The sequence below is a fragment of the Protopterus annectens genome, chromosome 1.part1 (genome assembly GCF_019279795.1).
Source record: "Protopterus annectens isolate FY-2018-M chromosome 1.part1, PAN1.0, whole genome shotgun sequence".
Taxonomy (NCBI): domain Eukaryota; kingdom Metazoa; phylum Chordata; order Ceratodontiformes; family Protopteridae; genus Protopterus; species Protopterus annectens.
Window position 1 is genome coordinate 58,869,354 of NC_056726.1, and position 72,089 is coordinate 58,941,442.

The following is a 72,089-nucleotide window of genomic DNA, read 5'->3' on the forward strand; positions in this document are numbered from 1 at the left end:
GCTCAGTAGGAACTCTGGAAATGATACCTCTCTCTGACTCGCACATATAGTAAAAGGGATGCCTAAGTTGGCACTACCTGCTTTCAAACATGTATAGGGAGTGTAGTATGTGCATCCGACATAGCCAGCCCTGCAGCACCACCTGAGGCATGATTGCCATGTGTTAAGCAATATAAAGCAGTGCTAAACAGCATTTACCACTATGTAGTATACGTAAAGAAAATTGCACACACCAACTAGCACAACTGTGGTCAATGTTGAGTAATATTGGCCAACTTCCAGCAATGTTGGTTAATATTGAGCAATGTTGGACAAGCTGGGTCTATGTATATGAAGGTCTCTCCAAACACCATTATATTGGGTGACTTCAACTACCCAAACATTGACTGGGAGAACTACTCAAGCCCCAACACCCTAGTCCAAAGGTTCCTAAAATTTATAAACTCAAATGCTATGGAACAACTAGTCACCACCCCCACAAGAGGGGATAACATACTTGACCTGGTCATCACCAACATGGGGACTCTATGCTCCATACCAGAGCTATTCCCCTCAGTGATAAGATCTGACCATAAATTAATCTCACTGGATATCCACATCCCGATCCCACCCACAGCCCAGAAAACCACAGTGAAAAACTTCTCAAAAGCTAACTTCACACTTTTCAAAACCAAGGTGGAATCCTTCAAGGCCCCCGGGCCAGTGGAAACTACGGCTCAAACTGCAGAATCCTTTATAAATGCATTTTATGGACACCGTCAGGAATGAATGGATCATGCTATCCCAAACAAAACCAAGACCCAATCCTCCAAAGGCAGGTGTCCTGCCTGGTGGACTCCAGCCATAAATAAGTTGTACAACAGAAGGAGGAAGCTACTACATGATAGAGCAAAATCTGTAAAAGGGAAGGCATCTCTGATCAGTACTAGCAAAAAACTACAATCCCTCATAAAATCATCCAAGGCCAGCTTCGAGAGAAAAATTGCACAGGACACTAAAGATAATCACAAGGCCTTCTTTAGTTATGTTAGGAACCTGGGTGGCAACTCCCAGATATGCTCAGAGTTGGTCCAAAATGACAAAAAAATACACTGAACCCACAGACATTGCCAACATCCTGGCAGACAGGTTCAGTGCAAACTTCTCCCCCTAAAGAGCAAATATCTGTCCCAGCAGAGTGCTGCCTCCCTGACATCTGAGATGCTCAGGTGAGAGCCACCCTCTCCAAAGCAAAAAACACAGCATCAATGGGACCAGACGGTGTCCCAGGCTGCATCCTACATGAACTCCAAGAAGAGCTAAACCCCCACATAAAGCTGCTGTTCAATCTCAGCCTTACTACAGGATATGTACCCAAAGAATGGTGTACAGCAACAGTGGTCCCACTCCACAAAGGTGGTGCCTCTACGGACCCTGGAAACTATCGCCCCATAAGCCTGACTAGCCTGGTCTGCAAAGCTATGGAGAGGATCATCATGGAACTCATAAACAAAGACATTGGGGACCTACAGACACTGGATCCTACCCAATTCGGCTTTGTTAAGGGCAGATCCTGCCTCTTAAACCTGGTCAATTTCTTTGAAACAGTCACCAAGGCCATTGATGAGGGGAAGGTAGTCCACAGAGCCTACCTGGACCTCGCAAAATCCTTTGACACAATACCCCACTCGGGCATCATAGATAAGCTCTCCAGCTTAAATATAAACCCCTATGTCATAAGATGGGTTGGAAACTGGCTCAAGGACAGAACCCACATAGTCAGAATTGCTGGAGCCATGTCAGACTCTAAACCAGTTACAAGTGGCGTCCCACAAGGCCCAGTCCTGGGACCTCTCTTGTTCGGTATATATTTTTTGGAGGTTCAGGCTAACACGGGAGGACTGTGGCTGACCAAGTTCACAGATGACTGCAAACTTGGCGCCATAATTGACTCTCCAGCTGACACAAGCATCCTCCAAAAGGGTCTCATAGAGACGGATAACTGGTGCCAGAGCTATGGCCTAAAGCTAAACGCTAAAAAGTGTATAGTCATACCCTTTGGCAAAAACAAAGTCCCCACAAACTACTACATAGGCAGGAATCCATTAAGTACAGAAGAAGTAATTAGGGACCTGGGGACCCAAGTTGACAGTAATCTCTTATTTGACAACCATATTGCCAAAGTGGTTAGAAAGACCTTCTATATAGCCCACCTTATCATGAAAGGATTCACATCTAGATCGAGGGAGGTCATTGTGCCCCTTTATTCATCTCTCATCAGGCCCATAATTGAATACAATGCCCCATTTGGGATGTACCTTACCCGACACCTGCAACAACTAGAAAGACCCCAAAAGTACCTCACAAAGAGGATCATGGGACTCAAACAGATGCTATATACTGCTCAGTTAAAGAAACTCCAGCTCTACTCAGTTGCATACCGCCTACTTAGAGGCAATCTATGCCTGATGTATAAAGCCATGTCTAACCCAGAATTAATGAGCATGTTCCACCTCAGAAAATCCAAATCTCTTAGAGCTATGCCCTCGAGGGACTTGAACCTCAGCACAGAAATAAATAGGACATGCTGGAGGGACAGATTCATAACCCAGAGGCTCCCTTCACTCTGGAATAGAATCCCAGTCCATGTTAGGCAGAGCCCCTCACTGACTCTCTTCAAGAGGAATCTTGACGAGTGGATGGGAGATCGTAGGTTTACCCCCGGGATTACTTTGGTGTCACTACTCGACAGAGGCAGAGTAAACTAACCTTAAAATGGGCACAGTAAAATCAGTTCAGAGGGTGGCAAAAGCCAAACACACTCTGGTTAGGCTTGTAAATGCCTTAGGACAGATAGCCTAGTATGAACCTATGAACCTATGAACCTAAGTAGGGCATAGCTGAACAAAAGCCAACATGCTCATATTTGCTCTATTGGCCCTTAAGCAGTCTGGTCTGCTCAGTATGAAAATATAAAGCAGTGATGTGCCTCGAACCCAGGATACTGTGCACTATAGTCATAGTACTGAACCACTAAACCATGACAGTATTGCAGTGGTCAGCCTGTATGAAGAAATGTTGATAAGTCTATGCAAAGTATTCCATGGAAACCCTGCAGGCACATACATCAACAAATGTAGTGGACCTCAGACAGCAACATACTGAAAGGTCACACTGGGCATGCTCACACACTTGAATAAATGAGACAAATGTCAGGCAACAGAACACTGACAGTCTGAACTGGGCATGCTCACACACTTAGGCCATGTCGGAGTACAGCAGTGGGCCACACATATCAGGCAGTTGCATGTGTTAACCCAGGAACCTCTCACTATCCAGCAATCTGCCCTGTGCACACAGTTATATGACAACAGACACATATATAATATAGTGGAACCCTGTCATAATCAAATATGTTCTGCAGATACATAAGTTGTTCATAGAAAGTGGGACAGCAAAGACAATAAAACCTGCAAACAGTATCAGCAATAAACATTGTACATCCTGAACATTATCATAGGTTCAGAGGTTGATACTAGGCTATCTGCCCTAGGGCATGTACAAGCCTGGCCAGAGTGTGTTTGGCTTTTGCAACCCTGTCAAAGTAGAACACTGTGCCTGTGAATAGTAGGTCATACAAGATAGCCCATTTACGTTTAGTGTATTGTGCCTCTGTCTAGCAGGGACCCAGAAGATATCCCATGGGTAAACATACGATCACCCATCCACTTGTCAAGATGTCTCCTGTAGGTGGTCAGTGGGTGGCTCTGCCCATGCGAAACTGGGATTACAATCCGGAGTGAGTGGAGCCTCTGGGATAAGAATCTGTCCCTACAGCATGTCCTATTAACATCTGTGCTGAGGTATATGTCCCTGGAGTGTGTAGCTCCAAGGGAGTCTGATATCCTGAGGTGGAGCATGTCCATTAATTCTGGGTCGGATATTTCCTTAAACTACAGGCACACAACACATCCGAATAGGTGGTAAGCGACTGAGTAGAGCTGGAGTTACTGTATCTGAACTGTGCAGGGCATCCGTGTGAGTCCCTACATCTGCTTGTTGAGGAACATGTGTGGCCATTACAGTTGATGCAGGTGTCGGGTAAGGTACATTCCAAATGTGGCATTGTAGCCAAGCATGGTCGTGATGAGTATAGGGGCACAATGACCTCACTTGATCAACATGTGAAACCATATGAGATAAGGTTGGCTATATAGAAGTTCTGTCTAACCACTTTGGCAACGTGATTTTCAAAGGTGAGAGTAGTCATGTCCCCAAACCCCTAACAACTACTACCATATGTAATGGATTACTACCTATGTGGTAATGTGTGGGCATGTTGTTATTCCCAAAGAGGATGACTATGCAACTAATGGCATTTAGCTGTAGGCCATGGCTCAGGCACCAGTCATCTTATCTCTGTGAGACCCTGTTTGAGTATGCATGTGCCAGCTTTTTGCTTTTACTATGGTATGACATATCATGATTAAAACAGTATGTGCATTGCACACATCAGGTATCTGCGTGGCAAATAAATATGTGTACATGTGACATCAATCAGTACATAGGTGTGAAGCCCGCATACTACATGAATACATTTGTTTCCTTTGACAGATTGTGCCGCTGCTTCTCAGATCATAGGTCACATATGTATGTATGTGACAAGCCCAGTCACTGAAGTGATCTGTGTCCAAGGTCATCTGTGCCACACACACACCCATGGCAGTTACTATAGAGTACTGTGAGTGAGGGTACATGCCTGGGGTATATGTCAGACATGTTCATACACAACAACGATTGGCAATAATGGACAGTCATTATGGGTGTACAACAGCCCTGTGGATATGCATTCAGGCCCCTAATGTCTTATGTGACACACCGAGGGACTCCACAATACCTATGGATATGTGGATACCAAGGGACAGATGACATAACACATGGCTGTATGTACACATTGGTACCCAACATGCATGTTGAGGGCTACCACCTATGTGGTACTGTCGGGATAGTATGTATAGTAAATGTAGATGACTATGCCATAGTCGGCTTACTGCTATACAGCATGTATTGGACAACAGGTATCTGTCTGTATGATACCCTTGTGTAGGATATGCGTCCCATCCAGGGAATGCATTGTAGGCCAATGCATGCATTTCCAGATGTGGATGGACATATCCCTAGTGTGTTTGCATGTACCTAAGAGGGCTATATGCCAAACAGGTGTGGTCCCAGGAATGGGTGGTGGTCAGTACCACTGGTTACTGTTATAGTATAGTACCGGAAGGATCCAACTGTTACTGAGTTCCCTACAACTGTGTGTCATTTGTCAGGACATCATCTAATGATTGGTTATAGTCATGCTGTTGAGGTTGTATATACTACCAGACTGCAAATCATTGACAGATATTAACAGTATCACCCACAGCATAGTGTCAACTCATGTCATACGCACATGTGTACCCATGTTAGTACATATCTGTAGTAGAATGCATACTGGCCATCAAAAGATACCATGAGATGTTAACAATGTGTACAACAGGGTATGCCACACATCCCATGTGTCCACTATGCACGTACATGCAGACAGTGCGCACCCACCATGTTCACAGATGTACACCTGCTAATCTGTAATGCACACACCACAGACGTACTGTCCACTCACTAACACATGCTGGCAACACTGTACACTTCAGCCAAGTGGCACATGGGTGGACAATACATACTCAGACCTAACACTGGTATAAACAATGCTACATTGACAATCAGAGCTGTAATGCATAATGCCTGCTCAGATATACCTACAAGGATATCATTACACTTTCCTGTTGACAACTTGCTAATATTGCTACACTGCTATAATGTCACCCTGTGCATCAGAACCATGTTAGCCTGTTCCTCCATCAATGTTACAGATGGCAGGAGGTGGCACAGGTGTCATCATATGCACAGGGTGTGTTGTTGGTTTGCCAAAGCCCGACATTGACCCATCAAATCGACACGTCTGTGTGTGTGTGTGTGTGTGTGTGTGTGTGTGTGTGTGTGTGTGTGTGTGTGTGTGTGTGTGTGTGTGTGAGGGACAACAGTACAGCATAGGCCAATGTTGATGTAACGTGTATGTGTATGTGTGAGCCCTAGTTGTTTGGTTAATGTGTGTGTGTCTGCATGCACACAGCTCCACCATGTGGCTGCCATATATGGGAGATTGTGGGACAGCCACAGACTGTACCTGCTAGGCTGTACAGATCACTGTGTCTGGGCATGGACACGGTACCTGTGCCTGGCAGGGGTGCTACTTGCAGTATCGGGTACCAACCCTGACTGGATACTATCATCAGAGGCAGAGGTATGATGACTGGACCCATGTTCCTGCTGGGACTGGCCAGAGCCACATGCACGTGGCCTACTAGGACAGTCAATGGACAGGCCAGCCCCAGCATTGTTGGGGCTGGTACTGCCACTACGGGAGTGGCTGTGATCTGTGTGCCATCCGCGACGACTGCCAGCTGTTGCTGTTGCTGGCATGCATCCGCGTTGATGTCTCAACCATCCTGCATGGTCCTGGCTCATGGAAAACACATTATGGAGGGCATCTAATGTCTCCCCCCAACATCTATCAATGACCTCGGTGTAATTCCGGATGGCACTGGCAAGGTCACAGATGCTGTCATTGATAGCGGTGTAATGGGTCCTCTGTGCCCTTAGTCCCTGTCTGGTGTACCGTTCCATATGTGCCTGTGCCTGCATTACAGCCCAGAACATACTGGAGTTTGTAATGCCTCTGGAGGCACATCTGCCAGGGGCAATACGACCAGTGGTGGTCCGCCGAGAGCCCCTGGACATCCGCTATGTGGTACCATTCCAGGAATCTGGCTATGGCTGCTGTGAGGGGATGCAAGTGTCATGGGTACCACACTCTCCTGGTCAATGCCAATTGCATGCTGTCCCTCAGCTAAGGCCATTGGTGATGAGGATGTATTGGCAGTATGAGTGTGCACATAGATGGGGTTGAACGCTGTGTACTGTCGATTGGTCGACCAACGACAGACCCTGTCAAACCTACCTGTGCCAGAATACATGTCTCATCATCTCCACTATTAGTGGCAGTGACATCAGGTTCCCTGCTGCTTTCGGCCACCCCAAACTCAGCACCTGTGAGAGGAAGACAGGAAACACACTTTACAATCTGTACATGATGCTAGCAGACATGCACACATGCACACATGAACACATGCACACATGTACACATGCACACATTAACACATGCACACATGCACACAAATACACTCCTCACTACAGCACATACACACACACCAGCAATCCAACACATACTCAATAGTGGGTGAAGGTGGGTGACAGTATCACAAGGCAAAAAGTCACCTCACATGTGTCAGCATGCAGAATATGTGTTACTCAAGACCATGCAGTGCAAGTGTAGACGGCCCTATTTAATGACATTATACATGGCTTTGATGCATGTGTGTAGTTGTTCAGTGATTGGCTACACCCTGGAACACAATGTGTACATGGACACAACATTGCTGTGCATGTGTTATCAGCTCTGCAATGTCCTGTGCACCATCACTCACAGGTATACATACTATGATTGCATGTGTTATCTGTGTGACACATAGATTGCCATGTGTGATTACAGTGTCCATAGCAGATAATAGCGGGCACAGGTGTAGCACATGCATGCTATGTACACACATGGGATGAGTAGTGCATGTAGACATGAAGGAATCCCAATGCTCAACATGGCCATTGTACAGTGGTTATGGTGAGTGTGGGACATATTGCAGATATGTCAGTGCCAGCCATGACATGGCATGCTACATGACTACAACATTAAACACCACACATAACCAATGTGTGCCATGTGACCTATACACCCAATAGCATTCCAGGACATATATGTGACACTTTGTACAGATGGCGACTGCTGTGCATATTGTGTTTACTGGCATATGTAAGCACACACACAACATGCTATGCATATTGTGTATAGGTGCATATGTTTGCACACACACAACATTGAGGTGCAAAGCAATGACTGCTATGTGTAGTACTGTGGTCACTGTAACTGGATGGGGTGTAGTACCATGTGTCATCATCATCATCATGTATCTTGTGGTCACTCACGGCTACTAATGTGTGACAGACCACCGCCTAGCATGCTGTACCTGAACTGCAGTGCCGTGGCTACATTCACAATTACACAGCCACTTTGTACATGGGTGTGTGAGGTGCCCAATAGGGAGCATTGCTAACATGACTTTGTTATGTGTTGAAGAGTGTTGCACAGCCCCATGATAGGCCTCTACCCCTGAGGTACATCATGTGTGTGTGGATGACATGTGGGATACTGAAGTGTGACCTTACAGCGGGTGTGTGCTAACGCCATATGTAGCATGTTTTTGTGTACTGCATATGATAAACGTGTTATGTTGTGTACAGCTGTAGCAACTATGCCTATCCAATGTGCAGTACGGTGTTGCCACAACTGTGTCTGATGTTCTGTGTATTGCATGTCATTGAGGCAGCTACTGACATTACTGAGCTGTGCAACGTCTTACAGCAAACATGCACGGCATGCATTATGCATAGGTGTGTTACGTGTACATTGCCTACACCTCACCTATGACATGCACATTTCATTACCAACATTGCAGTTATACCACACTCACCAACATGGATCGTCTGCCCTGCTGTCACACCAGAGGGACCTACGAGAATATGAGAGAGTTCATCAGTGGCCACAACTGTGGCATTGCTACAGTGGGTATGCTAAACTAAATTAGAACAACAGTCAACAGTCACAGGTGTAGAGATAATATTCCAAATAACAGTATTGCACAACACTAGGCAGCACAACTGCTAAACACACAGTACACATCTCACGTAGACATAATCTAACAACACAGTTAGCTGCAGTCTACAGATAGGGCATGTTACCTGCTCACTCCATGTGAACATGCTGGGTGGCTCCGGCCTCCATGACAACACATGTCACAGGTTGTTGCTGCTGTTGTCCAGGAGCCACCACCGTTAGGAGCAGCTCTTCCACTCTGGTGAGGGGGGAACAATGGCCACCCCACCACCTGTGGCAAGCTGTTGTCTTTGGATATCAGATGCACGCCACCGGACATGTCTAATTAAATCACTGCAGTGATGGCGTACCTGTTCATATGTCTCGTTATGCATGCCTATGTCATTTACCTGACGAACAAGATCCTGCCACAGTGCAGTCTGCTCCTGCTAGTGATGGCTGCTTTGGGAAAACAGCATTATGTACTGCTGCACCAGGCTTTGCAAAATCTCATCTTCATCTGCTGCTTTGTATGACAGGTTGCGTTGGTGGGCCATCTGGCTGAAAAAGATATGAACAATATGTGTGAGCGAGTCCTGTGGAACACTTTAAACCTTTAACCAAAGATATCACTTTACTGACATATATACCATCCATTTGTCTGTCAGAGGTTACACACATTCATTACCACTTATTGGTTCTCAGGCCACAACTGACTAACAGTGCCTGGCACACTCTATATATAACACCACTATACAACAGTACCTGGCACACTGTTTGTGACACAATGCACAACCTCGACACAGGGGTATATATATCACGCCAATGCACAGAGATGTCATCCATTGCAATGAATGTAAAGTACAGTTACAGTAGTACCAGTCAACCACCCTAGTCATTGATGCCATAGCCCTGCCTAACATATGTGTACAGTTGTTACTATAGGTGGCATACTGCTGTAACAGAGTATATATGTTGCTGGATACACACGTATACCATATAACACACATATGATTGCAGCCATGGTACAGGCATAATTACACACACATCAGACAAACATACAATGCACCATTGTATGCCAACACAGATGAGCATTACCTTTGTACCATACAGTACTGTGTGCCACTACTTACAAACCCTTATGCCTGAGTTTTGTCCTCTGTGCAGACTACAGGAAACACAAGACAGTGTTTCCAAGCAATGTGAACACACACCATACTGTGCTGTTTAGGCCTACAGCTTCAGGTAGTACTACAGTTCATATGGGAATTGGATTCACCAGCAGTACCACTCACTAAGCATACATGTATTGCTTTAGCCTACAATGAGACACCACGGTCATCAACAAGGAACTACGTCACATCGTATGCCATACTACTATGTCTGCCTAACAGTACAATACACATCTTTTGCTGGTGACACAGCTAGGATAGACACTACCATGTCAGATACAACTTCGCACTAACCTATCACACCTTTACAGACCTTGCACACATTCAGCGTTACACTTATTCAACCTCACATAGCAGGTATTGCATTGAGTATATGTGTGAGTGCATAGTGTTATAGGTAGGTAATATGCTATTGGCCCTAGGGCCTACAGCAGCCTAGCCATATGCTACCCTGGCCTTTGACACACATGTACTTTGATTTCACTCGCCCCTGCCAACCAGAACCACAGAGGGGGTTCCTGGGGTGTATTACCAATCTTCCAAACAATCATCAGGGGTATTTATGACAACTGCTAATGAGGAGCCTTGTTTGCTATTGCTAGGTAGTCTATTCCAGTCTATGGCATATCTCAGAGATAGGAACCTATCCCTCCAGCATGTGCTGTTTAGTGAGCTGACGAGATGTAGGGCCCTAGAGCGTGTATCTCGGAGGGATTGTGATATGTTGCCATGGTGTTTGTCACCCAGCTAAGGGTGTGACATACCTCTGTATGTCCGGCAGAGGTCACCTCTGTGTGGCCAGTATGCAATACAGTCTAGATGTGGTTTTGTGAGTCAGTCTGCATAGGGCATCTATTTGTGGCCAGTATTACCCTTTGTGAGGTATGTCTGTGGCCTTTCCACCTGCTGTAGTTGTCATGCGAGGTACATACCACACAGGGCATTGTGATGAGTAGAGGGGAACACTGACCTATATTTCCCTAGATGACACGCCTGTTGTCATGACACATACCACACAGACAGATTACAGGTCTAGTGTGGCACTGTCTTTATCAAAGAGGTGGCTACTGTCCACCTGTGTCCCATGTTCCCTTATCACACCTTTGGTGTTGGGTAGATATTTACCTATGTGGTAGTTAATGGGTACAGTGTTTTAGAAAGGAGGAATGGCACTGCAGTATCTACACTTGTCTACAGTCCATGCCTTGGTCACCACACACCTGTTGCCATACATATGGCCCCATCTCTCTCTCTCTCTCTCTCTATATATATATATATATATATATATATATATATATATATATATACATATCTATACACATACATGTACACATCCATTGCTGTACACATAGATGTACATATAGGCACATGTACAGTCCACCTTTCATGGTGGGGATATCACTTATGCGACAGTTGTGGGATCTACAGTTATCTGATTATATTGCACAGTGTTGTGCAGAATGCATGTGGCTTTCCTCGGCCCATGTAGCTTTAGCAGGCCTCACTGGCTGTAACACAGCAAATCTAACAAATCAGTCCCACAGAGTTTAACCAGCACATGACATATATGAGCACTGCATGCTGTTTTCTATGCCACACACTACGACCTACATAGATATATGCACATAACAACCTTCAACGACAGATATCTGTCCACCCTTCACTAACAGTTGCAGTATGTCCCTTGCCCTATGCACATGTGCAGATACAGATAGATACGTACTGCTGCCACACATGGATGATTTGCAATGTGTAGAGTACTCTTCAGGAACATCTACTACATGCCAACACATGCATATGAGGTACATACTTTACCACTGTATTTCCCTGCTCCGTCTGTTACAGTTTTGCAGGTTTTTTTTTTTTTTTTTGGTTGTTTGTTTTGGGTTTTCTCCCTCTGTTTCTGTTTCTGTCTCTGTTGTCTGTGTCTCTGTCTGTGTCTCTCTCTTGCTCTCTATCTCCCTGTACCTGCAATGATGTTATTGCATGTGTGGACAGCAGGTACAGCCTGCTTTTCTAGGTATCTGCACTTGTGCATGTGACAGCCTCTGCACCAATTGCTGCCCACCATTCAGTAATTGCATGCAGCCTGCTGTGTGGTGATTGCATTACTTACTGTGATTGCAGCCCACTGCTATAAAATGCTAGGTTAGGTAGGCGTAGCCCTTTCAGCTTTCCAAGGTGGGGCCCATGCTTGTTTGCTCTGGACACCGTTGTGTCAGTCAGAAGGTTGGTATATGTCTCTTATCTGAAGCTAGGGTTGTAGCCAGTGATATGCATGTTGTACTCAAACCTGAATGTTGCTGCTTCCAGTACACACTTCTCAGTGTAGACATGTAGTCACCCCTCCAAATGCTAACACAGGATACATGGGAGTATGTACTTTTTTTCTGAATTAGACATTTAACTGCCATACAAATGTGGTTATTGCACTGTATTCCTGTGGCACATGCAGTGTTTGTGAGCTGCTATACTGTACTTATTACATTACATTACTCACTTCTGAACAGTTTGTGGTTTGTTTGTGTTGACATTAGCACAGGATGATCAAAACCAAGAAATAAATAGCAACAGTATCACCAAACCAAAGAAAAACAAGTTTCAAAGCAGGATCTGACCAATGTAATCCACAGAGTAAACGAGTGGCAAGTGGGTAGTTGCAAGAAAATTTATTGATATAAAACAAGCGCTTTCGCTCGGCTATATACTGAGCTTTTTCAAGTTAAAAATGAATTAAAACATTGGAAACTGTGCCATTTTATATATCTTTCCCTATCACATGGTTAGCTAGTTAGCTGTTAGTCTTAAGTCAATTAACAATTAACAATTAGTAAGGAGTGCTACTTTAGTGAAGCAACACTCATAATTTAAAAAGGAGAAATGCTCATATGTTTAAAAAGAAATACACATATTACAAAGCGTTGCACATTTGAAACATAAAATACACTGTTTAAAAATGTACGTGCTAATGCTCATGTACTAACTCTAGTAGCAAGTGTGTATACATATAAAACCTGTTAAATAAACTGCATTATCAGTTATGTTAAAAAGCTGTATTCATGTTGTTCATAATTTTTGTGTGAAATATATTTGGTGAATGTTAAAACAATTATAAAAATAGTAGAAATAGAAAACATACATTTGTAGAGAAAAAAATGTTGAAAAAAGTATACAAGCATAAAGTTTACTGCAGTTAAAAAGTCATGTTGCAGCAGACACCTACAACAGTGAATGATCTTACTGTGAAGGGTGTGTCTACTTACAAACCTACAAGCGAGCTCTTCTAATTTTGAGAACACTGCTGATGTTAACACTCTCATTTAAACCTGGGGCTCTACTTGCTTCTAACCTGAGTTGCCAGAAAAGTTCTCTATATTCTAGACTTGTTTCCCAGTCGCCACCCTTAGCATTGGGAAGTACTTGTTCCAATACCAAGAACTTGAATTTGAAATTCTTGCAAACCAAGGAATGCTTATATAAAGCATTTGATTCCTTTTGTTTAGAAATGTCATGTAAATGCTCATAAATTCTTCTTCTAAAAGGTCTTTCTGTTTTGCCAATATAGAAACTAGCGCAGGTGGTACAGAACCCTAAGTATACCACTCCTTTGCTGCCACAGTTTGGAAAAACTATAGGTCTAAATAGAAAGTTCCTAGAAACAATGTAAATACTAGGGGTGTCAAAAATAGTGTTGCATTGTTTGCAGGCACCACATTTAAAGGTGCCTGCTTTGGGCAATTGAGTGTTCGTTCTGGTATGGTTGTTCCCTTCAAAAAATTCTTTGTACAGCACAGGATGTTCAACACAACTGGACATATTTCAGTACTGAGTATGCCTACCTACACCCTGGTTTTTGCCTGAATACACAGGTGTGTTGTGCCTTTGGGTAGGGGTGCAGAACTGCAAAGAGCATTTTTTATTATCATGTGAGGTTTATCTTGCTGAACATACAGGGTTGCTGTGTACCTGTTAGTCTATCAAGGCAAGTAGTCTGTCTGCGTAGCTCCCACCTGTGGACATATCCAGATGGTAGCTAGAGGTTAGCCTATTATACTTTGTCTGTGCACCACACCAGTCTTTTCAGCACTGGCACATTGGCATTGTCACAGTTGGTTGCTAGCAGTACATGGCTATATCCTGTGATATTTCTGTGTTGTACTCCTACATAAGGGCATGCTTGTGGAACTCCTTCCAAAGCTATTTGAAGAGTGTGTAACAGCAGTAATGCTGATATGCCTGTGTGTTTCTGCCTCTGCCAGGCCTCAGATACTCTCAGGTATATATTTGAACGGCCTCAGTGAAAGGTACATATAAGTGAGATACACCTGCAATATATTACAGACATATTGCAGTTGAGACTTTCTTGGGAATAAGAGCATATGTATACCTACACCTTTTCTGACGTGCAAGCAGTGTCTACTCTCACCTATTGACATTATTCATTACGTGTGATTTCACACTTGTCTGCCTAAAGTTAGTACTTTTCAGAGTGATTCAGTGGTGCACAGCTAACATTTGTTTACAAATCAGGGACATCCATGTAAAGCAGTCACAGTTGGGGTGTCTGGCCTCTGCCCTATTCAACTTTGCCAGTATTTATCCTGGTCTGATACTGTGTGGTGTTTGTAAGGTGCTACAGTAACATTATTCCCTGCTTGGATGGCTGGTTCTCTTTTCACAGTCATGTCATGCAATTCCACAACAACTGCTGGTAAAGACCCACAGAACAGGGTTTGTGTTATACCATTCCTAATTTCCATTTACATTCCCTCTTTGTAATGCATGATATATTTATTTCAGCACCAAGTTATTTGTATATCTACTGTGGCTTAGTGATAATTCATGCAGTCTATTGTGTCAATGGTCTGGGGTTCGAGACTGGCAGAGGTCTTTTCTTTTGCTGCTGATCAGAACAAGGGCCCTTCCATAGAGTAACTAAGGCACTTTTAAGCAGTTGTAAGTGGGTTTGCACGTGTTTGCATGACATTTAGCAATGCTTAGCTAAGCGCAAACATGCGCACACTCGCTCAAACCCGCTTACTACCGCTTAAAAGTGCTTACTCCCGCTAACCCCCACACTAATTTCTTTTAAAGAAAAGAAAATGGGGAGATAGGAAAGTGGTGAAAAAGGGGGCACAAAGAGGGACAGACAGTAGGTAAACAAGCTCAGGATGTGCAGGATGGGTGTAGGGAAGGTCCATAGCTGCCCATTTCTTTACCAGCAACAGCTGTGCATATGCAATAAATTTGGAGTAAACTTTGAAACCATCCACCCCTGGGAGAGGGGTGAGGACAACAAAGTATGTTGTACTGCCAATTATAATTATCAGTTTACATGTCCAATGGACATGTGTGCGAAATGGGCAGCTATGTATGAGGCATAATTTTTTTGTGGGTACAGATTGCCCTTTTTTTTTTTTTTTTCAGGTGAGAATGGAATGTGAGGTAGAGGAAGTAGGTATGTTCGGGGAGGTAGGTTGGGGAGGTAAACAGACAAGACAGACAAGACACATACAGGGGCGGTGTATGACACACGGGGTGGGTGAACACAATTCACGGGGTCGGATGTTTGGAAATCGCAAGCCCATGAGCCCACAGATGGTAACAGTGGAACTGAGATCCCCACCCATGGGCAGTCACCACTGCACCTTCACAGCCCCAAGGGTGGCTGTGCTGGGGGCTGCGTAGGATGGGCAGGCTCACCCATGAGATGCGCCACTCTCACCTCAAGCTGACGTAGGGGATCACCGACTGAATGCTGGATCTCCCTGCGCACCACAGCCCAGACTCTTCGAAGGGTGACAGGTGGCACTTCAGCACCCACGCTTGCATGGGGGGGTGAGCCTCATCCCCTGCAGCGCTTCCACCCAAAGGTGGCACAGGACCAATGGAGGATGGGAGCCCAGGCTGGGCACCGGACCTGCTGGTGCCAGGTGCACTCGCCAGCTGAGGAGGGACAGGTGGGTCCGCTGGGACCGGCCTTCCCATACGTTCTGTGATTAGGTGTGTTTAATTACAACATAAACAACAGCATTCCAGATTAGTTGTAATAGCATGCAGTAATATTCCCATTAACCCAACACACCAAGGTTCCAACAGTTGAACAGCAAGCATAACACATGCATATATTGAACAACAGTGGATATTCCAACAGCATGCAGGGATGTTTGGTAGCAACAGGCCACCATGATTGTGGTGTTTGAACAGGGCACATGCATCAACGTGAATGCAAATATTTATAGAACAATAGGACATATGTCCCAACAAATATTTAAAATTACACATACCCATTGAGGTGTGGAATTGCATGGTTTATGCACATACAGTAGGGTGTAGAAAAAAAACCTCGATTAACATCTTATAATTACTTTTAGTCTACACTACATTCCCAGTGACTGCAAGTGTATATCCCCTACATGTATTATTACACTTGCCACCATGCATTAGGTTGTGTAATGAGTTTGGCTAGTTCAATATATGCCTGACCTATATCTGACATACTAACTGTCCAATATGCAGATGTTACTGCTACATATTCCTTGACTGCATTTATATTTCTTTATTTACATAGCTGGATTTTTTCACATGACATTTTCACTTCAATTTGTACAGAACCCTGCATTTCTTGACACACACTCACATTTCTGGGGAACAAATTAACATGCTACTCATGTGCCAGATTTACTTATGCATGCCAGCCAGTAACTGACTGTTGAGGACTGTATATATGCTTCACAGCTACTAGCACTTCCATCACCCACTTTATATGGGACTGCACAACTCTGGGTTGCCAGCACTTTTTAAAACAGTACTATTTGTATAATGCAAGGGTACAACAACATTTCAAACTAAGTGACACAGACACACTCCGGGTTTTAGACATTTATTAATGACATTACACACTTTTCCACAGGCTCACTTCTTTATTTGTTATAACGGTGCATAGGGAAGACATATTCAAGACATATTATACCTTTATTAATAGGTTAAAACACTCTTTTTCAGGCTCACTCACTTATTTTATATGACAGCACCTGCAGAGATATTATTCCGGACATATGTTACCTTTCTTAATGGGTTACTACACTCTTTTTCTGGCTCTCTGACTTTTTTATCTGACAGTACATGCAGAGGACTTATTCAGGCCATTTTATGGCTGTATTATTGGACTACAACACATTACGTCATGCTCTCTACCCTATTTTATATAGCAATACATGCAGAATAATCACTAACCTGCCTGGTGGTGCAGCCTTAGCAGCCTATCTGCATTGGCTTGCTGATTCGCAGCACGGTCACCTGCAGCTGTAAAGTAAATAAAGGGATACTGAGACATACCTATCCATTATACAGAATCAATTATCAATTCTTACATACTGCATTCCATGGCTACCTACTCAGTTGTGGGGCATCCTGCATCCCACGGGCCTCCTGTATCCATTGGTTCAAGGGGTTCTGCTTCCATCTCTTCAGGTCTGCATGGTGGTGATGGACCTGCTCACCAGTCCGAGGAATGCCTGTGACACTGGTGAGGTCATGAGCTAACCGGTTCCAAGCCTCTGCCTTGTACTCCATCCCTTGGAACTGGCCCTGCAGGAGTCTTGACTCATGACAGTGGACAAGGAGCCAAACCATGTATTTCGACTCCTCGATGCCCCAACGTTGCGCTCAGAAGCATGTACCCTCTCCAGCACCAGCCATTCTAACTGCAAATGTGAGCTACAATCAGTTATGGCGAGTATTCCCACCTATGGGGCTTAAATATGCTGCATTTCCCACACTTTTTTGTGATTGGCCATTTTTGAAAATTCTCTGCTGACTGCAGACCTGCTTAGTAATGGTTAATCTACCATTACTAAGTATATGTATGTTAACAACTGCTGTTTCTCCTAAGTTGTCATGGCTTAGTGATTCTGTACTTTGATTATGATGCACAGAGTCCTGGGTTCAAACCTTGTCATTCATTTTATTTTCATACTGTCCAGACAGGCTAGGGGGTGTGGCTGCGTTTAAGTAACTTTGCTCTACCTTGCTCCACGGTGCCCTGGTTGGCGCTGCACGCACATCCACGCAAACACATTGTGCTGGTTAAAGCACTATTTCGCTATGGGCACCTCTATTGCACTGGGTAAAGTGCTCTTACACTTTGGGCAACTCTATTGCGCTGGGTAAAGCACTATTAAACTATGGGCAACTCTATTGTGCTGGGTAAAGTGCTATTAAACTATGGGCAACTCTATTGCGGTGGGTAAAGTGCTGCTTAACTGCAAGCAATTATATATCAGGATCCTTTAAAAATATATATTTTGTTCACTGATGCATTGGTCATTTCACTGCTTTTTCTAATATTTTAATCATATTTGTCAGGTATTATTCCATATACTGATTTAAAACATAAATAAGAAGGGGAGTGGTGGGACTCGAACCATGAATGCCTCTTCTTTGTGCGAATGCTCTACCATTACGCTATTGCTATTTGGTGTGATTTGCATAAACATTCTTTCTTATGCTCTTCCATGTCGGAATTGCTAACTACAGCTAAGCAATGGGCACACCCGCGCACACACGCGCAAATACGGGCAGCTATTTCGGGAATTTAAAAAAAATAAAATTAGTGCTTTACTTTTTATAACTGTGATGGGGGTTTACAATGTCAGGGAGTGTGGTGTTGGGTGCAAGGACATTTGAGCGGAATCACTCTTGTGTAATTTCATTTTACTTTCCCAAACCTTGCAGGGGCGTGGACATTTAGACTGCTCAGCAGTCAGACACACCCCCTGCTTTCCTTCACGGTCTGTGTAAGACTTACGGTTGAGTCAGCATGCCCTCATGAATATTCATGGCACGCTGACATCATACTGTTCAACTGCAGCCTCAGAGTAAGACTTATTAAGTCTTACACGGAGGATTCATGAATCCGGGGGAGAGAGTATTGTGTATGTGGTGAGGGTGTGTTTTGACAGTATCTGAGGCAGTGTATATGCATATTAATATTACAATCATTTATAAGTCTCTCTATTATTTTATTTAAATCCTCTCAAACATTATTTTCTAACATAGAGACTAGTGTGTATGTGGGAGATGTATATTAACATGTTTAACTAATCTGCTTAATTTATCTATAATAATTTCAAGTAATCTGTTTTTGTTTTTTTTTTAATTTTTAGTTATTCTATCTGGTGAATGTGGATGTATGTGATACGCTTTATCTGTGTGTAGTGGGTTTTGTGTTAAGTGGTTTTGGCTGCATGAAAATCAATTATATACATTACTTCACTTTCTTTTAATAGATTGAACTTGTATGGTGTTTATTCATTACTTGGGCTCTTATTCAAATTAGATATGCTATTGACTGTTTTCTTTTTTTTAACAGTAACTGCTTCTTTTTAGTGCCCTTTCCCAGCTAGTGTTAAATTGATTTAGAATGTTTTTTTTCACATACTTCAAGCTGTTTTTTCAACTTATAACAGTCTAGATTCCATGTTCAAGTTGCCTGTGCAGCAGGAAATGCATTTTGAACTTTAACCCTCATTTACAGGAAGTGAACTTTTAGAATGTTAAAATGAGCAGCAGAAACACGAAAACAGAACATTTAAAATTAATCTAGCTAATTTTAAAACATATTTATGTATTTTTTATGTTCATTATCTTTTAAAAAGTGGAATAATGAAAAGAAGGAAAGGAAAGAAGAATGCAGTGGGAAGAATAAAAAGAAGACATCTGCAGACTTAAAGACACCTGGTACAGTCTGTTTAGTAACATATTGTGATCATCCTAATTATAGCTCAGTGAAAGTTGTATCCTTTATATAAGTACAGTGTAAATATAATATACTCTTATAGAAAATCATCACAGTATGGAGGAATATGCCATTTATAGTGATAAAAATGCTACCTTAAAACAATATTACTGGTTTTAATGCACCATGAAAGAAGCTGAAAAAACTAATATAACTTTAATAATAAAGAACTAGACAGTTACTGATATGCAGAATACTCCTGATAAACAAAGAAGTTCTTATTACAGTAATAGAATTTCCTCCACAGTTTCTCTGGTTCTGTAACATGATACATGTTATATTGTACACAAAAATAGTTACACACTGTCAGACTGGATTTTTGATTATTCGGTTTAAACATTTCAGGACTTGGCATTGTGATTCCTGATATTTTAAAAGGTCACTTTTCTTAACTGATCCATTATTGTCACTGACCCAATATATTGTTTCATATCCACATTTCATTTTTTTGCTAGTAAAAAACATTTAACTTATTTGCTAGCTATATCTTATATTTCTGACATTTTCTAACTTTAATGTGTTCAATGGCTATCTGGTATTTTCTGTCTGGGCTCCCTCAGAATACAGACTCTTCACAATAATAGAAAGTTTCATTAAATAAGATCTAATAAGTAAAATAACTGAGCTGTTTCTTGCAACAGGCAGTGGCACATCTAAAGGTTTAATCTCATAAAAAATTACAAACACGTAGACCATGGGTGATCCACAGATAATGGAAGATCTGAGATACAATACAAAGAGGTAGTTAAGCATCAAGATTGTTGGTGGAAAACAGATTACCTGCAATGCATAGCATGAATGAAGCTGATAGCATAGTAAACAGAGAATGATATGTGCCATACATAGCATCTGGCAGTGTATTACAATATTGTTATAGAGAGTTATTAATCATCTGAAAGTTGGCAAGATACAGATTAAGCATCCATACTTTTAAGTAAATTATGTTACATTGCAATTCTACATATAGAAGGACATCCACATGCAAAAACACTCTCAGATTGAAATACAATTTACTCATACCATACTTGTCTATTCATAAGTAAGGGGTCTACAGACGTATTTGCACAAGGTATAACCAACTGCCTACAAAAAATAAATACCACCATAACCATTTAGTATTACTTTAATATACAGTTGTCCCAATGCTTTCCTTGAAATGCAATTGTGAAATGTAACACCTGATGTGATGCCCAAAAGAGCTGTACAATGCAACAAAACTGTAAGGTTAAACATGATGAAAACTTCATTACTAAAAAGTAAATGAAAATAAGCATGCAGGAAGGTATGGGACAACATGTTTCATACCTCTGCACACATATTGCTATAAAATTGTTTTTTATACAAACATTTAACAGTGATTATAAACTTGCTAAATATATTTATTTGACTTGTATATGGATATTAATTTGCATATAATGGCATTTATATACATTATTGTACTTATACTATAATATAAGCTGTTGTCTTCTGTGCTACATAAACAGTTTAGAGGAGAAGAAGCTTAAACCATCTCAATCTGCTCAACATCTTTTGGCTTAATTACACAGAGTTATTCATTAATTATTATAGTTTCATAGGTTCATAGGTTGGTACTAGGCTATCGGCCCAAGGACCTATACAAGCCTAGCCATAACAATTTCCTGGATATTTCTTCCCACAATATTTACTTCCCTGGACCCCTGTCTAGCAAGATGACTGATGTGATCCCTTGGGTGAATTTTCTGTCACCCATCCAATCATCAAGGTTCCTTTTGAAGAGGGCCAAGGAGGCACTCTGCTTGACATGTATGGGCAGAGTATGGGGTGTCTCTGGGTCAGGAACCTATCCCTCCAGCATGTTTTGTTCATTGTGATGACAAGGTTTAGATCCCTGGAGTGTGTGGCTCTGAGGGATTGGGATTTCTTTAAGTGGAGCATGTCCAGCAGCTCAGGGTTTGACATGGCCTTGTATGTTAAGCAGAGATCACCTCTGAGTCGATGATATGCCACAGAGTATAGCTGGAGTTTTTTTAGATGGTCAGCATAGGGTATCTGCTTTAGGCCTGTGATTCTTTTAGTGAGGTATTTCTGTGGCCTTTCCAGCTGTTGCATATATCTTGTGAGGTACATACCAAATGGGGCATTGTACTCTATAATGGGTCTAATGAGGCATGAGTACAGTGGGACAATGACCTCCTTTTTTCTGGATGAAAAACCCTTAGTGATGAGGTGTGTCACATAGAAGGATTTTCTGACTGTTGTGGCAATGTGGTTATCGAAGGTGAGACCACTGTCCACCTCTGTCCCTAAGTCTGTCATCACACTTTCAGTGTTTAGTGTACTGCCACCTATGTGGTAGTTCATGGGTACATGTTTTTTCCCAAAGGAGATAACTATACATTTCTTAGCATCCAGCTTGAGCCCATGGCTCTGGTACCAAGCATCTGTTTCTGTAAGGCCCTTTTGTAGAATATCTACATCATTTGGGGATTCAATAATGGCTCCCAGTTTGCAGTCATCTATGAACTTTGTTAGCCAGAGTCCCTTAGTGTTGCCTGTACTTCAGAGAAGTAGATGTCAAACAAGAGTGGTCCCAGGACTGAACCCTGAGGTACTCCACTTGTCACTTGTCTGGAGCTGAATTTGGAGTCGGCTACTTTTACTGTCTGGGTTCTGTCAGTAAGCCAGTTGGCAACCCATCAAGTGAGGTAGGGATTTATGCCCAGCTTAGTAAGTTTATCTAGGATTTCAGAGTGGGAGATGGTGTTGAAGGCCTTTGCAAGGTCCAGATAGGATGTGGATCGCTTTCCCCTTGTCCACAGCTCTGGAGACTGATTTGAAGAAGTCAATCAGGTTCAGGAGACAAGATTGACCCTTCACGACCCCAAACAGGGTGGGGTCCAGTGTTTAAAGGTTGCCAATGTCTTTGTTTATAAGTTCCATGATAATGTGTTCCATGCCCGTGCAGATCAGCCTTATTAGACTGATGGGACGGTAGTTCCTAGGATCCAAGGTGGATCCCCCCTTGTGGAGTTGGATAACTGTAGCTGTGCGCCACGCAGTGGGCACAAAGCCTGAGCTGAGGCTATGATTAAACATGATACTTAGGTGAGGCACCAGTTCATTTTGTTGTCTATGTAGTACACAGCCCGGGATGTCATCTGGTCCCATGGATGCTGTATTCTTAGCTTTGGAGAGTGTGGTTTCTACCTGTGTGGCTGTGAATACCAGAATTTGGCAATATTTTTGGTACTGAGATGTCCCTTTAGGGGGTGAGAGGGGGGTGAAGTTGGCACTAAATCAATCTGCCAGGATATTGGCAATATCCTTGGGATCAGTATATTTAATGCCATTCTGTTGTAGCTCAGAGCAGATCTGAGCATTGCCATTTAGATTCTTGACATAACTATAGAATGCCTTGTGGTTGTCTTTAGAATCTTTGGCAATTTTATTTTCGTAACTAGCTTTGGAGGATTTTATGAGGGATTTCAGCTTCTTACTGAGGCTGGTAAGGAAGTTTTTTGCATCCTGGGATTTTCTTCTTTTCTGCAACATCTTCTTCCTTCTGTTGTATAGCTTGTTTATGGCAGGGGACCACCAGATTGGCTTCCTTTTTTTGGAGGAGCACGTCTTGGTTCTATTTCGGATGACACAATTCATGCACAAGTGGATGTGCTCGTACAGTGCCTTAGTGTAGGATTCAGCAGTCGAACTTTCAGCTCCCATCTGCATTGGTGTCATGAAGTTTGTCACTTCTGACTTGAGTAGCATGAAGTTGGCTTTAGAGACTTTTTTTACAGAGGTTTCCTTACTGGGGGCAGGGGTAAGATGTGGATGTCAAGGGTGATTAGCTTATGGTTAGACCTGACCAATGAGGGGGGTGACCACTGGTGTGGCACATTTATAACCCATGTTGGTAATGACCAGGTCTAGGATATTGGAGTCCCTGGTGGGACAATGGATTAGTTGATCCAGGGTGTAGGAATTTATGAATTCCAAGAACCGTTGGGAAAAGGTGTTGGTACCTGAGTAGTTTTCCAAGTTAATGGCAGGGTAGTTGAAATCACCCAGTATTAGGGTGTTTGGTTATATCTTAATATTTTCCAGTATGTTTAGAAAGGTGTAGTGAGAATCTTGGGGCATGGTGGGAAATCTGTAGCAAGCTACAATTTGGATTGCAGTCTTACCTAGTGTTAGTTGCACCTGGAGAATTTCAGATGAATTGTGTTGACAACTAGCCTGGAGGTGTGAACATCCTTGGTAAATATGGGCACTCCTCCACCCATAGTGTTTCAGTCTTGGTTTGGTGGCCAAAAAGTGTGGTAAGAGTTGTAGCCTGGTATTGAGGGGGTGCTCTCCTGAGCCTTGAACCAGGTCTCAGTTACTGCACACATATCAATGTTCTCCATTTTTAGGAGTGCCTCGAGAGAGTGCATTTTGAGGTTTAGACTTCTAGTATTGAGTAGCATTACCTTCAGATTTTGCATGCTTGTATCTATTACGGTGGTGGTTTTGTCCTTTGAACCTTGCCTAAAAAAGGCACTATAGGGGTGGCAAGAGCTTCAGCCAGTAACCTGAATCCCAGCGGTGACAGGTGCAGAACATCTCTGGCAAAGCATTGTGGTTTGTCGATCATGTAATCCCAGGCAGACAGTTACTTGATCCCCTTTGGATGACACCAGAAGCTTAGCCAATCGTCGAAGTCAAAATATGTAAAACCCCAATATAAACAGAAGTGCCCCATACAGTATGCAATAGAGGCATACAACATCAGGGAGAAAGCTTTGTGGAACCAGTTGTGTTGTATGTAGACATACACACACACACACACACACACACACACACACACATATATATATATATATATATATATATATATATATATATATATATATATATATATATACATAGATAGAGATATAGATATATAGATATATATAGATATATGTCTGATGAAAAATATATATGAAAAAGTAGAATCGTAGTGCAGATATACATATATAAAAATATATATATAACATGCAGTGCAGTTATACCTCAGAACCATCCCTCTCAACCTGTTAGTGCAAGAAACCTGTACAAAGGCTGTAAAAGGGGAGGGATGGGCCACATATAGGGACATATTTCAAATATTGTTGTTACAAATATAAAGGCATTTGCTACAGCAACAGGGTGCATTTCAGCAGACAATTACTGAAGGATATGAGGATGGAAACTGAAATGTCATGTCATTATTTAATGACATAAATCCTTATATCATCTCCGTGTTTTACCAGACAAATACAAATAAATTGTGGAACTTAACAAAAGTATGGGCCAAACATCTGGACATTCTGGGAAAATCCTGGCAGTGGAGAAGTATGCTTAGTACCCCTTAGTGCAATGAATCTGGACCAAGCCTGACAAAGTGGGGGGACAAAGGCATGAAAATAGGGACATATCCAAAATATGTCAGTAAATAAGCTGAGAAAGTTGATGTAGTAGCACTGTATGTCCTAACATATATCGAGTGAAATATCACAATTCCAGGACTCAATTGTTTCTCATTAGTTAGTGACCTCAATCCCCACATCATCCCACTGATGTGTCAGGAATATACAACAGTTATGGGGACCAGACTAAAGATATCAGTGAGACACCCAGACTTCCTACAAATATGTGGACATACAACATTAGGGAAACTACACTGAGCTACTGAGCAATGTCCAAACTACAATTAGACTGATATAACACTACCCAAGTCCAGCTCTGGGGCTGTACATTAGAAAATATAATAGGCACTACAGGGATGGAACACTAGTGGAAAACAGACACTGGTGTGAAAATGCATACCCTCCAAAAATTGTACCACAGTCATAGTGACATACCAGTAAGCAAAATTAACACTACAGTATAATGAGTGTCTGAGCAACAAAATCCAATTTGCCACTCACACGTTACCCCTACATATACTGCCACAAGTCACAATGTAGTGGGAATTGTGAGGTGTTATGTGACATGTCACGGTCTGCATGTACATATACAGGCAATATGGAACCAGAAACTGGAGCAGCATGCACAGTCAAATAGAAAGGGCCCATGACTCTCACATGTACCCCCTCCCTACACAGCTCAAATAACATGTACACACTACACTGCTACACAATCCTGACAGTCTTTTAACAATGGGCAGACATACACAGACCTCTCAAATGTACAGTTTCCCACAGAATGTATAGGTACATCACTCATAGCTATGGCCACTTTCTTGTTACATGTCTGGGGGGGTCTATGACATCACTGGGATTGTAGCAGGAATTAATGCAATAAATAATGATACTACATACCTCTGAACCTCTTAGTGCATGACATCTGGACAAAGCCTGACATAATTGGGAGACAGAGGCCCAAACACAGGGGTATATTAGACATGTTGCTGTTATAAATGTGGACAGTTGCTGGTGTTACCTGCTTTGTTGTAACATATCTTTTCTGAGGGATATGAAGTCAGTAACACAAATGGATGTTAGCATTTACTGACTGTATTCCCCAGAGTATCCTATCGATTAGCCAAGGATGACAACTGCCTGGAGAACAGACCAAACATATGAGCCATGTATCTGGACAGGGTTTAGGTCTCTGGACAGTGTAGAGGTGTGACTGCAGTGATGTAACAGAATGGAAATCCCCTGACAGCTGCCAAACATGTCACCCAGCACCTTATGAAGTGCAGTAAGACCAACAGGACACTCCCCCACATCACCTCTGGGCAATTACCTATGAATATTCAAATATAGCATGCACTACAGGGATGGAACTGTAGTGAATAGCAGAGAGTGGTGCAAAAATGTCCACACAAAAACATTTGCACCACAGTCACAGCAACATACCAGTACCCAAAATGAACTCTGCAGTAAAACGACTTTCTGAACAAACATATCCTAATTGCCAGTCACACACTACACCAATATATGCTGGCCCAATTCACAGTGTACTGGGAATCCTGAGGTGTCACATGATATTTCACAGTCATCCCCTACAAGCATATAGACATGATAGACCACCAGCAGGTGTAGCAGCATGCAGATTCAGATAGGTAAAGGATGTATGGCACTCACATCTTCTACTCTCCCTACCCAGTGCAACAAACATCTACACACAACACTGCTACACAGTCCTGACAGTCTGTTCACAATGGCCAGACAGACATAACTGTCATATGTACAGATTTCCACAGAATTACCAGGGTGTGGAACCATAATCCTGGCAACCACTGCATACAATGGCCAGGAGTCTGCCAGGTTATAGGCATGATAACTGGAGTGGAGAATAACAATAAACAGGACATGCATGGGGGGATATATTCCTGTCCCAGTGACTTCCCATACTCTGGAACAGGCTACCCTTCTATGTCAAGCAAAGTTCTTTATTAGCACTCTTCAAGAAAAATATTGATGAGTGGATGGGAAATAGGGAATACACCCCAGGGATCACTTCTGTGTCTCTGCTCGACAGTGGCACAGGAAAATAACTTTCTTGGGTGGCATAAGCAAGGGAACCTTGCTAGCTAGGCTTACATAGGCCCTTGGGCTGATAGCCTAGTACCTACCTATGAACCTATGAACCTATGAGTGCAGTCATTAATTAATGAAATACCATACCTCTGCACCTTGTAGTGCAGGACATCTGAACAACACATGATGTACTTGTGGGACAGGGGGTTGGAAAGGGGGGCATATCACACATAACGGTGTTACAAACTGAAACAGTAGCTGGTGTTACACGTGTTGTTGTAACATAACATCCCTGATGGATATTTTGTCTGGAACACCAATGGATGTCAACAGTTACTTACTACAATCCTCACATTATCCTACCAACCCCACAAAAACAGATGTTGTTCGAGGAACAGACCAAGAATAATAGGCAAACATCTTGTCAGTCTGTGGACAACATGCCAGTTGAGAGGTACGTCAGAGGCATATCACTGTCAGATGCCAAGTCATCCAGTAAATGCATGTCCAGACTAACCTTGTCAATCTAGCAACCGTCCATGTGTATAACAGTACTAATGACGTACAATCTGTACCCAATTCTGGAGCTTTTTCCCTCATGTTGTTGGGCTATCTCCACATGTCCTGTGCTGTGAGGTATTTCCATCTACTGTCTGTGAAGCTGCAGCCCCCACACCTCCATAATGTCCCCTGCACAGGCAAGGAAAATGGGTAAGGCCCACATGAAGGGCGTCCCATATGTTAGAACTCGTAGCAGTGTCCAGGCCAACACCACAATATTATGTGGGCACTTACATAGCTTTATGGACTCAGCAATACCCAATAGGACAACATCAACCCCCTCAAGGTAGGCTGAATACCTGTGGTGGACAGCAGCAATACACAACTACCATAAAAGGTGGAAATAATCACAGGATAGGCCAAGAAGGAACAGGTGTCTCATTGGAAGCAATGTCACCTTGTTCTGCACAAGCAAATAAGGTCACAGGTGATGGGGTCTATATTATAATATCAAATGTTGCCAGAGTGACAGGGTGTGTTTCAGCATACATGTTCTGAAAGATGTGAGTTCTGAAACTGAAATGTATGTCATCATTTACTGTCAGAAATCCTCAGATCCTCACAGTGATTTACCTGGGATATGAAAATAATGCATCTGTGGAACAGACCAGAAATATGAGCAATAAACCTGGACATACTCCAACAATCCAGATAGTCCCGATGTAGGCTCAGAACCCCTTAGTGCAATGAACCTGGGCCAGGCCTGACAAAGTGGGGGGAGAAGGACATGGAAATAGGGACATATCTGAAATACTGGAATAGATAGGCTGATACAGTTGCTGCAGTAATGCCCTCATGTCTGTCCTAACATATATTGACTGAAATAGCAGAAGTCCAACACTCAATTACTTCTCACTAGTTAGTGATTGAAATTCTCACATCAACCCATTGATGTGTCAGAAATACACAACACATATGGGGGCTAGGCAATACTGCATCCTACAAATATCTGGACATAGCATCACATTAGGGAAACTACACTCAGCTGCTAAGCATGTCATCAAGCACTGTCCAAACTACAGTCAGACTGACACAACACTAACCCAAATCTGCTAGGGGAAATTACACATGTATTGGCAAATATATCAGGCACCACAGGGATGTCACAGCACTGAAAAACAGACACCAGTTTGAAAGTGCATACCCATAACCAATTCAACCACAGTCACAGAGACATACCAGTAAGCCAAAGGAACTGTACAGTATAAGGACTGTGTGAACAAAAACATCCCAACATGTTTGCCACTCACACACTACCCCCATATATACTGGCCCAATTCACAGTGTACTATGATGCCTGACTGTGGTATGGGACATGTCTCAGTCTGCCTCTACAAACATATACAGCTGATAGACCACCAGAAACAGGAGCAGCATGCACAGGCAGATAGAAAAGGAGCCATAACACATACATCCACACCCCTCCCTACATAGGCTAAATAACATTGACACAATACACTGCTACACAATCTTGAAAGTCTGTCAACAACTGCCAGAAATACACAGACCTCTCAACTGTACAGAGTCCCACAGAATGTCCAGGCTTTCCCCTCATATATAAGACCTCTTCCACATAACATGTCTGGCAGTTTGATACATCACTGGGATAATGTCAGGAATGTAGCCACTAAATAATCATATACCATACCTATCAACCTCTTACTGCATGACAGCTGGACAAAGTCTGACATAATTGTGGGACAGAGGCCCAAAAACAGGGGCATATTTGAAATATTGCTGTTATAAACTGAGAATGTTGCTGTTGTAACAGGGTTAGTTGTAACATATATTTTCTGAGGGATATGAGGTCAGAAACACAAATGGATGTTAGCAGTTACTGACTGTAATCCCCAGAGTATGCTATTGATTTTCCAAAGACAAAAAATGTCTGAGGAACACACCAAACATAGGAGTCCAAATTCTGGAAATTCTGTGAATAGCCCTACAGGTGAGAGTTATGTCCAACACATAACACTGTCAGAGTTAAAATCAACAAGGAACTCCATGTCCGCACAAACCCTGTTAGACAAGCACTAATCCAAATGTATAACACCAATATGTACATTCTGTCCCTATGTCTAGAACATTCTCCCCATGCTGTTGGCCTGTCTCCACAGTTTTGGTTGTAAGAGGTATTTCCAAATACCCTCTGTGATGCTGTTGTTTGCACACCTCCATGAAGTTCTCCTCACTGGCAAGGAAAAGGGCCAATACTCACATGACGTACTTAATGATAGGAGTGTGTTGCCATGACATTGGCTATATCAATAACAACACAGGTGTTCTGCATGCAGTTATCAAGTGGGGGACACCAATTGGTGCACAAGCCATCAACTGATCATGAGCATTACCTACAAAAGGCAAGCTGCTGCCTATACAAAACAGATGTATGCCCTACATCCTTGTGAGAGAGAGAGAGAGAAACAACAAAAGAAAAATAAAAACCAAGCAGGACATAACCACCTACACTTGAATAAAACAAGCAGGTATGTCAACCAAGTAAGCATGTAGTGGACTGCAGTAGGGGGTATGTAAGAACGGGAAATAGGAACTGTAACATATGTGTCTCAACAAGACTTGCTGTACTGATATATTGCTGATCAGAACCTATGGCCATAGCATCTGGATCTGTCTGCAGTGACATAGCTCATAGGTCAGGCCCCTGAGTCACCCAGGAAAGGATGGCTCACATATGACTACTACTGCAGTGTGTGCTGAACAATACTGACTGTGACAATGCTAGGCCAGCTACTGGGATGTTGTACATATCCATATCTTACTTGTGAATACAACTATGATCTACTTGGTTGTCTCAAATATGTGAGAGACCTATACATAGTATTTGCATAGTAAAGTACTGTTGCACACATGTATGTTGAACTGCATTGATATACTGAGCACACACCATTAAACTGTCCAATGTTATGCACACTGACCATATGTGTGCCTCATATTTGTAGTCATTTATTCATACAGTTGTGTTATGTCTGGCAAATCATTGGCAAATCTGTGAAGACTGATGTTACATCTCCTTCTTTTTCTTCTGGCTGTTACCATTAGGGGTCGCCACAGTCATCATCTATTGCCATTTCTGCCTGTCCTCTGCATCCTGCTCTGTCACACCAACCCCCTTCATGTCCTCTCTCACCACATCCAGGAATGTTATCTGAGGCCTTCCTCTTTTCCTCTTACCTGGCAGCTTCATCCTTACCATCCTTTTCCCAACATACTTAGCACCCCTCTGCATCACATGTCCAAACTGATGTAATCTTGCCTCTCTGGCTTTGTCTCAAAACCATCCAACATGGGCTGACCATGTCATATACACATTGCTAATCCTGTCCACCCTCATCACTACTTGTGCAAATCATAACATCTGTAACTCTGCCACGTTCAACGGTGACTCCTGCCTTTTTGTCAGTGACACTGTCCCCAACCCATATAACATAGCTGGTCTCACTACCCTGTTGTAGACCTTCCCTTTCACTGTTACTGGTACTCGTCTGTCAAAAATCAGTACCGACACTCTTCTCCACCCTCTCTATCCTGCCTGTACTCTCTTCTTCACCTGTCCCCCACAGTCCTGATTACTCTGAAATGTTGATCCCAATCATTTATACTCATCCCCCATTGCCAACTCTACTGCCTGCATTCTCAACATTCCATGACCTTCCCTTTCATTCACACACAGATATTCTGTCTTAGTACTGCTGACCTTCATTCCTCTCCTCTCTAGAGCATATCTCCACCTCTACAGGGTCTCCTACATCTGTACCCTACTCTCAGTACAGATCACAATGTCATCTGCAAACATCATAGTCAATGGGGACTCCTGTATGATCTTGTCTGTGAACCTGTCCATCACCATTGCAAATTAGAAAGGGCTCACAGCTGATCTTTGATGTCACCCCACCCCCACCTTAAACACATCTGTCACTCCTGCTGCAGACCTCACCACTGTTATACCACCCTTGTACATATCCTGTACCAGTCTTACATATATCTCTGCCACTCATGACTTCCTCATACAATACCACAACTCCCCTCTAGGCACCCTGTTACATGCTTTCCCTACATCCAGAAAGACACAAAGCAATACCTGACCCTCTCTGTACTACTCCATAAACACTCTCAGAGCAAACATCGCATCTGTAGTGCCCTTACCTGGCAAGACAACAAACTGCTAACCACTACTCATCACCACCCTGCTTAACCTGGCTTCCACTACTCTTTCCTATGACTTCGTGTTGTGACTAATTAATGTTATCCCTCTGTAGTTACTACAGCTCTGCACATCAACCTTATTCTTAAAATGGTATACAGACACTTTTTCTCCACTCCACATGCAACCTCTGACTTTCCAAGATATCATTAAACAATCTGGTGAAAAGCACCACTGCAATTTCCCCCTAAACACCTCCATGCTACCACAGGTATGTCATGTGGACCAACAGGCTTTCCAGTATTCATCCTCTTCATAGCTATCCTTACTTCCTCCTTGATAAGCCATTGCACTTCCTGATTCAGTATGCCCACATCATCCAACCCTCTCTCTCTCATTCTCTTCATTCATCAGCCTCTCAAAGTACTCTGTCCATCTGCTCAACACACCCTCCTCGCTTGTGAGTACATTTACCTCATTATCCTTTATCATCCTTATCTGATGCACATCTTTCCTAGCTCAGTCCCTCTGTCTAGCCAACTGGTACAAGTCCTATCATCCCTCCTTAGTGTCCAACCTGCCATACGAGTCATCATATGCCTCATCCTTAGACTTTGCCACCTCTCTCTTTGCCATGCACCTCATCTCCTTATACTCCTGTCTACTTTCCTCATATCTCCAACAATCATACTTCTTCATCCCCAACCTCTTTCTCTGTATACTGTCTTGTACTTCCTCAGTCATCCACCAGGTGTCCTTGTACTCCTTCCTCCATCCACATGTCACACCAAGCACCTTTCTAGCATCTCCCTTACTAGCTCTGCTGTACTTACCAAGATATTTGGTAAATCATCACTGCCACCCAGTGCCTTTCTTAACTCCTACCTGAACTCCACCTCACAATCACCCTTTTCCAGTTCCCACCATCTGATCCTTGGTGCTGCCCTCACACTCCTCCTCTTCTTGATCATGAACATCACCTTAAAGACCAACAGACTCTGCTGCCTAACTACACTTTACCTTGTCACCACTTTACAGTCTCCAATCTCCTTCAAACTGGCCCTCCTACATTGGATATATTCCACCTGTGTGCATCTCCCTCCACTCTTGTATGTCACCTTATGTTTATCCCTCTAGTTATAGTACGTATTCACCACAGTCATGTCCATCCTTTTGGAAAATCCACTACCATCTCACTATCTGAATTCCTTTGCTTAACACCATACATACCCATTCTTTCCTCATCCGCACTGTTCCCTTCAGCAACATGACCATTGAAATCTGCTGCAATCACCACTCTCTCACCCTCTGGTACAGTCATCACCATGTCATCCAAATGACTTCACATTTTTCTTTCTCATCCACCACACAAGCAACTTGCATAGCATATGCACTAACAGCATTCATCATTACACCATCCATTTCAGATTCATAAACATCACTCTATCAGATACTCATGTCATCCTCCAAACACACCCTTGGCATACTGTTCTATCAGGATAACCCCTACCCCCTTTCCCCTCCCATCCACACCCTGATAGCACAATTGTGAACTGGCTCCAATACACCTAGCCATACTCCCCTTCCATCTGGTATCTTGCACACACGCTATATCCACCTTCCTCTAGCCATCATATCAGCTCTGTCCCATTACCAGTCATACTGCCAACATTAAAAGTTCCTACCCTCACTACCGCACTCCTAGCCTTTCTCCTTTCTTCCTGCCATATGAGTGTTGGACATCCTCCAGAGTATAACAAATAAATAAACTAGAGGCTTCCACAGACTGACTATGAAGGTTTAATAGGATAAATCCACAAGGTCAAACATGAAAATAAAATCAGGTACTTTAAGCGCTTTTCGTTTGTTCAAAGGAACAAACTTCTTCAGAAGTGAGTTACTACAACAGCTGCAAGCAAAATTCAACTCAAAAAGTGCAGGAAAATTGTAATTGATTATACCTTTTAAACAAACAGTGCATAAAAAACTCTATTTAAATTTAAAATCTAATATGTAAAACATTACTTATGTTAAAAATGTTGTATAACACTAAAATATCAACAATGGTTTAAAACCCACATAATAATACATAAAATATTGGATTTCTTCTGTATTATCTAAGAAGACTTTTCAGCTTAAGTAAGCTAGAAATTGAACATGCTTCATTGAGACCAGGGTGATAGAATGAGTTTAATCTAATCTGCCACAGTAGTTCCATTTCTTCTAGTTTGAAGGAAGCAGGACCCCCCCGGTTGTCAGGAATAAAGTTACTAATGACAGTAAACTTGAATTTGTGGGATGGGTTAATGTGGACATGTTTTGCTAGGGCATTCTCTAACTTATTGTGTGAGATAGCATATTGATGTTCATATATCCTATCTCTAAGCCTACGTTCTGTTTTGCCCACGAAATGCAAAACAGTCAATACATTTAGCCAAGTACACTAGAAATTTACTGTTACAGTTAAATCTAGACTTCAGTCTGTAAGTATTACCATTGATTGTGAAATGGTTATTACAATCGATGTATTTACAGAAATTACAGTTTTCACATTTAAACATTCCTGGTAGTCTGGATGTTACTGGAACATGTCTCTCCAGTACATTCTTTAAATTCCTTCGTTTATTAAAACCACATGTGGCCTATACCCCAAACAGTCAAGGACAGTTTGGTTAGTTCTAAAAAAACCCCAGTTCTTATTGATCAATTTTACTATAGTACTACTTTGACTGTTAAATGTAGTCACAAAACTAAATTTAAAGTCCTTTTCTTGGTCAGTCACATCCTCTGTATTAGAGGTAATTTGCCTGTCCACTCCAAGATTGTTACTCAATGATACGTGAGCAGCACATAAAATAGGTTTGAACCAATCAATACTTCTTTTGTAAGTGACTTCCTCTATTAGTGTGTCTACAAGTGACTCTGGATATCCACGATGCTGGAACATCTGTTTCAAAAACTGACATTCGCTATGGAAATCTGAGTCCAAGCTAGAAATACGTGATGCTCTCACTAGTTGCCCTTTGACCACAGATCTTTTTTGGTGGAAAGGGTGGCAGCTAGTGAAATGGAGAAATGTATTAGAGTAACTAGCTTTTCTGTAAATTTGCTGTGAAAGAGCAATCTGAGCTGTTCTTATTTAACTGAATATCTAAATATGAAATAGATTCAGTCTGAAATGTATATGTGAATTGTAAAAAACCTGTTGACACATTGAAGCTCTCAACCAATTCAGATGCACTTTCTGCATCACCTTTAAACAGGATGAAAATGTCGTCCAAAAAGCGGGTATAATAAGCAATCGGAGCAGGTGTTAAGCTAGCTGAAATCACCTGGTTGAACTCCCATTGAGCCATAACCAAGTTTGCAACACTCGCTCCGCAAGGTGATCCCATTGCTAAACCCACGTTATTGGACAAGATTAGGTCCAACAGTTCCATGACCAAGGAAATGTCACTTCTTGGTGCATTGTGTCTCATCATGACTTGGGCCACCCACTCAGTACTGATGTCATGAGGAATGCATGTATACAGGTCCTTAACGTCGATAGTCAGAAAGTTATACTCACTATCGAACACGATTTCATTAATTTTCGATAAAAAGGACCACGAATCTTTGCAAATCTGTGGCTCCAAAAGAACATATTTCTTCAACATGGAGTCAACCAGTTTTGCACATGCATAGGTGGGTGACCCACGCCCATCAATGAGTGGTCTCACTGGGGGATTTTCCACATTCTTGTGGATTTTAGGGATCCCAAAAAGTGTTGGATATTTGGGAAATAAACAACTGATGTAGTTAAAAATTTCTTGATCAATTCGCCCTTCAATAAATAGTTCATACAAGCAAGATTTTATCAGACTGTATGCCTTATTTACTTCTGTTCTTGAACTTACTAAATATGTATTGGTGTCTAGTAGGGATGACATACGGGCCACATAGTCAGCTTTGTCAAAAATCACCAATCCCCCACCTTTGTCCGGTTTACAGACCCTGATATTTTGTGATTGAATGTATTTAATGGAATCTTCCTCGTCCATGTGTTCTTGATTCCTGCTAGGTTTTTTGTTCTTAAACAAATTCCAAAGATCTAGCTCATTGGCCTGTTCAAATACTTTCACCAACGGATGAAGGGGGGGATTAAAAGTACTGGGGATATGAAAAATATTGTGGACCCTGTTGTCAGGGGCATTCATAAAGAATAAACCCAAATTCAATTTCCTAGTAAACAATTTCAACTCTAAGATGGATTTAGCAATGTCCATATTATGCCAAGGAACATACGTCTGTCCTTTTGCTAAAACATCGACAATGTTAGAGGAAATGAAACTATCAGAAAAATTATACACTCTAAAGTCATTGTCTTTGTTGAAAATAATAGCAGGATAGGAAGGCTTTGATTTGTTAAGTAGTTCTCCACTTTGACCGATAGCTGAAATTGTGTCAATGAAAAGTGAGGAATCTAAGGTCAATGCTGAGGTCAACTCTTGATGTTGAGTTGACAGTGGTGACCCATCACTATCGCCAGACCCCAGTGTGTCGTTCATGACCTGGTCATCAATCACCTTGTTGGTCTCATTCCTCTCTGTTGTTGCTTCGGTCTGGCCCCTAAGGTGTTGAACCTCTGAAAATCCTGCTGATGACTATCGTGATTGTTATTGTTGTTATTGGAATGATTATATTGTTGATTATAATACTGAGGCTTGTTGTTGTGGTAATAATTCACCCGTGTGGCATCCTCCAGAGTATGTCTGTTAATGCAAAGGATACTGTGGTATTGAATGACTCAAGTGTGTTACAGCAATATTAAGACAGTGTCACAAATTTTGTCCCATTGCCCTCCCCCCATGTATGTGTGGTGTCCTGCAGATGTCCTGCTCTAACGGGTTAAGAGAGATGATTGGGCAGCAAGAGTGAATACAGTGTGCCATACTGACATAGAACAGAAATGTATATCAGGTATTACCTGTGCATATGTCAGTATGAGTAGGTGTATCTGGCCACCTCATAACAACAGACATGGGATGCATAATGTTAGTTAAATAAGATGTACATGTTGTACATGTGTATAACCTTAGTTACTGTGCATCCAGAGTGACATTTCTACAGCTACTGGTTGTTCTATTGCCCTGACACAGTCATGGGTACTATAATAAGCATGATTATCTGTTTGAAATTGGAGAGTTATCCAGCTGTGCTATGACTGTGTGCCCATGCCTACTAGAAACAGCTATATGAACACCAACATAGCTGTAAGGACGCAGCAATACATTACTCATAAAACCTGCCACCACCAAAGTAGAGTAATCCCCTTTGCTGGACAGCAGCAATACACAAACCACAGACTTGGTCCCTATATTGGCTGTACAGGGCAAATTAGGAGCTGGCACCAACTTGGCATCAAGTCAGCCTTTGTCTGATCAAGCATATAAGGTCACAGGTGGAGTACTGTAAGGCTAACTATGAGTAAAGATTGGACACATCCACCAAGGCCAATCACAAGGCCATCTTCACATATGTCTGCAATCTCAGAGACAACAAACCAACCCACCCTGTAATGGTGGTCAGTCAGACCACATACACACACAACATAGCTATAGCCAACCTGCTGCAGATAGGTTTAGGGCAAACATCACCCCCTGACTCAGCATCACTATAAGTGCATATGCACAGCACCCACACCCCTCCCCTCATCACCAGTAAGCAGGTACATATTGGCTACTGAAAGCCAACAAACATAAGTATCCATGGGACCCAAGAACATCCCTGTCCACATCCTACATGAACTCAGGTATGTGTTTCCAGCTCCATTACACACTGTAGTCACACCAAGCCTTGGCACCATCCACACACAATTCGCATTGAAGATGGCCAATGTCATCCCTCTACAGAGACATAAATGAGGAGTAGAGGATTATGAAATTAACTAACCCTCATTGTGTGGAATATGACACATCAGGACCAGCAGTGCAATGCAAGCAGATACAGTGCTGATAGATTACAGGGGTATGTTGTGTTTGTGAGTGGTGGCTACTGGTATTCAATGTAGCTGTGCAGGTTCTATACATACTGTTGCTAGATGTGTGAGGTCCTGTGATGTGTTTCCCTTTTTATGCCTTTCACGTGCAATGTCACATCAGCAAAGGTCTACTTTCTCAGCGGCTGAAACAAATATAATCATAGAAGACATACTACAGAGCCATGCCATAATGTTTGGCTGGAGCCAGCAACATCTGCAGGAAAGGACCAGCCTGTGGGATGACCTAGTCCACAGGGTAAATGATTTCAACCTACACGCACATACATATGAGCAGGTCCAGCATCATGCAAATGACATCATATGCCATGCCCAGCAAAGGGCTGCTGCAGTGGCCAGGGACCACACAGCCACAGGTGGGGGCCCATCCATGCAGACCCCACTGAAACCCACTGAGGAGCTCCTCGGCAACCTTGGGCATCCATCCCAGTACAACATCAGGGTACAGACCCCCCACATGCTGGAGGTCGGTGGCACCCTGACAATGGACAAGGAGTGTGCAGGTAAGACGCCTAATGGAGATTACTAGACTAGTGTATCAGACATATTTGTATTTGTAGAGTATCTAAATGCATGTGTCAGGTCAGATTGCAGTTGTGGATGGGGTTTTCTAATCCACAGAAGTGCACATTATGGTGATGGACAGCAAATTGTGTAGTGTTGGGGGTTGTACTGTAAATGTGCACACATGCTGCATCCATCCTGTACCAATGCCACATGTGAGTCTGCTGACAATACTTCTCTCCCACAAATACCTAGGTCCATCTGGTCTGTATGTGGGACAGCAGCCTGAAGCTGGTGAGTATGGAATTGATATGTTGTGGTTTGCTACGACCTCAGGCATCAATGCACCATGCACAAAACTGTCACTCATAGCCATATTGCTTTATGTGCATGTTCACTTGTGGTGGAGTTAACTGCATTGCATCACAGTGGTCACCACAGGGCCTATCTGAAGAGAATGCAACATACCTGTAGCACACCTCACAACCTGTCAGTGCAAGACTTCTGGACAGAGACCAACAAAATGGGGGGACAAACGACCTAAAGTAGGGACATGTGTGAAACACTACTCTCATACAGTGGATATAAACAGTGTACACACCGTTGTTAAGATGCCAGGTGTTTGTGATATATATACAAACTGAGTCCACAGTATGTCAGTCCACACCTTTTCCAACCTGTAATGTGACCTATGACATGAAAAATTCAGTTGTAAAACCAATCAATCTGTCGGGCACCAAATATGGAGTATACAAACCTTACAATAAGCTGGATGCATACGTGTGTACACCCTTCAAATAATATTTTATTGCAGCAGCTTGTGATTTACTGACAGCATTCAGTCTGCTTGGGTAGACACCTGCCATCAAGTAAAGGCACTCTGAGCAACACCAAATAACAGTCTGCTGTCCAAGTAGGATATTCATGACATTTGCTCAGTTGCCTGCAACAGAAACAGCCATGGCTTGCAAACAGCTTACAAAGCAGCAAATAGAGCTCATATTTGAAAGGTATCAGTCAAGAATAGGGTACAACAACATTACCACAGCATTGCATACACCATGGAACAAAGTGGAGAAAGTTGTCAAAAGGTGGATAGAATATGGGACAACAGTGCTGTTGAAAAGAACCTGACGTCCCTCCAAAAATGATGACAAGACATGTCAAAACCTGGTCAGGGAGGCTGCGAGGAGACATACAGCAACACTGAAAGAGTTGCAGGAATATCTTGCAAGTACTGGTGTTGTGTACTACATGTGAGAACACTCTCCGCTATTCTGCATACATCTGGCCTATGGGGTATGGTCAGAAGATGGAAGCATTTTTTCTCCATACCGAAAAACATCCAGGGGTGGATACAGTTTACAATACAGGACATCAAGTCTCCCAAAGGCATATGTAAAAATGTGTTATGGTATAATGAGACTATGGATTGACCTCACAACCACAATACCAAAAGGTATGTGTGGTGCACAAGCAACACCCCTCTGAACACCAACATCCCCATGGTGAATCATGCTGGTGGCAGTGGCCTTCTGTGGGGGATGCTGTTCCAAAGCCAGAACTGGGCCTGTCGTCATGGTGGTGTTAATTTTGAACAGTTCCAAATAACACCCACATCTGGCCCAAATCCATCAGGCATCTGCAAGAATGCTGAGGATGGTGAAGGGTGTCAGCCTTTAACATGAGAAAGACTCGAAGCATACACCCAAAGCTACCTAAGAAAGGCTCCACCTGAACACACTCATGGTTATGGATTGGCCCAGCCAGAGCCTAGACCTACACCAGATAGGCAAACCCCAGTATGACCTGACAAGGGCTGTGCACATGAGCTGCCCTTGCAATCTGACAGAGTTGGGTGACCTTTGCATTGAAGACTGGCCAAATAATGTCAAGTCAAGATGTCCCATGCTGATAGACATCTTCACAAGAAGAGTGACTGCTGTAAGTCACTTACAAGGTGCTTCAACAAAGTATAATTTTAAGGGTGTGCACACTTATGCAAGCATCATATTGTACATATTGCAGTCATTATATTTTACACGTAACACATTTGTTTGTTTATTGATTGGATTGCACAGGTCATATGTCACATGAAAGGAGGGTAACATATTTGAATGCATTATTGTGGTGTCATCTCATATATTACAAAAACATGGCATGTTAACAGTGTTGTGTACACTTATCATATCCACTGTAAGCTTAGAAGGTTGGTGGTGTAACAGGAATTGTGTGACCATACAGTTAGTGCTGGTTTGGAGGTCTGACACTCAAATGTATGTCAATAATCAGTGATATCACTCCTCTGATCTTCCCAGTTATGTATCATAAAAACACAGTGGTTATGAGAAACAGAGGAAACATATGAGCCAGACATCTACACATCTTGCGAGGGTCTGTACAGTTGTGAAGTTTGTTCTGTAGTACTTGCCATTGTGCTATACAGGTGAACAGCAATGATGTGTACATGGGTGCACCCTGTGCTAAGGAAGGCCCATCACCTACTAACACTAATCATGTATCCCGGAGCTCTATAGTGTTAGTTACATGTAGTAAAACTTTCTGCAATGCATGATGTTGAGGGCCATGTGTCATGCATGTTACCATTTGCGTAATGTGTGGTCTGTGTAACAGCGTTGTGCGTGTGTGTGTGTGTGTGTGTGTGTGTGTGTGTGTGTGTGTGTGTGTGTGTGTGTGTGTGTAAGGTATTAATGTGCATATGTTGTCTTCCCCTGACAGGTGGCAATGGCATTTTGGTTCACTCCCACTTGGAAACTGATGTCATTATCTCTGCAGACTCTGACAATGATGATAGGAATAGTGAGATACAGGTGGGTTTGTCAGGGGCTGAATCTGTGCCATTGGTTGGCATCCCACTCTTGTCTACACCATTCCCACACACAGTGACAATGCCTACACATACCCAGTCACCAGTGGCCACAGATGATGGACAGCTGGCAGGTGGTGGCATTGAACAGGCTAGTGTGGTGACTATGGCAGATGTGAGTGTAGACATTGGCCACAGCCAGAGTGCAGGTGAAGTCCCACACAGGCAGATGGACAGATGTGCTCGCAGGATGACTGTTGCTCTTCAATCTGCTGTCGCAAGTGCCACAGCAGGAGTCACCAGATGCATGTTTTAAGCTGTCATGGATGCACAGGCACATAGTGAATGCCACACCAGACAAATGCTCAGGGTGGAGGATGCAACTCTTCCTGATTTACATGGCAACATACATGACCTTGTTGAGGCCACACATCAAAATACTGAGGTCATGAAAAGACGGTGTGGTGAGACCTTGTCAATCCTCAACCGTGGCATGTCTATGCTACAGTGTGTGGTGGGAGATGGGACACAGATCCAGCAGACAGCAGTTAACATCAGAAAGCAGTATTATGTCTGGCCTTGGGCCTGGTGCTGCCAGTGATACCTCTGGCAGGACCAGTTCCCATGTCTGTGGCTGGAGATGGTGAACTGGACACCCTGCCATGTACGTTCCATAGCTGTCCAATGTACCCCTGTATAGGGCAGCTACATGGCATGACTGTGTGCATACGTACACACACACATCTGTATCACAGGCAGGTCACCTCCAGACATGCACACAGCACCTCTGCACAGCCCATCCATTGGATACCCCTCCAAACACACACACATGATGTCAACCATACAACACAGCCTAGGCCTCTGGCAAACCCACACCACACCCTGTGTATACAATGATACCTGTGCCACATCCCAGTCATCCATACCATCAATGCAGGGACACTAATATGGGTCTGATGCACAGGGTTAATATAGTGCAGTGTAGCTATGTAATACTATGTATGGTGCTGTCTGCTTGCATTTATTATGGGTACACATACAGGTGTGTCTACCTTATTAGCCATAATGCATTATTGCTATTAGTACCACTGACAGAATGTAGTCTGACATGCTGTATTCTGTTTGTGTTCCAGGTGTCTGTGTGTCTGTAGGCTGTGGCCCTGCAGACATTCCCAAGAGGGAGTATGGCAGAGTGGGAATACACCGACCATGCCATAGGCAAGGTACAGCTTTATATGTACATATACCAGGTGTGTATGCATGCAACCGTGTGTGAGGGACACTGCTGTCAGACAGTGTGACCTTACATACATACCCCTTGTCACAGACAGGTAGCCTTCAGACATGTCAGCTCAGTGTTGTGTAGTACCACAGGCTGATACATACAGAACAGGTTACTGCAATACTATCAGCAGGTCCTTCACAAGCATAGCTATTACATTACCTGCAACAGATTCACCTGGCAACATCTGTTGGTCCTGCCATTTCTTTCCCATACACTCAACCCTGATGCAGTTGATGAGGGCATGCATGATACTGTGTATGACAGGTTTGTGGTATGTATTCCTGAGTTCACCGGGTGGAACAGGGAGAGAAAATGGTATATTCTTTGCATACACACAGTAAGGAATGACACAGGGGATGTGCACACAGTAACATAAACACGGTTGGCAACAGACAGATTAGTAAACCTACAGTTCCACCTTGATGTATTGTACTACTACATACACATGACATGCCCCACATAGATTATATGCATGGGGCATAACATACCACCTCTTACAACAGGTAATGTACTGAATGGCTTCATGGATGGTGAGATAACCCATCAGAAATAGGATGTGGATTCATGTATTGCTCCTATGAGCCTGGACAAGTGATAGTGTAGCAGACATTGTATCAGCATGATGTTTCAGTCAGGTATGATGCCTAATGCTGGCATGTGTGTCATTACACTCACTGTGGTTGATTTGGCAAAAATATCACATACATGGGCATTGGTAAGGGACACATACCATATATAGTTTGCAAACATCTGGATATTCCATAGACATCTGTACAGAGGACTGGCATGGTGTGCACAATGGTTTAACATGCTGCATGTGAGGCAGATGCTGTTAACACATTGTATAAAGTGATGCCATTGGGAGGTGGTAATCAGGCATGGATGGTACACAAATCAAAATGGTATTAGCCAAACAGGATATGATCTTCACCCAAAGACACACACACACACACACACACACACACACACACACACACACACACACACACACAGTTGCCAGTATTGAGATTAGAACTCCTACCTATCTAGTTATTTATACTATAGTATTATGCAGTTATCAGATGCACCACAGAGCTTACATAACTTCATCTACTCCCAAGGTACTTCTAAGGTGAATGACATCAGCAGGCCTAGTAAAGTAGGGTGATGGGAAGTTTACAGGGTGGTACACAACTCAAAATGGTATAACACACACACAGTATATAACTCTCACACAAACAGTTGCCAATAGTGAGATTATAACCCCTATCTATCTAGTTATTTCTACTATAGTGTTACACAGTTGTCAAAAACACTTCGGAGCTTACATAATTTCACATAGTCCCAAAGTACTTCTAAGGTGAATGACACCAGCAGGCCTAGTAAAGTAGAGTGATGGGAAGTTTACAGAGTGGTACACAACTCAAAATGGTATAACACACACAGTGTATGACTTTTACAAGCACACACACACACACACACACACACACACACACACACACACACACACACACAAAACAATTGCCAGTAGTGAGATTAGAACCCCTACCTATCTAGATTTTTCTACTATAGTGTTACACAGTTATCAGACATGCCAGGGAGCTTACATAACTTCACCTGGTCCCAAGGTACTTATAAGGTGAATGACATCATCAGGCCTAGTAAAGTAGGGTGATGGGAAGTTTACAGGGTGGTACACAACTCAAAATGGTATAACAGACAGTATATGACTCTCGCACGAACACACAAACAGTTGTCAGGAGTGAGATTAAAACTCCTACCTATCTAGTTATTTCTACTATAGTGTTATGCATATATCAGACATGCCACAGTGCTTACATAATTTAACTTAGTCACAAGGTACTTCTAAGAGGAATGAGATCAGCAGGCCTAGTAAAGTAGGGTGATGGGAAGTTTACAGGGTGGTACATAACTCAAAATGGTATAACACGCACATTATATGATTCACATACACACACACACAGACACACACTTGCCAGTATTGAGATTAGAACTCCTACCTATCTAGTTATTTTTACTATAGTGTTACACAGTTATCACATGCACTACAGAGCTTACTGGGCTAGAAATTGGCCAAAGTTTCTGATAAATGCACAGCTGAGATAAACTGTTACAGGTGCCAGACAGTCTGCCTTCAGTTTTTCCCTTAGATCTTGCTAGTTCTTTCTCTCTTGCACTTCAAATATCCTAATAGCTTTGCATTTCAACAGTTTTTTTATAAATTATTCTAGTACACCTGAGAGCCATCAGCAGTAGTCGTTCCTCATGGAATTAGCTCCAGTACTTAGTAGTTATGACCACCCTTCTTGGCATGATTAAAGTGCAGTTCTCTGTTCTTTTGCCCATTAACATGGGGCACTTGGGCATTCTGAGGCACTGTTGCAACCACTTCATGTACACAGACAACCCTCTCTTCTAAACTCCCAACACTCAGACTTGTGAGGGATAGCCCTATATCACTGAATTGGAAGATATGCACTCACCAGTAAAGAGGAAAAGGGTCAACACCTGCAGCAGACCACATGGAACACATACCACTCCAGAACACCCACTAGTACAGCTCTGACATAAAAACAATAACCACACACCCACCTTCATAGAGGCACTCAATAGAGATTTACCCAAACATTGGAGACCACCAAGACAGACACCCACTCAACCACCACAACACAGCACAAACCACAGGACACATATCTCACCTACACAGTGTGTCCCTCAACCTAAGCCCCAAAGGCCAACCACCTTGTCTGATACAGTAATCATAGATGAATCAATAGTGATGCACACAGATGTCCTACTCACTAGGTTGAACAAGGAGGAGGAGGTAACAGTCAGCTAGCTATCAGTTGCCAGAATCCAACACATAACACACCCAGTCAGGTCACTGCACAACAACTACAAGTATCTCTATGTCATTGTCCATGTGTGTGTGTGAATGACCTGAGATGCACCTCCATGGACTATATGAAAAGATACATAGTGGAGCTCTCAGATTATGTGGGCCAGGCAGATATGATAGTAGCCCTGAGCAGTATACTACTGTCACCCAGAAAGATACCGCAGTACAAACAACAAATGATTGACTTCAACAATTGGCTTAAGTGTCTGGTGTCACTCTCATGGGATCCAGTATCTGCCTGCTTGGGGTCGACATGATTGACAAACTGTGATGGCTTGCCAGAGAAGGCCTGCATCTGTTACCCCTGGGTTTTGAGGTACTGGCTAAGTGTCTTGCCTCCCCTATAGTGCCTTTTTAGGAAGTGTGCCAAATCAAATTACCACCATAACAGCTATACATGTATGCAATCTGAGGGTCATGCTGCTCAACACTAGACATCTACATCTCGAGATGCAGCCACTTGAAGCACTCTTCAAAATGGAGAACACTGACATTTGTGCTGTAATGGAGACCTGGTTTACAGCAGCAGACAGCACCCCTGCACTACCAGCCTATAACTCATTCCACACCTGTCAGCCTCAAAATATGAACCACAGCTACAAAGGCACTGGTGTCTCCATATTAATAACAGATATGCTGACATCCAGAGTAGTATCATAGCATATTGCATCTGAGATACTTCAGGTACAACTGACATTGGGTAATAGTGCAATCCAGGTCATAGCCTGCTATAGGTCCACATCCATGTCCCTAGACTCTCAATCCAAATTCCTCAACACCCTGGAAATTATCAAGGTCTAACCCAACACTCTCATATTACAAAAGTTCAACTACCCCTCCATCATCTGGGTAAGACACTCAAGCACCAATACACTGGCCCAACGCTTCCTGGAATTCATCAGTTCCAATGCCCTAAACCAGCTCATTCTGACATCCAGTAGAGGAAGCAACATCCTTGACCTGTGTTGATTACTAACATATGGGACCATTGCTTGACAACAGTAGTCAATTGCTACCTGGTCAGATCCAACATAGAGTAATCACCATGGAAATCCACATCTCACCCACACCCCCTGCAAAGGTAAGCATCTTGAAAAACTTCTCCAAAGCTGACTTTGGACTCATAAGAACAGAGGTGGCTAACTTCATAGCACCCATGCCAATGGAAAATACCTGCATGACTGCCGAATCATACACTAATGCACTGTACAAACATGCACATCAATGCATGGAACTAGCCATACCCAACAGAACCATGACACTCTCCTCCAAACACTGGAGGCCAATCTGGTGGTCCCCTGCCATTAATAACCTGTACAATAGAAGGAAGAAACTGTTGCAGAAAAAGGTGGAGTCCCAACAGTGGTGAAACTCCCTTATTAGCCTCTAGAACAACTTGAGATCCTTAGGGAACAATCAGAATGCCAGACGAATGCCAGGCACCAAGGATTACTGCCACTCAGGTTACACCTGCATTGTCCATGGGCAATAATACAGCTTCCATGGGACCCCAAATTATCCCTGGCTGTTTTCTACATGAACTACAAAGATACCTGGCACCACATCTGTGTGCCATGTTCAGTCACAGCCTCACCTTAGGCTTTGTCCCTCCCAAATGGCGCACTGCTACAGTCATCCCTTTCCATAAACGTGTGGCAACTACAGACCCTGGGAATTATCGATGCAGTAGCCTGATGAGTCTGATGCATACAGCTATGGAGTGCATCATCAGGGACCTGATCGATAAATCTCCTAACTCTGGACCCCACACAGTTTGGCATTGCGAAAGGGAGATCATGCCTGATCAACCTGGTTGACTTCTTTGAGTCAGTAACCAGGGCTGTGTATGACAGTAAGGCACTGCATACAGCCTACATCAATCTGGCCAAGGCTCTTGATACCATTCCACAGTCAGGAATTATGGGTAAACCCACCAAACTAGGCATCAACCCCTGTATCACTGGGGGTTTGCAAATTGGCTCACAGATAGAACACACGGTGTGAAAGAAGTGAGCTCCAAGTCAGACTACCAACTAGTCATGAGTGGAGTCCCACAGGGCTCAGTCCTGACTACTCTCCTGTTCAGCATGTACTTCTCAGGAGTCCAGGCCAACACAAAGGAACTCTGGCTGACCAAGTTCACAAACAACTGCAAGCTGGGAGCCATCATTAACTCCACAAGTGATAGAGACATCCTACAGAAAGGCCTCACTGACAGGTGTGGAAACCATGGCCTGAAGCTTAACACCACAAAATGCATCATCAGCCCCTTTGGTAAAATCTCAATTCCCACTACTTACCATATGGATGGGAGCCCACTGAATAATGTAGGCATTATAAGAGATCTGGGGACAAAGGTTGACAGCAACCACTCCTTTAACTACCACATCACCACTGTGGTCAGGAAATCTATCTGTGTGGCATATCTCATTACCAAGGGTTTTGCATCCAGGAAGAAGGAGGCCATTGTCTCTGTGTACTCTTCCCTCATTAGACCAATCATCAAGTATAATGGCCCATTTGGCATGTACCTCACTCGACACCTGCAACAGCTGGAGAGGCCACAGAAGTACCTCACAATGAGGATCCTAGTCATTAAACACATCTCCTACACAGACAAACTCAAAATAATCCAGCTATTCTCTGTCTCATATTGCCTACTTAGGGGCAATCTCTGCTTGACTTGCAAAGCCATGTCTGACCCAGCTCTTTTACAAATGCTACATCTAAAGACATCCCAATCTCTCTGCACTACACACTGCAGGGACCTCGACCTCATTACCACAATCAACACAACATGCTGGAGAGACAGGTTCCTCACCCAGAGACTGCACATGCCCTGGAACAGACTTTCCATACATGTCAAGCAAAGCACCTAGATGACCCTGTTCCAGAGAGATCTTGATGAGTGGATGGGTAATAGAAAGTTCGTCCAGGGAGCACTCCAGTGTCTCTACTTGATGGGGTCACTGGGAACTAATGTTGGGTTGCACAATGGCAGGACACCTCTATGGGCTGGGCTTGTAACAGCTTCAGGGTCATCATCCTAGCTCACACCTATGAACCTATAAGGGGAGTGACATCGGCATGACTGATACATAGGTCAGTGGATGGCTAAATTATCAAAATACTTCCTCCTACATACACACAGTTACACACATGCATTTATACACCCACACACACACATTTGCCAGACCTGAGAGTCAAACCTCTGCCTATCTAGTTATAGTGTTACACAGTTATCGCACACGCTACAGAGCTTACTGGACTGACAACTGCCTACAGGTGCTTATAAGGGGAATGACATAAGCAAGACTGATAAAGTATGCCAGTGGGTGGGAAACATATCAAAATATTTCTTCCTACAAACATAAACACTTTCACATACACTTAGATACCCGCAAACACATTTGCCAGAACAGAGAGTTAGATCACTGCCTATCTAGTTATTTGTACTGTAGTGTTATACAGTTATCACATGTACTACAGAGCTTACTGGGCTAACAGCTAGCTGCCAAAGGTGCTGATAAGGGTAATGACATCAGCAGGACTGATAAAGTAGGCAGTGGGTGGGAGACTTATCAAAATACTTCTTCTTACATACATACATACATACACACTCATTTGCCAGATCTGAGATTAGAACTCCTGTCTAGCTAGTAATTTGTACATTTGTGTTATTCAGTTATCACACATGTTATAGAGCTTACTGGCTGACAACTGGCCAAAGGTGCTGATAAGGAGAATGACATCAGAAGGAGTGATAAAGTAGGGCAGTGGGTGGGAGACTTATCAAAATACTTCTTACAAACAGACACACACACTCATTTGCCAGATTTGAGATTAGAATCCCAGTCTAACTAGTGATTTGTACTATTGTGTTATAGTTATCACAGACACTATAGAGCTTACTGAGCTGACAATTGGCCAAAGGTGTGGATAAGGGGAATAACATCAGCAGCAGTGATAAAATGGGGCACTGGGAAGTGTTGCGGGTGGGAATGGCCTAAAACTGTTTCACCTACAAACAAACACACACACACCCTCACTCTCAAATACACAACTGTCTCTCACACACACACACACACACACACACACACACACACACACACACACACACACACACACACACACACTTGCCAGTATTGAGATTAGAATGCCTCCCTAGCTAGTTATTTCTACTATAGTGTTACACAGCTATTGCATATGCTATAGAACATATAGCGGTGATCAGTGTCCAATTGTACTTCTAAGGTGAGTGAAAGCAGCAGATCTTGTGAAGTAGGGCAATGTGAAGTGTACTGAGTGGGAAGATTCTCCTAATACCTGGACCTATGGAGACACACACACACACACACACACACACACACACACACACACACACACACACACACACACACACACACACACACACACACACACGCGCACACACACACACGCACACACACACATGCACACACACACACACAGAGTTAGGTGATGTGATATTATAAATGCAACCTCAGTACTGTTACACAATGGGGCTCACCTTTTATGTTGGCACATGCGACTGTTTACGACTGGTATGCCACTGTCCACAGCAGGACATCACTGTATGCCATTCAGAGTATCCATGTGTGTGACTCACTCTGTCTATGTCCTCTGTGTCTCTCTTTGTATCACTCTCTATCTCTCAGTTCCCCACATCTATGTGTCTGTATGCTTAACATATGTTATCTGTTGCCCATATATATATATATATGTGCGTGTGTGTGTATCTCACCCATCAGACGCATATATATCACATATGGGCCACCTACAGCTAGCTGAGGGTAATCCTGTCTGGTGTCTGTGTGTGTGTGTGTGTGTGTGTGTGTGTGTGTGTGTGTGTGTGTGTGTGTGTGTGTGTGTGTGTGTGTGTGTGTGTGTGTGTGTGTGTGTGTGTGTGTGTGTGTGTGTGTGTGTGTGTGTGTGTGTGGGGACAATTGAGGTGTACATAATTGTCTGTATGCACAGACATATATACACAATACAGTCATATATTCCGATGTGGGTTCCAACATGTCCTGTGATTCTCTAAGTGTAGGAGCATGCCCAGTGTAACCTTCTATAGTTAATGTGGGACTCCATTCCAGAGATAAGTGTACTCCAGTCCAGGGTTTTGTGTGCAACAGCCATACCTCTCAAGTGTACACAGGACTTTCCTCAGGGTACTTGTTTTGTTTAGCAGACATATTCTGACATATCTATAGTCTGAAACTGCAATGTATTGTGTCATTATCTAGTGCCAGACTTCCACAGATCATCACAGTGCTTTACCAGAGGAATAGTAGTTGTATGATGCATAGACCAATATTATGAGGGCACCTCTGTAAATTCTTGCCCAACAAGGCCATTTGTGAGGTGCGGCTACAGCCAGTGTAGTAATGACACACAGCTGTGTGAACAGTCCAGCAACCTGGTGATAAACTGGTGGAGCCTTGCAGTACTGCTTATGTGGTATCTTTATAATTGAAGTGTGATGTTACAAAATAATACAGACATTACTGTTTCCGACCTTCAGACAATTCCCATTACTGCAAACCCCTCACTCCACCAACTTTCTCAGTATGTAAGGGCGATATTTATACCACATGCCTATCATTGTGCCTTTGTTCCACTTTTCTTTCTGCCCTTGTCCAGACATTTTGCTGTCAGAGGTTGGGAGTTATGGCTGTGAGTATAGAGTGAATTCAACTGTGCAGGCATGTCCAATATTTGTAAAAGCAAACATAAGAAAAATGATTATTGAAAATTACCACTGCCAAAAGTACCACACAGCCCTTATATCCACAAAAGACTTGGCACTTCTGCTGCACATCCTTCAAGATGTCAGTAATATGTGTAGCATATTCCACATAGCACTGTGACTTCCAGGTATGTCAGTGGCAGAGCATTGGGTGTCACTCACATGTATAACAGTTGGCACTTTAGTTATCTGCACATGGCCTTGCCACACATACACATAGCTCATTGACCCCCCTGCATATTGTGGACAGGCAACATGTTTTCATGTGTATTGGTACAGCCCTGCCCCTGCCAATGTGTGCTATGCTGCTATTTCCATGCAAACATATATGTTACTGAATTTATGTGGGTATATGGGGGCACTCCTGTCCACTGTACACATTTGTACAGACTGTGCTGGTATTTGCTTTATATTTTGGTTCCATTTACCATACTATTGTGCCCTGTCTTGGGGACTGGAGGCATATCAGTAAAGAGCCCAGGTCATATTGTACTCGCAAACATTTGAGTTTCAGACTTCTTACCCTTCATAGCCTTACTGCAACTGCAGGTCCTGCTGTGCTATCACTGTGTGAGTCTGTAGGGGGTTAATTCAACATTGCCACCATTTGTGTCCCTTTACCAGACATTTCTGTGTGGATTTCTACAGCTGACTTGCTGTGTGGGTGTGAGGGTTGGTTATGGGACCACTATCCTGACATCCATGCCTGTGACCTATGACCCCCACTTAGTTGTCCCCACACCTATACTGCAGTGGGATTTGCCACCTTGGGTATTACTGCATAGTGTGGAGGCCAGTTTTGGCCAGACATTTCCTGGTGGCCAACATAGCTGTCAGTTGTGTGCTGCTATCCCAGCAGGCCACCCCATTATCTTGCATGCATGCAACATTACCATAGATATGCTAGCAGAACATACTATTTCATTCATTTATTGTTAAGAAGACTGACTTACCATGTGGTTGCAGCAGTTATGAAGACAGTGCTTGAGGGCTGCCTATGTTGAATGCACACTGTACACTAAATATACATGGTAAGTTACAGGTAATGTGATGTGTGTGTCATTCATTTTACTGTGTGCGCAAATCAGAGAGACGTGTCAGTCCCTGGAGTCTCTACAGTGTCAGTGTGTGTGCTATGCATTGCCAATTTGCCAAGGCATGAGCATACTGGGCATGCCTCCATCTGCCTACGGGAGCAGCCTCAGGGGCCTCCTCTTGTGAGCCTCTCTGTGCCTGTGGGGACCATGGCAATGGTGGTGGGGTGTATGGCCTTTCCCCGTGCTATTCCTCCTGCAGCTGTTTCTGCAGGATCATATTGTGTAGCATGGAAAATACTATGAACATGTGTGCACATGTGGCTGGAGAGTACTGCAAGGCTCCACCAGATATGTCAAGGCAGTGGAACCATGACTTGAGCATCCCAAACACACACACTCTATAATGATCCTGCTTTGTGCGTGTGCCTCATTATGGCATTCTTGTGCGGATGTGTGTGCATTTCTGATGGGTGTCATCATTCATGGCTCTAGTACATAGCCAGCATCCCCCAGAAGATGGCCATATGGGATGTCCCCACTGGCAAATGCCTGGTACAGCTGTGACAAATGCCAGATGAGGTAGTTGTGATATCTTCCAGGGCTGCCAGCACACACATTCATGATAATGCCCTAGGCATTACACATGACCTGGCAGTTGATGGAGGGGGAAGCCCTTGCAGTTTATGCAGACCCTAACCTGTTCACTGAGTGGTGCTTTGATGTAGATGTGCATGCAGTCTATAGCACCCAGCACCTCCGGGTATTCTGCTACATGGTGGAAGAGATGCATATTGCTGGTCCTTTCCTCACGGGTGTTGGGGAAGTAAATGAGCTCACCAGCATGTGGTAGCATGGCATCCAGGAACTGGAGTACCCTGGATGCAGATGCCTGTGAGTCCCCCATCATGTCCTCAGTATGTCTTTGGAAGGTACCAGTAGCTAGAATTCTTAAGGCTACACATACCTTGGTATCCACTGAGATGGGTTCCCCTGTGTTGGTTCTAGCTCTGAGTTGAGGCCGGCACAGCTCAGTGAGTTGCTGAAGTATGTCTCTGTCCACCCTGTAGCACTCCAGATCATGTAGCCCCTGGTAGGTTACCCTGGGTCTGAACACTCTTCTCCTCCTCCTTGGTCTGTGGTGGTTGCCAGCATTATCCTCCACTCCTCAAATACTAATGAAAGTCAGCAATCATGAAAAACAACACAGAAGAAGCCAGTGCCATGCCAGTAAAGCGTTTATTGCGATCTGGTACCTCGGCTTTTCGCCTTCAAATGGATCACAAATTTATGGTGCTGTTAACTCTTATTTATACAAATCTTTTTTCAGTTAATCAGCACCAATTATTCAATCAACTTTTTCTGAACAATTTAAAGTGCTCTACCATTATTTTATTTTTTTACACGTATCTTAGACATTAAAAGCAGAATATTAACAGTCAAAACTTCACATTATTATTATTAAATTAATAGATTTCATATATAATTATTCTATTATTTAATGATATAACCATACATATGTGTGAAAGAGAATAAATTCAAATAACTTCAAATAATAAATGAAAAGAATCAATACAAGACTATAAATAACATATCCTATATCTACCAGACATAAAAAATAACTAGCAAAAATAAGTTATTGTTGCTTTATATGCACTAATGTACATATAATCATTTATATATATGGAAATATCCTCCTCTCCTCCCTCAGCCTCTAGCACATACTGATGGATCAAGACAATGGAAGCCTGTTAGAAAAATATGTATTAATGTGTGTATTAGCAATATGCTTAGTGCATTTAGAGCTTGAAAAGGGTTAACACATTTATTCTATTTCATACTGCATAAATCTGTACAAACTGCAGTTGCTTTCTGACCTTGTACTGTTAGCTAAAATCTTGCTTGTGCCTTGAAAATTTACTGAAAAGCAGGTGATTTCTGCTTGCGTTAGGGAAATAATAAATAAAACAATACTACCTGTATAAAACTTAGACAAGAAGTTCCGCTGTGCCATGAGAAAATACACAGCTGTAGAAGTTACAGATAATTAGTACAAAGCCTGCTTGAAAATATGAACTGCAATCAGCATTTGCTTGTATCTGTATTAGAAAAGTACCTTGAAAAGTAACACTGTACAATAGATGCTTGTAAATGGATTAATAGTCACCAAGGCCAGGTTGTTTCTCTGAAAAGTTTCTCACAAATCTAGTCATGTCAGCAAAAAATCTGAAGTAACATCTGCTGTAGAACAATACTATAGGTGGTGTTTGATTACGTCAGCTTAAAAGGCCATGTCTTGTAAAATAGTATAAAAATAAACATACTTCCTGTTAGTAGTTAGACAAATCCTTGTGTTTGCATGTTTTTGTCTCCTTGCTGCAAGTAAATTAAAGTGCCTTAACTGAACCTTACGTGTATTGGTATTTAAAGTTTTTTCCTTTGACAAAGCCCCTAACATTTTTCCAGTTAAAATTATCCCGCATGTATACACCAATGGTCAGTGGCGGCTGGTGACTTCAAATCAAAGGGGGGCTGCAGGAGACAGCTGAATGGGTGTGGTCAACGGGAAGGGGTGCAGCCAACTAGAAATGGGAGGAGCTATGCCCAAAACCACAAAAACTAACTAAATACACTGCCGTGGGTGCCAAACCGTCATTATGAGGAGTCCAATCAAGACAAAATGAAGTGTAGAATAATAAAAATATTTCAATGCATTGGCTGCATGACAGCTTACTTAATATCTAGATGGAAACAAAAAGGTTGTGAGGCATGAAAAAATACATTTCTTTTTTAAATACATTAATGGAATGCCAGTCAAAATCAAGTATAAGAAAAACAAGCAGCACTCAAACTCAAACCACTTCTTGCACTGCAGTTCTAATTTATATTCAGCTTTATTAAAGTACCAAGTAACATGCTGAAAGTAGAAATCTCTGATGCCTCCACTTGTAAAAATGTTCCTTATCCAAAAAAAGACCTGCTGCCTGACAACTATCTACTTGTTTCATAGGGAAAACATGATCAAAGTAAAAAATGAAAAGCAAACAAGAAATAAGCTCAAGATACATTGCTTAAAAGGATTACTGTACAGGTTATGGACCACACGATTGGCATTCTGTTTAGTTTACGGGTAAAGCCTGCAGAGATGACTGAAGTCTCCAAGTGTAATAAGCTTCTTAAAATAATGTAATCCTGTCCTTTATTACAAATACTGTTATATGCATTTCAATACCAAAGGCTTATACATTATCTAGTTAAATATTCTCTACATGGTAACAAAAGAAAGCCTTTCAATGTTGACAATTCTTTAACAGTATGCTTATTAAAGCTTACTTGCATCTTACAATCTCAGCCAAGCTTACCTGATGGCCATTAAAGTATTGCTATTTAAACACAGAGCAACAGGCACTTTGAGTAATAAGCATAAATCAACAGTACAAAAAATGATAGAAACCAGACCGTTCTGCAAAAATCAAGGACAGATAAAAAGCCACTGTAGTACTTGCGTCTACCTTGGATGGGGGGGGGGATACTCTGCACATTTACACTGCATAACTACTCCTTGCCTTGCTTCGACACATCCAGAGTCACTACATGGGGGAGTGGGGTGCAACTAGTATGTCACAACTTGAAATGTCTCTGGCTGACTGTGATGACCCTGACATTTGTCATACCTCTCAACCTCAGAACAAGAAATCTGGACAAAGCTATACAAAGAAGTGAGACAAAGGCCCAAAAATAAGGACAGTTTTTAAAACATTGCTCTTATAAACTTAGAAAGATAATAGAATAGGTCATGCATTAGTATGAATTTTCTGAATGGTATGAAATCTGAAACTCAAATGTCTGTCATTATTTTCTAACTTCAGTCTTTAATGGTTTGTCACTAATTTGCCAAAAAAAACCCACAATTTTATGAAAAATGGATCAAAAATGTAATGTAAAAATATAAAATAGCCACACAATACAGCTGGGAACCTGTCAAAGAAGGGACACTTTAATATTAGTACTGCTAACTTGAGCAGCTGACAAAATAAAAGAATCTACATGCATTTCTGAAATAAAAGTAATCTATAACTCTAATTATTACAGTTATTTCTTAATTGTAAACCCTCCATGTTTTCTTCCAAAATTGCTATTTTGCGGAGGGATTATTAGGGGAAGAGCAACATTTTGAGCCAAAATCAGGGACAGTTGAGAGGTTTGGCTATGCCTAATTCTATAAAGCAATTTATTTGCATGTACCTCTCAACCTGTTAATGCAATACATTTGGACAAGGCCAAATATATTGGGGGAACATGTAAACAGTACTAAAAATTGCTCTTGTATAAACTGAGACAGTTGATAGAACAACAGGTCTTACTTTAGCATGCATTTTTCTGAAGGTTATGAAGTCTGAAACTCGGTGTGTCATTGTTTAGTGACTTAATTCCTAAATGATTTGCCAGAAAACCACAAATTTTATGAGGAACAAACCAAAAATAAGAAGCAAAAATCTATTCATTCTTTGAGAATCTGGACATTTGGGAGGTATAGTTCAGCTGGGGCTGTCTAAGTTTGCCGCCCTTCCCCCTCACAAAATCATGGTTGAATGGAGCCTCCCCCTGCAGCCATTCCAATGATCCATTAATTGGCTATTTCACTCCATTTACCATAAACACTAATGTGCATACTGATTTATTTCTATGATGATTTGGACTTCATTTGAAAGTTTTATTTTGCATTTTACAACACAAACACTAAGACATCTGCTAAACAAACTTATCATTAAAATTTCTCTGCCCTTGAAACTCACATTCATTGAAACAGCATTGAAACCCACATTCAAAGAAAATACATTTTACCAGTGGCAGATAAAGATTAATTCTGGGCTGTTTTCAAATCATAGGCCCCTTGCATATGAAACATACATGTGCTCTTTGATACACCTTCCTATTGTTTTGAACATTTTTCCAATAAACAATGAAACAAAATGCATGCACCAATAATGACAAAACTGCCCAATTCAGAACATTTCCATCATAAAAGTCTACTCAAACTTCTACAGTCCACCATTATCAGTAAATATGCACAATTCTGCAGTCCACCATTATCAGTAAATATGCACAATCTCTGAGGAAGTAAAAAATGTATCTAAATTCCACATTAAATAAATCTGTAACTAATGAAGATGTTGCTGCTAGCAAACACCTTTATATTTCATGGTTTCATCGAAAAATAAAGTGTCTGATGCCCCTAAGGAATAAATTGCCTATATTACATTAAAAATAAGCTAGTAATATTGCAACAGGAAATGAATGGATGGCAAACTGATAACAGGCTCATAGTTAGTATCTTAAGTTTTTCAGTATGGCAACATTCACCCCTTGTGGGAGTCGAACCAACAACCTTCTGCATCAAAAGCAAGTACACAACCTGTTGTGCTATTAACAATGCAAGCAGCACTAAACTTATCTTCCCCTGCAGCTCTGAGCTGCTTGTAAAATCTACTCAATACTCAACTGCATCTCAACTTCGCAGCACAAGAAATCTGGAAAAAGCCAAATTTATTGGGGGGGGGGTCAAACGGCCAAAAACCAGGGACACATTAAACATTGCTTGTATAATCTTGAAAAAGTTGTTAGAATAAAATGCTGTGTTACCACCATACATTTTACTGCCAAGGTCCCTGTGCAAAAGAGTCATAGCAACATAATACTATGCCAAATCACCTGCTTTGTGAAAGAAAGATGCTGTGTTACTACCATACATTTTACTGCCAAGGTCCCTGTGCAAAACAGTCAGAGCAACATACCACTAGGCCAAATCAGCTGCTTTGTGAAAGAGAGGAAGACTGAAACTTAAATGGCTATCATTTAATGAATTCAGTTCTCACCATAGCTGTCAACCTCTTAGCACAAAACACCTGGACAAACCCAGTAATGAGGGAATACATCCCTCAGGCATATTCAGTGAATTCAGTTATTGCCATAGTTGTCAACCTTAGCACAAAAAACCTGGACAAAGCCAATAATGGGGTAATACAGTCCCAAAAGTGTTACTATGTATTTTCTGAAGAATATGAAGTCTGAAATTCAAATGCCTGTCAATTTTACTTCTGATGGAACAAAAACAATTTTCAGCAGAGGCCCAGTGAGAAATACTGCAGACACATGTCTTTGTAAAATGGCAGGACACCAGAGCAAATCCACACAAACACAGGGATGAGATGCAGACTCCACACAGAAGGCACCCCAGCCAAGAATCAAACCATAAAACCTATAGCTGTGAGGCAATAATGCTACCACTGCACCATCAAATATGTAAGGAAAGAAACATTCATAAACCTGAAGTCTGAAATTCAACTGCCTGTCAATTTTATTTAACATTTGTTATCAGGACAATCTGACTTGGAACAAAAAAACAATTTTCAGCAGAGGCCCAGGAAGAAATAATGCAGACATGTCTTGATAACATGGGAGGACACAAAAGCAAACCCACACAAACACAGGGAGAAGATGCAGACCCCATACAGAAGGCACCCCAGCCAAGAATCAAACCCAAGAACCTGCAGCTGTAAAGCAACAATGCTACCAGTGTACCATCAAATATCAAGCATTGCAATATTTAGAAACCCCATATATTATGAGGAACAGATCAGATAAAATATGAGGCAAAAATCTGCAATTTTTTTTTTTACAAATGGTGGTGGTGGGTAGGGAATTCAGGTCCTTAACACCACCATACAAGGTACAGGGTTCAAGTCTGAGTATCTCTACCCACTACACACATACACACACACGCACACACACTTCAGTTGCATAACTTTCCTCTGTTTTTTTAGTTAACCCAAGTGGTTTTGTTTTTTTACTTCAGGCCTCTGTTTTAAAGCATGCAACAAAACAGTTTTGGTTTTGTTACACACTTCACTCATTTTATTAACAGCATGCATTGCCTTGTGTGTAAGCAAATCAGTGTTTTTTTTTTAACTTGATTTGCTTACACACAAGGCAATGCATGATACATTTAATCCTGACAGCTCACAGCTGCCATGAACATTACTGTAGACTCTTCAGTGTTTTTTTTTTTAACTTGAAGAGTCTACACAGTAATGTTCATGGCAGCTGTCAGGATTAAATGAAATTAATCTATGTATCATGAACACGTTTTATGTTCATTCAGATATAAACAAATTGACAGTTAAAAATAAAAGATGCAGTTGGCTAGGACAATAAAAAATAATATACATTACCACCAAGAAGAAAACTCTCTGTAGTGTAGTGTAGTCTACTCTTCTCTTACTCTCCTCTGTTCTTCTTCTTCTTCTACTCTCTACTTCTTTCTTCAGTTCTTGTTCTTCTATCTTCTTCAGCACAGGCTACAGCTGAGCTGACAAAATAAGGCTGCCCAAAAAATTAAAAAAAAAAATAGAAATCCAATTCCAAATGAATCCTTCCCTTGCTATTGACTCGATCAGTCCACACTGTCTTCTAACTGATTGATTCTCGCTCTTTTCCCAGCACATAAAGCCTGGGAAGAGAGCGACAACCAATCAGCAGCATTTTAGGCCAGGCATGTCATGTACATGCCTGCACTGCCTGTGTACGTCGCAGTCCGAACCCCTTTCAGTTCTATGCAGTTTGGAACCGCATAGACTGCTGGGCATCACACTGATGCCTCAATGTCCTCACCAGACTGCAGCAAAAAAAAAAAAAAGTCTTTATTTAAACCGCAACCCGAGGCGGTTAAAGTCTTATGCAGACTTCAGTCGCGGACTCGAATTTCGCATTTAAACAAAAATAAAAACATCTGCTACTGTCATACAACAAAAGGTATTTTTTTTTTCATTTTCTTCTTTTTAGCTGAGGGGGCTGCAGTCCGGCAGTCTGATGCCACGAGCCGCCCCTGCCAATGGTGCAGAGTTTGTGGGAAAAACCAGACTGTAAGGTGTTTCCATACTTTATACTGTTATGCTGCAGATGCTGCCTGTACGATTAGCTGACTATGATACATTCCAGCTGCCACCTATATTACTCATGGCTTTGATTTGGCCACTGTGAGCATTAGAGACATTACTGGTAATTTTTGCATGATTGCCTTTATTCTGATGTTGTCCCTTTTTAATTATTTTTTACTTATATCTCCTCCCACTTTCAGCTATGCAGCCACCTGCCAGCTGTATTATTTTATGCTTTGCCTGGCCCGTTGTAAGTTGCAAGAGTCCCATGTTAGTGATTTCTACTTCATTTCTCCTTTATTGTGGTGTTGCCCTTTCTTTCTTTTCTTTACATCTCCTCCCATTTTCAGCTATGCAGCCACCTGCCAGCAGTATTATTGTGTGTGTTGCCTGGCCCATTGTTAGTTGCAAGAGGCCCATATTAGTGATTTCTACTTCATGTCTCCTTTATTGTGCTGTTGCCCTTTCTTTCTTTTTTTTCTTTACAACTCCCTCCATTTTCAGCTATGCAGCCACCTGCCAGCTGTATTATTGTATGCTTTCAATGGCCCATTGTGTGTTTCAGTATCCCATATTGCTGTTTGTACTGCATTTCCCTTGTTCTGCTATTTCCTTTTTCTTTTCCTAATTCCTCCTGTTTAAGCCCCGGCATTCTGCCCAAACCCATTTAGCTAGTGTAACCAGCAAGAAATGGCCCTCCCCTGGGTGCGAACATGCTCCTCAGTTCATGAAATAAGTGTATTCATCCTCAGACACACACCCTCGCTTAGCTGTGCTTAGCTAAGCACAAACCCAGCCAATGGAGCTCCAATGTCCTTACAGCTAGCATGACACACACCCTTTTCATGTTAGTTGCTCCTCCTGTCTAAGTGATGGTGTTAGAGCACCTACATGGTTAGGTGCAGTGTGACACTTAGAAGAATTTTGTGATTCAGTATAAGTCCCCTCATTAACATACCCCACTGCCTTACTCTATAGTTACTGCCCTACACAAGAGCCTTCCCCTTAGGAGCCACGGTTTCCTGCCATTGTTTTGATTCTGCTTGCCATTGACTATGATGGCAAAATACAGCTTTCCCCTAAAATGCACCTTTCACATTTATTTCTTTATTTTCCCCATGGTCCCATTTGCAAGGCGCTTCCATATGCTTAAATGGCTGAGATCGACCAAGAAATAATAAAGTTTTATTTTTTAAAAAATAAACAGTTTAATATGTCAATGACCATATATTTGGCCATTGGCATGCCTACGGGATAGGACCCATGCTTTTATTGGAGCTGTCATAGCTCCGTTTACAATTTTGCAAAAATGTATTTGACAAGTAGCTGAATACATTTCTGCAGCTTACACTCTTCCTGCACGGCAACCTACCTGCTTCCTGGATTGCTATTTTACCTCATTTGCATGGTTTTCACCAACAAATGAGGTAATTAGCATCCCACACAGGTTTCCATGCAGGAACAGTGTCGGCTTGGTCATGCATGTCAATATGGCGCATTCCTGGATCGCTCAGTGGCCATATTCTGTGCAGGAGTGGCTACACTGCTCCTGCATGGAAATTTTAGCTTCATGAATCTGACAGATAATTAATAATATTGTTTTAAATTAAGAAGTAGTAGCAACTGTTTAGCTTGGTGACATTTGGATGGGTTGGTTGATGTGTGATTTATATGATTAAATCATCAAATCGGGGAGTTTTCATTCCATGATGGCAAGTTTGAATGTATATAAGTTTGAAATTCTGCTTTTTTGTATTTGTCCATAACAACAATTATTAGTACTTAGTTATTATAGTTTAAGCTAAATAATCTTAAATTTACATGGTCTTATGAATGTCAGCATATATAAATTGTCTCTCATTAAACATCAATGGACTTAATAATCCATTGAAGAGGAGTAGCTTAAACAAATATTTAAAATAGCATAAAGCTTACATAATTGGCTTACAATAAATGCATTTATTATCTGAAGATGTAGATACATTGATGTCAAAAGATTATTCAACACTTGTGAGCTCTCATTTTAAATAAAAAAGGAGAGTTACTCCTATTCTTTGGAGAAATTCATTACCTATGCCTAAAATATTAAATACTTATTCAGATAAAAATGGCATACAGGGTTTAGCAGTAGTTGAAATTGACAAAAAATTGTACTTTATTGAACTCTTACTGGATTCCTGGAATTTGAGCCAAAATTGCTAAGTAATATTTGAATGTTATAACCTTATATAGAAAAGGTGAATTGATTATTCCAGGATATTTTAACTGCATTCTTTCTAGTAAAGACACAACTACTGATAAGGTTCCTAAGATATCCTCAATAGCTAAACACTTAGATCATTTTATTAATTCTCAACATTTGAGAAATACCTATGATATTAAATTAGCTAACCCTCTTAACTCTACACATTATTCTTATAGATTTGCTACCCAGACAAGCACTGATACAGTTTTTGCTTCTAGTAGTTTATTTACTAAAACTGAAGATGCATTGAGAACTTCATGTCCTTTATCTGACCACAGTGCTATTACATTTATGTTAACATTAAAACCAAGTAATTTGATTTACTATCAGATAATCCCTGCTTACATAGTAAAATTAAGAAACTTTTAAGGAACAGTGTATAAAAGAAATAGATCAATACACTGAAATTAATAATAATGGAGAAGTAATTCTCTTGGATTCTTTACAAGCGTATCTATATGGAAGAATTAAAAATGGGTTTGTTTGTCTTTTTGGCTTTTCCCGGTTAGGGGTCGCCACAGCGGAACTCCGGTCCGCTAATGACTGGCAGTGTATTTTTATGGTGCCAAGTTGCCAACCCAATGCCCAACCTTCAGCGAAGGCACGCCCATTCACGCATGTCTTTCAAATGCCACTCGACCATGGGGAGGACATGCAGACTCCACACAGAAGGCACTCCAGCTGAGAATTGAACAGGAGAATCTCTTGCTGTGAGGTAACAATGCTACCGTTGCACCACTGCAGCTGAAGAATTAAAAATGGGTACATATGTAAAAAAGAGTGGGATAAGGAGTTTATGACTTTTCAGTCTAACATAGATAAATTGAAATGCAATGTAAAACCTTATGACAAATTGGCAAATGCTGAGTTGAAAATATTAAACCAGAAACATCTTGATGTACTTCACCGTATAATATCAATAAATCTGGAAAAGTTAAAATTATAAACTTATTCAATAAACCCATAAAGCTTACACAAGTTGGCTGCTAGAGCTAAGAAGAAAATAAATGCTAATCATATTAAAGAAATCATTTCTAAGCAATGTGATAAAATAAAAAAGTGACTGATTTAAAATACATACTAGAATACTTTAGGAAATATTATAAAGAAATTAATAACAAAGAGGCAGACTTAGAAATCAACAACCAGTGACTTTTCAAATGTCAAATAAATAAATAAATATAAATTTTAAATTAACCAAAGAACAAAGCTCCAAAACTGATATGTCATTCTCTTTTAAGGAGTTAAAAGATCAAATTATTACTGTTAAACCAAATAAAACCTCTGGTCTTGATGGTATAATCCCAGAATTATACAAATTATTCCCAGAAAATATTTTAAATATCCTATTAAAAGTTTTTGAATAGGTTAAACATCTGTCAACCATCCCCCCTCATGGAAATATTTCATAATATCTCCTATTCTGAAACCAAATAAAGATTATAACTTACGTTCCTCTTACTGTCCTATTTCATTATTAAATCTTGATTATAAAATATGTATGCCTATTCCTGCAAAAAGGTTGAACCTTATTATGCCAGGATTAATAAATTATGATTAGACTGCTTTTATACTACATAGAAAGGTTCAGGATAATATAATTAGGCTTAATACTTTAATAGATCTGGCTAATAAAAAACAAAAAATAACTAACTATACTAAGTCTAGATATAAATAAGGCTTTTGATTTCATTAGTTGTAATTATTTGTTCAAAGCACTTAAACAATATGAATTTTCCCTAGATTTTACAAATCATATAACTAAATAAATAAATAAATAACATTTAGAATTTACTGTATATGCCTTCAGTCAGGAGCAACACTTCAGGATGTGCAAACAGAAATTTTATTCTCACAGCGCTGGGAGACAATCTTCATAGCAGTTGGTAAATCAATCTCACTTTACATAGAAAAACTGTATTTTTATACATTTTTCTTATCAACTTGTCATGCAGTTTCTTACTTTACAATGACTCTATCAAATAGAAAACTTTGCAAATGTCCTCAACCCTTGTGATTTTTGCCTTGGACTTCACATGAACACCTTCCTATACATGACCCACTGCTTTCAAGGAGTCATCTTTTCTGACCTTGGATATTTCAAACCTTCCCTATCAACATCACACTCCTGGCCTGGAGGAGTTAGGCTAACACATTCCTTTTACAATAGCTAACATGCCTCAACTTCATACAACACTTACTTTTTCCTTGTTACATATTAAAAGAATGCAGTTGAGACACAGCAATAACTCTAGTTTATGAAGCTTTATTATACCACAGCCCCGCATACAAATTATATTTGATTTTTAACAATCATATTATAGCAACTGAAACTGATATGAAACTGAAATTAGTATACATTTTAATAAGCTGATCTTGTACCATAACATATTTAATAACTCATTCTGTTTTATTAAAATTGGCTCTTTTCATTCTAGTAATTTCAAAATAGTAAATGGTACAAAACAGAGTTGTCCCTTGTTACGTCTATTATTTGTTCTACCAATTGATCCTTTTAAACTTTATTATATCTAATAGCAAAATTCAGGGATTCTCCATAGATGAAAGTTATTCTTGAGAAATTCAGTTATTCGTAGATGACATATTAATAACAAGTTGAATATTCAATAGAAAATGTAACTAAGTCTGTTAATTTGAAAAAACTCAGGTTTAATGTTTAACCCTGATAAAACAGAAACTTTGGCTATTAATAAAAAAGTTAATTATTTAAGAAACCATAAGAATTTTGTTTTGGACAATTCACAAATTAATTATTTTGTAATTATAATTAAATCTACTGTAAAAGACTCAATAGCAGTAAATTATAGTAATTTTATAGACACTGTTACTAAAATAATTACTAATGGGAACATTTTTTTCAATGAAAGATAGATTTACTTTAATAAAAAATTATAATCCTACCAAAATAATTTTCTATCTACAATCACTAAGTCTTCTTCCTCCTAAAAAATCTTTAAGAAATTATATTCTACTCAACTTAATTTTCTCTGGTTCCCCAATAAACTAAGAATATCCTTTGACTGGCATGCTAAAAGCTGGCAAGAAGGTGGATTAAGTTTTCGAAATGTTGAATTGTATGCCAAATCCACAATTCTCAATTTAATATCTCTATGGTTAAATTCCTCTTACCAATCCACTTGGAAATCCATTCATGAAATATTAATAAATAATAACAACTATGCTATAGAATCTTTCTCTAAATTTGGAATTACTAATTTTTACTGGACCTTGAAAGACTTATGTTTAAATGAAAAGAGAAAAATACTATTCCTCTTCCTTCACTGATTACATCCTTATACAGTTTAAAAGTTTCATGAATTCTAATTGTATAGTTAAAGATTTTTTGTTTTTATTGCTACCTATATCAAATAGTGCATTTTGTTTGGGAACTTTTAATATAAACAAAATGCTAGCCCTTAGAGATGCAAATTTAATCTTTTGGCATCAATTCTTAATTGGAAATAAATCACATAATACAGATTATCTTCTTGCATTGCTTAGAAAATAATAACTGGTAGACTATACAGTATTGTAAAAAATATGTTAGTGATAAAATCAAAATCTCCATGGATTTTGAAAACAAAACATATTCCAAAGATACTTGAGTTTTTTTTTTCAGAATCAATAGTAACTCATATAAGAATAAATCATATATATCAATAATTTATAAAATAATAAGAGAAGAGTTTGGTTCTACAGAGTCATTATTTTGGAATTAGTCAATTAAAATTAATGATAAGGCCTTTTCTGATGAAGATAAATGCTTATTTCTTAAATATGTGGGCAAATCTGCTTTTTCTTCTCTTTATTGGAAAATATATACATGGAGACTTCTTCACAGAGCTTTTCTAACTCCACATAAAGCAGCTTTAATATATAACTGTGGAAAATGTAATTGTTGGAGGTGTAATAAAGTCTCTAATGCAGATTGGTTTCATATGATATTGAATTACAAAATAGTACTTCTTTTTGGTTTGAATTTAGAATTTTTGCCCAGGCTTTGTAGACAGATAATTGTATTGTTTCTAACTCCTTGATCTTATTTAATGTTCCAGTTCTGGATTCCATTCTTATGGAGCAGGTGCCTCTCCTTTGGTCCATTTTAGCTATAGCAAGAAAATAGTCACAATGAATTGGAAATATAAAACTATTCTTTCTTTCACTGAATTCATTCATTTAGCAAAAAATGTCTGTAAAAAAAGAATTGCCAACTGCCAAAATGAGAATTTTGATTATTAAACCAAGATAAAACAATTTAAGGTCCATGCATATAGCACCTGTACTCCTCTGCAGCAGACCCGAACAAAGTGAACAAACTCACTATGCAGATAATCTTTAATAGTCACACACAGATTAAGCGCTTTCATCTGCAAACTGCAGACTTCATCAGAATCTGTTAAAAAAATTCATTAAGTATGCTTATATAGTTACTTATAACCAATAAAATCACTCTAACAATTATATATGAACATTTAAATAATCTGTCATTTAAAGAAACAGAAGTAAAACTCATTGCAATAATTTTCTTTGCGTACAACTCACATTGACCTTACTAAAATATGTAAAAAATATATATTTCCTATTAGTAATAAAATTGTTCACAAGAACATAATGTAAACCAAACTCTTAACAATATCTGCACAAGAAACACGAAAAAAGTGTGTAAAATGACAGTTTTCCATAAACAACATAACTCGGGATAAAGCCCTGGTTTTCAGATCTAAAATCTAATGCTCTATCCTCTGAGCCACAGCAACAGTTCTAAAAAGGACCTGACTTTCTTTTTCTATTGTCTCATTTCTAAGACTGGGGTTATAGTAACACTGTCATTAATACCTGGATAACTAGCTGCATTTAATAATAACTGCCATCTGACTTCTCTTTCTTTTAAAATGCATCGAATATTACTCACCAGTTTAGATTTTGGTCAAAATTAAGTGATTTACTTGATAAATTTTAATGATTTAGCTTTCTATGTTTGATTTTGTTGTGGAAATCTGCAAATAGTTATGTTTTTGTTCTATTTATCTTTAAATAATTTTGTACAATCTTTGTTTTAAAATTATTAAAAAGTGGTTTAAAAAAAGATTCCTCTTGACAATATATCTAGTTACCAGAGAAACAAAGCTTTGATTACCAGGAAAATAAAATAAGACTTTCTTGCACTATCTAAGATATTTACATGTCTAATACACTGCTTTACTTTCTGCAATGTTCCCAATATGCAGAGTTTTCCTACATCATTTGATATCCTTCATTTTTATCATTTTACCTTGCATGTGTGTAGTTGTGCAGCTTGTATACATTCATTGCATCATCTTCCTGATATATACTTACAAGGTTTGTACTCTTATGAGTTATCTGTTTTTCTTGCTGATCAACAGTAGTTTTTAAAAAACAATGCAAGGCAGCCATAACATAGTAACTCCTTTTCTAGAATATACCTAAAACTGCCATCAGCACACTTCTTGAGATTTCATACTGATGAATCATGAACTGCAGCTCTCATTGTAAGACTTACTTTGATTATTTAAAACTGTTTTAAATGTTTTAGTAGGCAGATCTCACTGCACAAGTGATACATTTCCCACACTTCCCACACTCCTTTCTGACAATGATTTCTGTGGAAGTTCTATTTTTAAAAAGGGTTCATTAGCTATTTAACATATTAATCTTCCAGCTGGATCAGACATTGGGCTGAAGTCCCAGAAATTTATGCTTGAGGAAATATGCTGCATTAGACCTACAAAAGTAAAAAGACCGTAGGTGATTCCAAGAAGAGGCCTCCACATAATCTTTGCAAATGACGAAGCATGCAAGATTTCTCAAAATATTAACTTCTGTACACCTGATTCCAAGATTAGAATTTAGTATGCTGCCATCTTCAGCTATGGAAGTATAAATTGTGGCAGCACTCATTATAGTACTCTGTACATGACTGGCAGAGCACTCGTCATAGTACCCTGTATATGATTGATAGTTTCATAGGTCCCTCCTATACGGCCCTTCCATGCAGATGCCCCTACATATTTAGCTTCTGTGATAAAAGTGTGGAATAGCAAACAGTAATAAGTGTCCTATTTGTCTCAAACAAACTTAGCTTAGTATGTGTTTCTAGTGTCACTTGTGTGTAGAAATATATGACAGTGTTCAAAACTGCAGCCATCAACAAAATGTTCCTATCACTAACATGCCATGTAGGTGTTGCAGCCTTTAGCAAATGATTCAGGTAAATAATACAATATGTATAGCATCAAGTATTAATATGCAGTTTCAGTACTGAAGCCGCCCTCAACTACTGCAGTATGTGATTATTTATCTCTGTATTTTATTCATGTTAGTCATTTTGTGTTGACTTGTGCACTTTCAGGGGGAGGGGGTGATGTACTGTTTACATATCCTACTGGTTTCCCAGCATTAAGATGGACTTCCAATGCTTATTGGGTACCTGGGGAAAAGGTAGGGCTATTTTACTGGTCTAGATGAGTTTGTTTAATTTATAGATGGAAACAAATACTAGTTCATGAACTGCATGTTATATTTATATGTTACATGTTAGTTTCAGAATTAAGAGTTACAGGGCCTAATGGTTTAGTCTGAAAAGGAACTGTATTGATGGAAATGACATTTATTACTGCTCACTAACTCTTACACCGCATCTTAAGGAAAAACAGGCCATTTTTTTCTTGATAGTTAATTAATACTAACTTTTTTGACAGAGTTTTACTGGGTAATAATTCTTTAGAAACCTAGCTGCTGTTTTCATTTTAGGCCCATTCTTACCTGACTATAATTGCCACAAAGTGATGTTTTCTGTTTGTAATCAGCTTGCACTGATATTTTTATCACCACACCAAGAAGGGGAAACAATTGTATATGTTTTAAATGTAATATGTTTACTGTTTATAAAGGTGCCTGTGCACTTAAAATTCTCATCTTTTTCATAAAGGGAGGGTAACTATTAAATGTCTTTCAGATCTAATGCTGGAACAAGTGCCAGAACCTTTATGCAGGCTTATAAATGAAAAATCAAAGACCATTCTGGTTATTTTTCATGGTAGGTAAATGATCTTAAAATAATCCACTAAATAAAATGAAACAAGACAGCAAGAAGTTTATAACGCTCCAATAAGAGTTTAATAGCACCTAGCTTTTAGCACAATATTCCCCTCGGCAAGACTACATGACTAAAAGTCTTCTAAGGCTGAACTTTTCAATAACTGACAACAGCATTTGATTTACTATAACACAGGAAGATTTTGCCTGTGGCCAAGAAAATCTATACAGACAGCTTACGCCTAAATTGCAGAAGAAATAACTATCTGACACAAAGATTTATGTGTTTGTTTATATAGTTATATATTTATTTATTTATTAATTTATTTATTTATAAGTGTATGTTTTGTTGACCAGTTTAGTCCCAGTAAGCCTGTGGCCTATTTTCAGGGAAGACCTTAAATGATATTCATACTGACTAGAGGGGGCTTCAGTGAGATTCCCTCACTCTTTCCATGGACTTGCTGTCATGTTCTGATGGAAAAAGACTGGGATGGATGACAGGGAAGAAACTACTACTATCATTAATAGTAACACTAACACCGAAAACATGGACATCAGTAAAGTTTTAATGAATAATGTAGATTTTGATGAGAATGGAGTAATAATATGTGAGTTATTACTCAGTGGGTATTTTAGTGCACAAGTGATGTGTTCATTTATTTATTTATTTATTTATTTATTTTTATTTTTATTTATTTATTTGTGAAATTTGTTCAGGGCATAAGGGAACTTTCCATACTCTTTCAATAGGTGCCTTGGGATCTTTTACACACACCTGAGGTGCCCCTTTCTCAAACAGATGGAATGTACAGGATTAGACTGCTAATGTTTCCTGGGGCAACAATATGGAGCAAGTTGAAACAGAGATTGGGTTTTCCTAAATCCAAGAGAAAGAGTCCCCTGCGTCAGTTTTTGAAGCTGTTTGTTTAAGTCACTTCTTTGTGGAAAGACTGAAAAGAAGGAAGCAGTTCCTCTATGTTATGCTGCAGCTGTTGTAAGGCATTCAAATAAAAAATACAGTTGTCATTGTTGTTGTTGTTGTGTCTTTCGGCTTATCCTGGTTAGGGGTTGCCACAGCGGAACTCCAGTCCGCTAATGTTTTGATAGTGGATTTTTACGTGCCGAGTTACCAGTCCTGATGCACAACCTTCAACGAAGGCACACCCATTCACGCATGCCTTCACACAGAAGACGCTCTAGCTGAGAATCGAAAGCGACAATGTCTTGCTGTGAGGTGACAACACTACCGCAGCACCACTACCGTGGGTAAATAAAAAATACAGTATTTCTACAAAATAAATGGAAAGCGTTACATTGTAATTGCATGAGAGATCGTTTACTTGGCAGATGCTTCAACCCTAAGGCATTCCAGCATTACAAATAAGAGCATTAATACACTGGGGTGAGAGCCATTTTAATGTACTGTTGGAGAATGAACTGGCTGTGTTTGTCATAAACAAAGCATCTGCTGAATTATCTGGCTCAATCCCTTGGAAAGACTATAGACTGCAAATGTGATGTAAACAAAATAGGAGCTGTTAATCAGTTTAGCTAAGCAAACAAAACTGTGGGAATATTAAAAAATCACTTAAAAAGATTGTGTGATTCAGTTTATAGTACTGAGAAAGTGAGAGATTCTAGGTTTTAGGCAGGGAGCTGGGCTGCTTTAATGGAACTGTCAATGAAAGTTAGAGTATTAGTGCTTTTTTCCAGTTATTATTCAGGGCTGGAATGGAGCAGTCTTTTACAGGGACCAATAAATGATTGCTGCTTCTGTGAAGAAACAGGACATTCTCACTGATATGTTCAAAGCTTTACAGGTGTATACTAGACTAATGACCACTAGGGCCCTTAAAAGCCTAGCCATGGAAACCAAATGTGACCCACAAATTTGATTTATATTTGATTTATAGAGACATAGGAGCCAAACCAAGGGTGAATTTCCAGTTACCCATCAATTGGTCCAAGTTGTGCTTAAATAGGGATAGGGAGGAGCTCTGCTTCTCATGGATGGGGAGACTGTTCCAGAACCTATTACAGAGCAGGTGTGAAATGGGATTATTATAAACAAGAGAAGTAGGTATACAAAACAACGAAGAAAGAATGAAACCATTCTTCTAATGTTATGTTATAGGTGGAAAATGATGTAAGTATATATAATAGATAATACTGTAACTAGAAACAATGACACAAACAACAATTAAAAAAACATAAGGAAATTATGATGTAAGTGATATACATGGTGTGGAGGAAGAGAAATAAGCTTCAATACAGAACAGGTATGTTGTTTTACAGAGTCAGATGAACAGAATGCTACTGATGAAAGAAAAAATGCTAAAGGAAGTTCAGCTGAGAACAGAGTTTCAATTCAAAAGATTAAGCAACACATGAAATCATTTAGTAGCAGCCCTAAGTGTTCAAGCACAAAATTAAGTGTTCTATCTCTTAATGTTAAGGTTGAATGCAGCCTTATATTGCTTGAAAAAACAAAATGCTGACATGTGCCTTGCGAGGTATAACTCA